Consider the following 72,089-nt stretch of genomic DNA (forward strand, 5'->3'; position numbering starts at 1 on the left):
AGTCTTCCTGTTTAGATGCGGCCAACCTTTTCATTTCAGATTAGTAGCTGATAACAGCTTCCTTAATTATTTGCTGTAACTATTCTAGTCTCTGTCTTCCTCTACTGTTTTCACCTTCTAAAGTTCCCCCTACTGCCATGGAAGTTATTCTCTGGTGTCTTAACAGATGTCATAACAACTTCTCATTTGTGTTTTTATCATATAGTCCTTTCTTCAACAATTCTGCAGAGAGCATCCTCATTCCTTACCTTACCAGTAAAACTAATTTTCAATATTCGTCTGTAGCACCATATCCCAAAACCACCTGTCGCTTCTTTTTGTCGTGTATACCATATATTCCTTTCTTCAGTAATTCTGCAAAGAACCTCCTCATTTCTTACTTTACCAGTCCACCTAATTTCTAACATTCGTCTCTAGCAACATATCGCAAATTCTTGGAATCTCTTCTGTTCAGGTTACCTAGAGTCCATGTTTCACAACCATACAATGACACGGTAAAAACGTAATGCCTCAAAAATTTATTAACCTGATTAAGGCCTACGTCTGATGCTAATAGACTCCTCTGGACCAGGAAAGCCCTTTCTGCCGATGCTATTCTGCTTTTTATGTCCTCCTTGCTACGTGCATCATAGGTTATTTTGCTGCCTAGCTAGCAGAATTCCTTAACATCATTTGCTTCGTGATCCTCAGTTCTGATATAAAGTTTCTCGTTGTTTTTCTTTCTGCTACTTCTTATTACTTTCGTGTTTCTTTGTTTTACTCTCAATTCACTCGCAGTACTAATAAAACTGCTCATAACACTGGACAGAGCCCATAATTCTTCTCCACTTTCACTAATGACATCAAAGTCATCACTGTTATCCTTGAATTTTAATTCCACTATTGACACTTTTTTTTTAATTTACTTGCTTACTTCTTCGATGTATAAACTGAACAGAAGTGGCGAAAGACTACATCCCTGACTACACCCTGTTTAATCTGAGGACTTCGTGATTGGTCTTAGCTCTTATTGTTGCCTCATGGTTCTAGTACGTACTCTGTATTACCCATATCAACATACAGCTTACCCCCATTTTTGTCAGAATCTGGAACATTTTGCACAATTTTACACTGTCGAACGCTTTTCCGAAGTCGATAAATATTATGAGCTTGTCTTGACTTTTCCTTAGTATTGTTTTATGTTATTAACCGCAATGTCAGAACTGCCTCTCTGGTGCTTCTACGTTTCCTAAAGCCAAACTGATCGACATCTAACTTATCCTCAGTTTTCTTTCCAATTCTTGTGAAATTCTTGTGAAATTCTTCTTGTCAGCAACTCGGATATATGAACTGTCAAGCTGATTCTCTGATTCTTCTCACTCTGATCGTATATCGCCAGTCACATACATTCTGCATATCATAGTGAATAGTCGGCGTGTTGCCACTTCCCCCAATGATTTCAGAATTACCGATGGATTTTATCGGTCTCTGTGGCTTTATTTAGGTTTAAGAAGTCCAAAGCTCTTTTAAATTTTGATTCTAATATGGGATCCGCTATCTCTTCCCTGTCGACTAACGTTTCCTCTTCCTTAACGTCATGAGACAATCCTCCCCTGACATAGGCCTTCAGTGTACTCTATCCACTCCTCCACACTCTCCTCTCCATTTAACAGTGGAATTCTCATAGCACTCTTTATCTTTCCGCCCACATCTTTAATTTCACCAAAGGTTGTTTTGACTTCTCTGGATGATGAGTCAATCCTTCGGACAAAAATTTCTTTTTTCAATTTCTTCTCATTTTTCATGCAACCATTTCCACTTAGCTTCCCTGCACTCCCTCCTTACATATTTCCTAAGTTACTTGCATTTGTGTATTCCTGAATCTTTCTGCTCATCATTGTACTTCTTTCGTCTGTCAACTGAATAGTTCTTCTGTTATCCGTGGTTTCCTCTCTGTCACCTTCCCTGTACCTGTGTTTTGCTTTCCAATTTCTGTGTTTGCTATTTTTACAGATGTCCATTCCTCTCCAGCTAAACTACCTCCTGAGCTATTCATTGTCACCCTACCTTTAGCCTCAAGGATTTTACAGGATATTTTTCATTCCTTAGTATATCACTATCCATTTTCTATGCACATCGATTCTTCCTATTATCTTAAACTTCATCCTACTCTTCATCGTTATTAAACTGTAATCTGAGTCTATATCCTTTCTGGGTACGCCTTGCAATTCGATATGAGATTTCGGAATGTCTGCCTAACCACGGCGTAATCTAACTGGAACCCACCGGTCTCTCCTGGCCTTTTCCATGTATACTTCCTCCACTTGGGACTCTTGAACTGAATATTCGCTATTACTAGCTGAAATCTATTGCTGAACTCAATTAGTCTTTCTACTTTCTCATTCCTACTATCGAGCCCACTTTTCTGCCTGGTGTTGATATTACCCTTAACCAGAAATCCTCTAGATTTCACTTCACTGACCTCCACTATATTTAGACTGAACCTTAGCATCTCCCTTTTCAAATTTTCTAACTTCCCTGCCACGTTCAAACTTATGACATTCCACGCCCCGATTCGTAGAGTGTTACCCTTTCATTGGTTATTTAATCTCTTTCTCGTGGCAGTCCCCTTCCGGAGACCCGAATGAGGAACTTGTCAGGAGTCTTTAGTCAATAAAGACATCATTATGACACTTTTCAATTACAGGCCACATGTGATGTGGATACATGTTATGTGTCTTTAAGGCACTGGTTTACATCGGCTTCTGCACCTTCAGGCCGTTCTGATTCTTCCGCCTCTTCAGGGCAGTGTCCCATCATAAGGGCAAGAGAGTACCCCGAACCTCTATCCGCTCCTCCGCCCTCTTTGACAATGTCATTGCCGGACAGGATGACTTCTTACGCCGGAAGATTTCGGTCGCCGTTTCTGATATAAAGAAACAACACTGGAGAATCGGAAATAACATCGAAAGAAACTTTTTTTAAGTACGAAATAAATTTCGAAGACTTTCAAAGCAGCAGATGTAAGACATTGGGATATACGCATGTAGAAGAAAGCAAAATACAACATGACGAAAAGATAAGAGAGTACTGGAAAAACAGCGAACAACAACAAATGGTGACGGGAAGGGGGGGGGGAGGCTTTACGTTGTTACGTGATCCTAGTTAGTAGATACTAAAATAAGAATAAAATGGGGACTAAACCACACGCCCTAGCTTCCGGGAACTGAGTGACCTGTGCAGACATCTTGTGCAACACTCCTCCAGAAACCCACCAACGAATCTCTGCTGCATTTCGATCCCAATGTGGATCTTTGCCTTGTTAAGTTCATCATGAAGTTTTGGTTCATCAGTGTATACCATTAACTTCTTATCTACTGGTATGCTGTAACCAGTTGTCACTTTATCGGGTGTATGATCTGACGTAGTGGATGGCCTGAAGGCTCTAAATGCACTCGATAAACAAGTTAAAACGTAAGACTGAAGATAACTGGTTAAGACTAGTGTAAGAGGTGTGTCATTTTTGAGAGCGCCATCAGTGGTGTTCTTGTTGCGGTTTACGAAAATGGAACAGCGGAATGTAGAGCCATCTTATGTGATCACGATTTGTGTCACACTTAGGGAATCCGCGGTTGTGACCTTCATAAAGTTGAAACAGGCCTTTGAAGAATATTCCTTACCACGAGCACAAATTTTTCTGTGATATAAATCATTTCTGTAATGGTTGAGAACGCGATGAAGTTGAACCTCGCTCGGATGAGCAAGTCAAAGATCGAAAGAGTGCTGATTAGGTTTTTTGATAGTACGGTACCTTGCTTAAACAATTGGTTCCTCCTGGACAAACTGTCAACCATGTGTATTACAGAGATGTCCTTGAAAGGCTCAGAAAGGGAGTGAATAGAGAAAGAAGGGTGAATGGATTGAGACCGGACACTTCAGACAAATGGACGCTACCTGATGACAGCGACCCACGGCACAAGGCCAATTCCATCATGGAATTTTTTACCTCAGAAGGTATTCCTGTTGTTCCACAGGTCCCTGTTGACCCGATGTGAGTCCTAGCATTATCCTTTTCCCGAAATTGAAATATGTCTTAAAAGGAAGTCATTTCGGGACACTAGAGAACGTTCAAAAGAATGTGACCGACATATTAAAGGCCCTACCAGTTGAAGCCTTTCAGCGCTGCGACCGAGACTGGGAGCAACGACTCCACCCGGTGTATGGCTGCCGAACGGAGCTACTTTGAAGGGAACAATATTGCTGTATGAAAAAAATAAAAAATTTTGGAGGTAAAAAGCAGTCGCATTACTTTTCCCACAAACTTTGTATGATCATCACGAACCGCAGCATTAACTGTTAGTTGCGATGGAGAATATAAACAGCACTGCCATACAATAAACTAGCCTGGAAAAATGTTTCCACATTTCTGTGACACACACACACTACTTTTAAATTTATAATGGAAAAGACAAAAAGACTCAGATAATGTGATAAACTATGATCAATAGCTGCAGTGCAACCAGCACCAGCCACTAAACAGAAATGACTAAATGACAACTACACAAATTGTTGCATGTACTTACGCGAAGCAAAAAATAAATAAAAAGAAGTACTGACGCATCTGCTACGCAGTGGCAAGGAAATCTTATTTTGTAGTTTTAACGTTGTAACATTACGTTCAGCTAGGAGTGATATCCTTTATCAATGTACCAGACGAGATTTATTAAAACAAATTCGTTTAAAGCAAGTTGTAGCGACAGTTTCTGGTCGTCTTTGTTCTGATTCCTTCGATGCACCTCCCATCAATGTCGATATATGCACGACACGCGGTTGCATATACCTCGGTTCTTTCCAGTCCAGACTCTGCAAGCTGGACAAATACGTTCCCATTTAGGAATGTTTGAGACGGTAGTATAGGTTCTCGTATTTGTCTTACAAGGAAGGAAAAATTTCCGCAAAATATTCGTCACAACGAAGAGAATTTGAACAAGTTTTGATTCTTTGTGTGGCGTAACACTGTTTCAGTTACAAATATTCAAGACATACTTTCTATGTGAGGAAATGCTTGCTTGTTTGTCTCGGATTATACACTCCTGGAAATTGAAATAAGAACACCGTGAATTCATTGTCCCAGGAAGGGGAAACTTTATTGACACATTCCTGGGGTCAGATACATCACATGATCACACTGACAGAACCACAGGCACATAGACACAGGCAACAGAGCATGCACAATGTCGGCACTAGTACAGTGTATATCCACCTTTCGCAGCAATGCAGGCTGCTATTCTCCCATGGAGACGATCGTAGAGATGCTGGATGTAGTCCTGTGGAACGGCTTGCCATGCCATTTCCACCTGGCGCCTCAGTTGGACCAGCGTTCGTGCTGGACGTGCAGACCGCGTGAGACGACGCTTCATCCAGTCCCAAACATGCTCAATGGGGGCAGATCCGGAGATCTTGCTGGCCAGTGTAGTTGACTTACACCTTCTAGAGCACGTTGGGTGGCACGGGATACATGCGGACGTGCATTGTCCTGTTGGAACAGCAAGTTCCCTTGCCGGTCTAGGAATGGTAGAACGATGGGTTCGATGACGGTTTGGATGTACCGTGCACTATTCAGTGTCCTCTCGACGATCACCAGTGGTGTACGGCCAGTGTAGGAGATCGCTCCCCACACCATGATGCCGGGTGTTGGCCCTGTGTGCCTCGGTCGTATGCAGTCCTGATTGTGGCGCTCACCTGCACGGCGCCAAACACGCATACGACCATCATTGGCACCAAGGCAGAAGCGACTCTCATCGCTGAAGACGACACGTCTCAATTCGTCCCTCCATTCACGCCTGTCGCGGCACCACTGGAGGCGGGCTGCACGATGTTGGGGCGTGAGCGGAAGACGGCCTAACGGTATGCGGGACCGTAGCCCAGCTTCATGGAGATGGTTGCGAATGGTCCTCGCCGATACCCCAGGAGCAACAGTGTCCCTAATTTGCTGGGAAGTGGCGGTGCGGTCCCCTACGGCACTGCGTAGGATCCTACGGTCCTGGCGTGCATCCGTGCGTCGCTGCGGTCCGGTCCCAGGTCGACGGGCACGTGCACCTTCCGCCGACCACTGGCGACAACATCGATGTACTGTGGAGACCTCACGCCCCACGTGTTGAGCAATTCGGCGGTACGTCCACCCGGCCTCCCGCATGCCCACTATACGCCCTCGCTCAAAGTCCGTCAACTGCACATACGGTTCACGTCCACGCTGTCGCGGCATGCTACCAGTGTTAAAGACTGCGATGGAGCTCCGTATGCCACGGCAAACTGGCTGACACTGACGGCGGCGGTGCACAAATGCTGCGCAGCTAGCGCCATTCGACGGCCAACACCGCGGTTCCTGGTGTGTCCGCTGTGCCGTGCGTGTGATCATTGCTTGTACAGCCCTCTCGCAGTGTCCGGAGCAAGTATGGTGGGTCTGACACACCGGTGTCAATGTGTTCTTTTTTCCATTTCCAGGAGTGTAGAACAGTCGTTTTTCGACGCGTTGTCCTCAACTCATACATTCAGTGTTGCCTACATTTATCCTGTAATACCTTGCCACGAACGCCCCGTAACGTTCATACACTCGTAATTTGTATGCTTCCTTGCTGTAGTCATTATCACAGGGAGGTGTGTGTAAGGCCATCGGTGTAATAAAATTAGCGGGCAAGGAAACCGTATGGCAATAACTGAATAAAGGATATTTCTCTAGATCTAATGGACAATATTTACACATTTATCTAGTGGAGCTATGGTAACACAAGATATCTGGAGCGACTTTCTGAACGGCGCTAAAAACAACGTTGAGAATTTACTGATGTTCGCAAGTAATTTTAAAATTTCTAGCCAAATAATTATCACAAAGACCTCGCCTTTTCCGGACTTTCACAATATTTACAGGTATAGATATGGCTCTCGTTTCTGGCGAAAATTCCCTAAATGTTAGAGAAGCGGAGCTTTTCAAGGCCGTTCTGATCGTGCCGATCGCTCTCTATTTCTCTTTGAAGAGTTTATAAAAAGAAAGTGGACTCAGCAGATAATCCTGATCATACTTCAGGCTAATGTAAAGTACAAGGGTTGCCGAGAAAGTAATGCACCGCATTTTTTTCTCTGCCGAAAAACAATGCTACGTACGCGAAACGTTACATATGTGTTATTTGAAGTCTTCTGAGTGAGCACGCCAAGTTTCCGCCACTTCCGACAGAGAGCGTAGCTGCAGGACAGTTTCAAAATGGCGTCTGTAGGTGATGTACGTTACAAGCAATGTGCAGTCATTGAATTTCTCACTGCAGAGAAAGAAACTGAGAGGAATATTAACAAACGCTTGTGCAAAGTCTATGTCGACAGAAATACAGTTAGTCGCTGGGCACGGAGAGTGAGGTTATCAGAAGTTGGTTCGGCGGAGATCCACGATTTGCAGCGGTCGGGAAGACCATCAATGGCTGTCACACCTGACTTGTTGTAGCGAGCTTCCACTTGTTTGGCCCATTAAAGGATGCCATTCGTGGAAGACGTTTTGAGAACAATAAGGAGGTGATTCACACAGTGAAGCACTGGCTCCGCTACCAGGACAAGGATTGGTACCGACGTGGCATACACGCCATTGTTTCATATTGGAGGAAGGCCGCAGAATGGGATGGAGACTACGTCGGAAATTAGGGTGTGTATATAAAACACCACTCTATCGCGTGTATGATTCTCATTACGTTCAATAAAGAATTGTTGAAGAAAAAATGCGGTGCATTACATTCTGGGCAACCCTCGTACATTGTAATGCACCTGATACCAGCAAAATTTATTTCATAATCCATTTTCGCAATATTCACTAACGCCCTGTTGAAAATCAGTGATGGACGAAAGAAGTGAATAAAGAATTACCACGGTCTTTAAATGTGGGTCCAGACTCATGAAAATTAGCATCAGTGTTATTTGTTTTACTGACAGCAATGAAAAAGGTCATAGTTATCTACAATTACTAACGTATATGCTGTTACAAATATTGGGACACAAGCTACTGGGAATAAGGCATTCTACATGGTTCCAGACTGACAAATGTTAAGTTCATTCCCTGCAGGCCATTCGAGAAACTTAAATTGGATTGACCTTAATTAAATAGAAATCTACAATTAAACACTGTCGGCCCCAATGTAGGAAAAGCAAACGCACTCCATCTTCCGGCTACAAGTGGCTCATCGGGACCATCCGACCGCCGTGTCATCATCGGATGAGTATGTGGATAGTAGGGGCGTGTGGTCAGCACACCGCTCTCCCGGTCGTTATTATGGTTTCCTTTCACCGGAGCAGCTACTGTTCGGTCGAGTAGCTGCACAAGTGTCATCACGAGGCTGATTGCACCTCAGCAAATGGCAACAGTGCATGGCGGCCCGAACGCTCACCCATCCAAGTGCTGGCCACGCCCGACAGCGCTTAACTTCGGTGATCTGACGGGAACCGGTGTATCCACTGCGGCAAGGCCGTTGCCCAAATCTTAAATCAGCATGGCCGGACGCGGTATTGAACTGTCGTCCTAACGAATGCTCATCCAGTGTGCTAACCACTGGGCCACCTCGTTCCGTCCGAAATAGGAAATACCTTATACGATGGTTCTGTGCTTTCATCATCATCATCATTTAAGACTGATTATGCCTTTCAGCGTTCAGTCTGGAGCATAGTCCCCCTTATAAAATTCCTCCATGATCCCCTATTCAGTGCTAACATTGGTGTCTCTTCTGATGTTAAGCCTATTACTTCAAAATCATTCTTAACCGAATCCAGGTACCTTCTCCTTGGTCTGCCCCGACTCCTCCTAGCCTCTACTGCTGAACCCATGAGTCTCTTGGGTAACCTTGCTTCTCCCATGCATGTAACATGACCCCACCATCTAAGCCTGTTCGTCCTGACTGCTGCATCTATAGAGTTCATTCCCAGTTTTTCTTCGATTTTTTCATTGTGGACACCCTCCTGCCATTGTTCCCATCTACTAGTACCTGCAATCATCCTAGCTACTTTCATATCCGTAACCTCATCCTTGTTGATAAGGTAACCTGAATCCACCCAGCTTTCGCTCCCATACAACAAAGTTGGTCGAAAGATTGAACGGTGCACAGATAACTTAGTCTTGGTACTGACTTCTTTCTTGCAGAAGAGAGTAGATCGCAGCTGAGCGAGTAGATCGTAGCTGAGCGCTCACTGCATTAGCTTTGCTACACGTCGCTTCCAGTTCTTTCACTATGTTGCCATCCTGTGAGAATATGCATCCTAAGTACTTGAAACCATCCACCTGTTCTAGCTTTGTTTCTCCTATTTGGCACTAAATCCGTTTATATCTCTTTCCAACTGACATTACTTTCGTTTTGGAGATGCTAATCGTCATACCATAGTCCTTACATTTCTGATCTAGCTCTGAAATATTACTTTGCAAACTTTCAATCGAATCTGCCATCACAACTAAGTCATCCGCATATGCAAGACTGCTTATTTTGTGTTCCCATATCTTAATCTCACCCAGCCAGTCTATTGTTTTCAACATATGATCCATAAATAATATGAACAACAGTGGAGACAGGTTGCAGCCTTGTCTTACCCCTGAAACTACTCTGAACCATGAACTTAACTTACCGTCAACTCTAACTGCTGCCTGACTATCCATGTAAAGACCTTTAATTGCTTGCAAAAGTTTGCCTCCTATTCCATAATCTCGTAGAACAGGCAATAACTTCCTCCCAGGAACCCGGTCATATGCCTTTTCTAGATCTATAAAGCATAGATACAATTCCCTGTTCCACTCATAGCACTTCTCCATTATTTGCCGTAAGCTAAAGATCTGGTCCTGACACCCTCTAAGAGGCCTAAACCCACACTGATTTTCATCCAATTGGTCCTCAACTTATACTCGCACTTTCCTTTCAACAATACCTGAGAAGATTTTACCCACAACGCTGATTAAAGAAATACCTCTGTAGTTGTTACAATCTTTTCTTTTTCCATGTTTAAAGATTGGTGTGATTACTGCTTTTGTCCAGTCTGATGGAACCTGTCCCGACTCCCAGGCCATTTCCATTATCCTGTGTAGCCATTTAAGACCTGACATTCCACTTTATTTGATGAGTTCCGACTTAATTTCATCCATCCCAGCTGCTTCATTGCACTGCAATCTATTGACCATTTTCTCCACTTCCTCAAATGTGATCCTATTTCCATCATCATTCCTATCCCATTGTACCTCGAAATCTGAAACATTACTGATCGTATTTTCACCTATATTGAGCAACTCTTCAAAATATTCCCTCCATCTGGCCAAGCAATCCACAGGATTCACCAGCAGTTTTCCTGACCTGTCCAAAACACTTGTCATTTCCTTCTTACCTCAATTTCGAAGACTGCTAATTACACTCCAGAATGGTTTTCCAGCAGCTTGACCCAAAGTCGTCCCAAGATTTCTTCTTGGATGCTGCAATTATCTGTTTGGCTTTGTTTCTTTCTTCAACATAACTTTCTCTGTCTACCTGAGTTCTGTTATGTAGCCATTTTTGATACGCCTTCTTTTTCCTTTTACAGGCTGCCTCGACTGTGTCATTCCACCAAGCTGTTTGCTTCATCCTACCTTTACACACTACTGTTCCAAGACATCCTTTAGCCACTTCTAGTACTGTGTCCCTGTACCTTGTTCATTCCTTTTCCAATGACTGTAATTGACTACATTCAAGTAACTGGTACCTTTCTGAGATCATTGTTATGTACTTGTGCCTGATTTCCTTATCCTGAAGTTTCTCCACTCTTATCCTCCTACATATGGACCTGACCTCCTGCACTTTCGGCCTCACAGTCCCTATTTCACTGCAGATTAAATAATGATCAGTGTCATCAAAGAATCCCCTGAATACACATGTGTCCCTCACAGCCTTCCTGAATTCCTGATCTGTTATTATACAGTCAATGACAGATCTGGTTCCCCTGCCTTCCCAAGTATACCGGTGAATGTTCTTATGTTTAAAAAAAGGAGTTTGTGATTACTAAGCCCATACTGGCACAGAAATCGAAGAGTTGTTTTCCGTTCCTGTTGGCCTCCATATCCTCTCCAAATTTACCCATAACCTTTTCATAGCCTTCTGTTCCATTTCCAATCCTGGCATTAAAATCACCCATGAGCAGAACACTATCCTTGTCCTTTACTCTAACAACTACATCACTGAGTGCCTCATAAAAACTATCCATCTTATCTTGATCTGTCCGTTCACGGTGCGAATATGCTGACACAATCCTAATTTTCTTGCTAGACACTGTCAAATATATCCACATCAATCGTTCGTTTACATACCTTATTGCAACTACGCTGGGTTCCATTTCTTTCCTGATGTAAAGCCCTACACCCCATTGTGCTATTCCTGCTTTGACTCCTGACAGGTAGACCTTGAATTCTCCCACTTCCTCTTCTTTCTCACCCCTTACCCGAATGTCACTAACAGCTAAAACGTCCAGCCCCATCTTACTTGCAGCCTCTGCCAGCTCTACCTTCTTCCCAGAGTAGCCCCCATTGATATTAATAGCTCCCCATCTCATTACCATTTGTTTGCCAAGTCGTATCTTAGGAGTCCCTGGTTTGTCAGTTAGAGGTGGGACTCCGTCACCTCCAAAGGTCCGAGGCATTTTGCTCTGATTGTTGCCAGCATCATATTTAAAGTACCAGGGAAGCAGGTTTCTAGCCTTACTTGTCCCGAGTCCCATTGAGTTTTACCCCTAACGGTTGAGTGACTAACCGGTGGATTTGGTAGTCTTTGGCGTATGAGCACAAAGGTGACCACGCCTCAGAATATGTCCGAGATGCCCAGCCTTATTCCAAAGTAACTGGTATCCCGACTGTCGGGACCACTTACGTGACCAATCATACGTTGCCCGTGGTTCATGAACTAGGACATGACTACAGGAACCCACACCATGAACCATGTGCTTTCATTAATCTGTATGAAATTCTACTTGTATCTCAATCAGCGAGCGGCTACCGAGCACTGTGGCGGTGTTCTTCATTAGAGCATTGTTCGGCGACAACACAACATTTCGATGTATAACTAGTAGGAAGACGAAGTGTGACTGACGAGTGTAGCCAAGGAGTTTGTTACTGCTTACAGCCTGCAGCTCGATGGTGAGGAGGTGGTGGACCACGGATAACTACAGCAGAAAATGACCATTATGTTGTGCAACATGCAAGGAGTGACCCACGGCAAGCAGCAAGCGCGATTACAACCACTTTTAGCAGGACTGCAACGCACACAACCTCACGCTCCAAGGTGGCACGACCAGCCCAGGGGGTGGTCACTTTGCATGACGACCAGTATGTTGTGTTCCCTTGATACCTGCACTTCGCCGCCACCGTCTACGATGGTGCCAAGAGAATAGGGGCAGGATGAACGAGGAGTTGGGTCGCGCGCTCGTCTCAAATGATATCATATTCAGTGTGAGTAGCGATTCTAGACCTACTCTGATATCACGATGGGAAAACGTAATACATCCAGGAATATTGTCAACCACTATGGAAATTTAATCACTGTTTGCGAATTCTTGGACATCCGCTGGTATTATATATACACTGAAGAGCGAAAGAAGTACGCCTGCCTAATGTCGTGTAAGGCCCGCGCGAGCACGCAGAACTGCCGCAGCATGACGTGGCGTGGACTCGACTAAAGTCTTAAGTAGTGCTGGAGGGAACTAACATCATGAATCCTGCAGGGCTGTCTATAAATCCGTAAGAGTACGAGGAGGTAATGATCTCTTCTGAACAGCACGTTGTAAGGCATCCCAGACACTCTCAATAATGATCATGTCTGGGGAGTTTGGTAGCCAGTGGAAGTGTTTGAACTCAGAAGACTGTGCCTGGAGCCACTCTGTACCAATCCTGGACGTTTGGGGTATCGCATTGTCCAGCTGGAATTGCCCAAGTCCGTCAAATGCACAATGGAGATAAATGGTTGGTTCAAATGGTTCAAATGGCTCTGAGCACTATGGGACTCAACTGCTGAGGTCATTAGTCCCCTAGAACTTAGAACTAGTTAAACCTAACTAACCTAAGGACATCACAAACATCCATGCCCGAGGCAGGATTCGAACCTGCGACCGTAGCGGTCCTGCGGTTCCAGACTTCAGCGCCTTTAACCGCACGACCACTTCGGCCGGCAGGGGAGATAAATGGATGCGAGTGATCCGACATGAAGCTTACGTACGTGTCACCTGTCACTGTCGTATCTAGACGTACTAGGGGTCCCATACCACTCCATCTGCACACGCCCCACTCGATTACAGAGCCTGCACCAGCTTGAACAGTCCCCTGCTGACATACATTGCCCACGGACTCATGAGGTTGTCTCCATAGCCGTACACGTCTATCCGCTCTGTACAATTTGAAACGAGACTCGTCCGACTAGGGAACATGTTTCCAGTCATCAACAGTCCAACGTCGGTGTTGACCGGCCCAGGCGAAGCGTAAAGCCGGCCGGAGTGGCCGTGCGCTTCTAGGTGCTACAGTCTGGAGCCGAGCGACCGCTACGGTCGCAGGTTCGAATCCCGCCTCGGGCATGGATGTGTGTGATGTTAGGTTTAATTAGTACTAAGTTCTAGGCGACTGATGACCTCAGAAGTTAAGTCGCATAGTGCTCAGATCCATTTGAGCCATTCGAGGCGTAAAGCTTTGTGTCCTGCAATCATCAAGAATACACGAATGCGCCTTCTGCTCCGAAAGCCCATATCGATGATGTTTCGTTGAATGGTTCGCACGTTGACACTTGGCTCAAATGGCTCTGAGCACTATGGGACCCAACATCTTAGGTCATAAGTCCCCTAGAACTTAGAACTACCTAAACCTAACTAACCTAAGGACATCACACACACCCATGCCCGAGGCAGGATTCGAACCTGCGACCGTAGCAGTCCCGCGGTTCCGGACTGCAGCGCCAGAACCGCTAGACCACCGCGGCCGGCCGTTGACACTTGTTGATGGCCCACAATTGAAGTCTGCAGCAATTTGCGAAAGGGTTGCACTTCTGCCACGTCGAACGGTTCTCGTCACTCGTCGTTGGTCCCGTTAAAACTCATTTAAATCTTGATAACCTGCTATTGTAGCAGCGGTAACCGATCTAACAACTGTGCCAGACACTTGTGTTATGTAGGTGTTGCCGACCGCAGCACCGTGTTCTGCCTGTTTACATACCTCTTCATTTGAATACGCATGTTTGTGTCACTTTCTTTGGTGCCTCTTTGTAGATAAACTGCGTAATTGTGACACTTGAAAGTTGGTGCCGGACTGGGGCTCGAACCCGGATTTTCGGCTTATCGGGAGCAGTCACCTCATTTTTTTTTCAGAAAGTTTTGTATAGGGGAAAATATAAATAATGTTATATATTATGTGTGATGGCCTCCAAAATAAAAAACAATAAAGATCAATATATTACACTTTCTAGGCGAAAGGTAATAAAAATTGCGTACTGCAGTAGAACAAGAGATTTTCTTCCGCAACAGGGAAAATGAAACTACAAGGACAGAAGACCAATGTTACTCGCCCTGCCACAGAAACTCCTTACTGACCTTGTGGCAAAATTTGAGCACATAGCAGAGCGTGCATTCCTGTCCGTGGTTATTGCGTGCCCTGTTGAGAACCGAGAACCACCTTTTGTGATGTGCGGAGGACCATCGTCAATCGCGCTGACATAAGTGGAATTACTATCTTTGAATAAAAGTGTCATACCTGTGTGTCCCATTGCGTATTTCTTTCATTTACCTTCTGTACTATATGGCAGCAGTTCTTTCTATGCATGGTCCAGGTTTCATCGAGCCATATTCCTTGGCAGTGGCCGTGGCATTGACACATTAAGTGAAAGGTGCTTTCATTCGTAAGTTTTGGACATCTGTGTATTTACTCTGGCTGCATATTAACTTATGGCTGTCTCAGTAGCCCTACCCTTTAGTTTCAAGTGTCAGCAACTAAATCGTGGTGTCATAGCAAAAATAAAATTTAGGTTAAAATTAGTTTAACCAAATTTACAAAGAGACAGGGGCGAAAATTTAATTTTCAAGACGATTAAATATTTGACATTTGGTACAGCCGCCGGTATGGCAAAGGGGTATGAATCCGACGGCATTACTGGTGGTACGGGAGAGGAAGAATTTCTTTAATGCAGTCCCGGCGGCACTGCGACATGATTTAGGAGCTTCCTAGAGGGCACGGGGGTTGCAGTGCAGGCTCTCGCGTTGCAGGCAGAGGAAGCCACGCTAGCGCTGCAGGGGAAGTTTTGCATCAGCGCACAATCCAGGCCCTGCGGACAAAGAATAACAGATGGCTGCGTCGTGGGGGATGCATTTTCCAATATCTGCGTGTTGCACGGGAGGGAAATTCTCGATGTCGTGCCGACCATGAATCTCCTCAAGTCGGAACTCCTCCGACCGCTTCGCCCAGCGGGCTGCTTCCGCTTGGGGAACCATGCGTGGGCTACATACGGAGGGTCGTGTGCAGGTAAACTGGCCGGGTTTCATTACTTTGCAGCGCTAAGGAGTGTACGTTTGCAGGCCACTATGTGGTTATCGTCGACAACGGAGATAGTGATCTGGTCACGTTAACAACATGGTCAAACATAGGCAAATGACAACAATTTTTTAATCCAAATCTTTGCGCAGGACACTGTACATTGCATAAACGATTTCCTTTCCCGATTGGAGCAAGTAAAAAATGAATATCTACATCTATATATACTGTACATGTTCCTCTAAATGTATATTCTCCAAGTGTATAGAAGAGTATACTTACAAGGAGACCCCCCATACTGTGAATTACGGATTTTGATGCGTTTCAAATATGTTGTAGAGGCACTTGCCCTGAGTACCTGGCTATCCGGTTTTTTAGCGACGGGCCTTAGTTTTTGAGAAAATCGATTTTGAAGTTTATTGCCTGCTTTATATACCCGTACATTACTTACATTTCGAGCAAGTCAGCGCAGCGCAGCGGTTAAGGTTCACGGCTACCGCGCTGGAGGTGCCGCGTTCGAACCCTGCTCGTGTAATTGCCCATTATCGTCCCCTCTCCAGTGAATACCCTTAGCCATAACGGGAACCCCAGCTCCTAGGCCAATGAGATGCCAGTTGCATTACTTTACATTCGCATCTAACTACAGCGACAGTGGCCCGCAAAGCGTTTCTAGTGCCGTGGGTTAGAGAAATTCCGTAAAATGGAAGAACCAAGTGTTTCTGCTGTAGTGCAGACAAAAGAAGATCCACAAGTAGAGGAGTTGAACGAAGAATCAAAAGGCGAAATCACAAATACCATTAAATAAGACTAAAATCTACTCCGTGATTTGAATCTCGTAACGAATACACCGCCTAGGGTGATCTCTGCCAATTCCGTTGCAATTGGCGATGAGATATGCATCGCCATACAGCATCTCTTGGCCGAAAGACAGATCATTATTGATGAAGAATTGATATATTTCAGCGATCCACAAACGGAATGAATATTTGAAAAAAAATTATAATTTCGCACACCTTACACTGTTTGTTGATATTCTTTCAAATAAAATTGAATAATTCGGTCGATTTTGAAAAAAAAATTACATGAGGAGGATTGAAACACAGTACCTCTAACTCAGTAAACCTTTACCGCTGCGCTACGCTGACTTGCTCGAAATGTACGTGATGTTACTGGTATACAAAGCGCGCAATGAACTTCAAAATCGATTTTCTCAAAAACCAAGACCTGTTGCTATAAACCCGGATAGCCAGGTACTCAGGGAAAGTGCCTCTACATCATATTTGAAGCCCATCAAAATCCGTGATTTACAGTATGGAGGGTCCCCTTGTTAGTGTTGTAGCACTTACTGCTTTCCTTCGCGTTTCAGTTGCTTATGGAACGCGTGAAGAATGATTGCATAAATGACTCTCAACTGAGGTGCCCACTTTAGAAAGTGTGGGCAAGTAAACATGGTGTTGCTACGAGCGCCATCTCGTAGCAACACCGTGTTTACTTGCCCCAACTTTCTAACGTGGGCACCTCTGTTTTGTAGCAATCCGTGTTCACTGAGGTACGAGCTGCCCTTAGCGGCTCGCCATCTTATCTTATTTACAACTTTCGTGACGTCTCCTTTCCGGCTTAGATTTTTTTTTTTTTTTGAATATAACTTGTAAGTACTGCATCTCTTTCCAGTCAGTACACACTTTAGTTTATTAATGTCTTATATACCTATTATGTTTTAGAACAGTTAGTTTAATTCTGAAGACGACGCTCATAGTAGCGTCGAAACCGGGTCAGTTTTTACTTAATATTTGTGACCGAGGGCATATTTGTTCTAATATATTTCTTTTACTGTTTTTCACATCTTTAATGCAGCAATTCCGCCTTGGCTGCCTCGCATTTCGTAGTTATTTCATTCCTAAGAGATTTATATTGGTGTATTCCTACTTCCCCCGGTACATTTTTCTGTTTCCTTCTTTAGTCGATCAGTTGAAGTATTTTACCTGTTACGAAGATTTCCTCCTTTCAGTGAAATCTTCATTAAGAGCACTTACTTCACCCTGTCGATGAAAGAAGGTACAAAAATGATTAGGAATAGTCAGCAATATAGCAATATAAAATTTACTTGAATTATTTGTCTTCTCCCTTCATTGCTCTAGGGCAAATATCACAGTCTATGGCTTTTATAGCTGGCGCAACTACTCAAGGAAAATGATGGGTGTTGTTAAGCGATTAATTGTTGTTAAATTGTGACACTGAATGAGAACAAAAGTAGTAGCAGGAATGCTCGCAAGCAGTAAAGAGAGAGAATCGTCAAATGTATTGTACACGCCCACAGTCTAAATTTTGGGGGATAGGTTACTCTTTCAAAACTTAGTCAGCAACAATTAGTGATTTCCCAAGTCTGTAAAGATTTGCACTTTCGGACAGTCTGCCTCTGTTTCTACTGCAGTATTGTCTTGTTACACGGGTAAGTTAGTTTTTTTAGTTTAATGGTTTATCGTTTGAGTCGCAGTTCGCCTTATGTTTAAGCAAGCCCACACATATAGAGGGTGTCCCAGCTATCTTGTCCACCCAAAATATCTCTGGAACAATACCAGATATAGGAAAACGACTTTCACCGGTATCAATGTAGGGCTGGGGCACATGAATGTACTTATTTGGAAACATTCTAAAACGAAAGCATATGTGTTTTTTAACACAAACTTATGTTTTTTTTTAAATGGACCTCCTATATTTTTTCTTCAGCAATCCATAGCATGACAAAGCACATACACAATGGCGTTGATTGCATTGCAATATTCCCATTACATCCCGAGATATTAAAACGCGAATTTGACGTGTGAAACACCCGACATGCGCTGCTAGCGCACGTGTTGAGGTTCAGGCGTGAACCCCATGCTGCCCGTAATCGCGATGTGATTGACATGCGTAATCACACTTCCATACTTATCAAGAGGTCCGAAACGAATAATACTGTCTGCTGCGCGATTACGGGCAGCATGGTGTTCACGCCTGAGCCTCAGGACGTGCGCTAGCAGCGCACGTCGGGTGTTTCAAGCGTCAACTTCGCGTCTCAATATCTCGGGATGTAATGGGAATATTGCGATGCAATCAACGCCATTGTGTATGTGCTTTGTCATGCTATGGATTGCTGAAGAAAAAATATATGAGGTCCATTTATAAAAAAAAACATAAGTTTGTGTTAAAAAACACATATGCTTTCGTTTTAGAATGTTTCCAAATAAGTACATTCATGGGCCCCAGCCCTACATTGATACCGGTGAAAGTGGTTTTCCAATAGCTGTTATTGTTCCAGAGATATTTTGGGTGGACAAGATAGCTGGGACACCCTGTATATCTATCAATATTTTCAATCTATCCGTGGGAAAATGATTTAGTGATTCCACTGACGCCGACTAGTGGTCATATTTCGCGTTGAATCGCTGTATCATTGTGGTTACTGGCATCTAATCCGAAGCAGCCAGAACGCATTGAAGATGCCCCGCCCCCCCCCCCCCCCCCCCCCCAAACCTGCATCAGCGCATCTAGCTGCTTTTCGCCGATGTATCAGTTAGAACTGCTGCCTAATGAACAAAATTCTAGCATGGGGTGAGCCGTGACGCCATTGAGTTAGTAGACTGTTCTGTCTCGCGCCAGTAGCTCAGGGGTAGTATCGACTATCTCTCTTGCGCCGCGGGGTATAGCCGCACGATCTGAGGCGCCTTGTCACTCTCCGAGCGGCTGCCCCCGTCGGAGGTTCGAGCGCTCCGTCGGGCGTGGGTATGTGTGTGCTGTCCTTAGCATAAGTTAGTTTAATTAGTGTGTAAGCGTAGGGACCGATGACCTCAGCAGTTTGGTCCATAGAACCTTGCTACAAAATTCCAAATTTTTATCCCCCTTGCGGCCCCATTGCCAATATCTGGTATCCGTGGGTTGTGTCCTCAGAAGGTCTTTGCTTGCGAGAGGACGAGGCACCAAGTTTGGTGATTGGCGGTAGCGTCGCGACAGGAGGCGATCACGATATCCGAGCGGCCGAAGTCACGAGCTGCGCAAGGAGGGCCTGCACAGGATAAACGTACCGCAGTACCGTCACCGGGATCAGCGTCGACTACAAGCAACATGCCGACATCCCGTCAGTCAATTGGCAATATTCGTGTCGGACGACCACTCGTGGCCTGGCTGCCCCCTTCTACCTGGCTGTCGTCGGCCCTACTCCCAAGGGAACCTCCCCATCGCACCCCCCTCAGATTTCGTTATAAGCTGGCACAGTCGATAGGCCTTGAAAAACTGAACACAGATCAATCGAGAAAACAGGAAGAAGTTGTGTGAAACTATGAAAAAAATAAGCAAAATATACATACTGAGAAGTCCGTGGCAAGATAGGCAACTTCAACGACAGTATGAGCTCAGTAGCGCCGTGGTCCCGTGGTTAGCGTGAGTAGCTGCGGAGCGAGAGGTCCTTGGTTCAAGTCTTCCCTCGAGAGAAAAGTTTAATTTTTTATTTTCAGACAATTATTATCTGACAAACTCTTATGTTTTCATCACTTTTTGGGAGTGATTACCACATACACAAGAAAACCTAAATCAGGCAAGGTAGAAGAATCATTTTACCCATTCGCCAAGTGTGCGAGCTAGGTGGGTCGACAACATATTCCTGTCATGTGATGCACATGCCGTCACCAGTTTCGTATAGAATATATCAGACGTGTTTTCCTGTCGAGGAATCGGTTGACCTGTGACCTTGCGATCAAATGTTTTCGGTTCCCATTGGAGAGGCACGTACTTTCGTCTACTAATCGCACGGTTTTGCTGTGCGGTCGCAAAACACAGACACTAAACTTATTACAGTGAACAGAGACGTCAATGAACGAACGGACGGATCATAACTTCGCGAAAATAAAAAAAAATTAAAATTTTCATCCGAGCGAATACTTGAACTAATGACCCCTCGTTCCGCAGCTGCTCACTCTAACCACGGGACCACGGCGCTCCTGTGCTCACATGGTCCTCAGTGTTGTCTATCATTCCCCTGGACTACTCAGTTTGTATATTTTGCATATTTTTTTCATAGTTCCACACAACTTCTTCCTGTTTTCTTCATTGATCTGTGTTCAGTTTTTCAAGGCCTATCCACTGTGCCAACCTATAACTAAATTTGAGGGGGCTGCGATGGGGAGGTTCCCTTGTCAGTAACCCCGCCGCGACGCACCGTGGATCCATGGAACTGCTTGCTGATAAAGGGGAGTAACACTCTGTAATCCTCGTGGTGATTTGTGTTCATGTCTAGCTGACCTCTTAATTATATCTGGTTTGTACCCGACCCTTAGAGTTTTACTCGGTCCTTTCTTTGGTCGTAAATATAGCCCGTAGTATTGTACTGGACACTAGTTGTAGTTTGAAAATTTGTTCCGACATTAAATTGCCTTCCATTTCTGGTTTATACCCGATCATTAATGTTTTAATGAATCAGCTCCTGGTCGTAAATACAGTCGAAACAGTTGTATCAAGGCACAAGTTGCCGTTAAAGAAACAGGGGTCTTGTGGTTAGACTTAGATGGAAACCGGTTCAATTCCTTGATTGAAAATGCATTAGTTATAATCTGAACAACCTGTTGTACTAAGCTGTGCGTTGCTGTCATTATTGGTGTATTTTTAACTGGATCTTGTGGTTCCGCTGAGTGAGTTCTGTTGTAGTAGTGTTCATACGTAATGTTTTAAAACGTTCCTTTATAACTGAGAATCAGTTTAACTTTTGAAATATTAACAACCAACTATCACAAGGGCTTTAGTCAGAACAAGATTGTAACGCCTTGGTGGCTGATTGAAATTAAGAGGTTGTTTGCTTTGAAGCAAGCATTATCATTGTCATAATTGTTTCTTAATCTATTAACCTTTAAACACAGGTGCGCATCTTAACAATGAACATTTCGACATACAGCTTCCAAATTAAAAGTTACGTCGTCTGTTTGAGTAACTGAAACACTCTCGTCATCAATGGTGCTTATATAGTTTTCATGTGCTGCAGGAGGGCATTTAGCAAGACAGACTGTCTCCAGCGCCGTGGTAAACACCGCTGTTTCACTCGATAACTGGCGGGCCACACGTCTGGCCGTCTTGTAATTATTGTCCTATTGTTCTTGTTCAGATTTCTCTTACAACAGCTTATTCATTTCACAGATTTGTTGATTTTGTAAATAAAAACAAAATTTATGAATATATATTGTTAAATAAACAGGTTGTGTTTTCATTGGTGGGTCCTCCCTTCCACGTTTTTCTTAATTCCAGTAAATATCAAGTCTCATGGGCAATATTAGACCACTGTGCCATTAGACTGAATAGTTTATAACAAACGGGACCTAGCAAGACATTTTCAGTCGAAAGAAAATTTCAGACACACACAGTTTTATCCAAGCATTTAGACCTTGGTCTTCCTGTATTGTTGTTCCCTCTTAGTTCTTGTATATATTGTATATCAACCATCTTTTGTATAGCATGTCCTGATCTTCCTTCAGTTTTACTTCCATTATCAACAGCAACGTAAGAACTGCCTCTCTTGTGCCTCTACCTTTCCTAAAGCCAAACTTCTATATATTATTGATACCACAAATTTGTATGAGCTGTTAAGCTCACTATCCGATCGTTCATCCACTGCCCTTGATATCTTTGGAACGATGTGAATGATGATTTTACAGAAGTCTCTTCGTTCTTCACACTCCCATACATTCTACACACTAAAGAGAACAGTCGTTTCGTTTCCATCTGATTTTCAAAATACCGATGACATGTTATTCATCCTTTCCGTTTTATCTGATTTTAAGGCTTCCAAATCTATTTAAGTCCCGATTCCAATACTGAATCCTCATGTCATCCCTATCGAGACCTGTTTCTTCTTCTATCGCTTCATCAGACAAGCCTACCGCTCATACAGACCTTCAATGTACTCTTTCCACCTATCAGCTCTCTCCTCTGCATTTAACGGTGGAATTCCCATTGCCCTTTTAACATAACATACCTCGCTTTTAATTTCACTGAAGGTTGGTTTTAATGTTCTGTATGCTGAGTCTTTCCTTCTGACAATCACTTATTTTTCGATTTCTTCGCAGTTTTTATTCAGCCCTTGCGTCTTACCTTCATGCAGTTCCTGTTTACATATTTGTTAAGTGACTTGTATTTCTGTATTCCTGAATTTCCCTGAACATTTTTGTGTTTCCTTCTTTCGTCAAAGTATTTCTTCTGTTAACCCTGGTTTCTGTCTTATACCTACGTTTTTCTTTCCGGCGATCTGAGATTACCGCTTTTAGAGACGTCCATTTCTCTTCAAATGAATTGCCCACTGCGCTCTTAATTATCGCAGTATACAGCTTAGCCCGTCTGGCAAGCCGCGTGGTCTAAAGCGCTGCTTCCAGAGAGGGAAGGCGTGCCGGTCCTCGGCACGAATCCGCCCGGCGGATTAGTGTCGAGGTCCGGTGTGCCGGCCAGTCTGTGGATAGTTTTTAAGGCGGTTTTCCATATGCGTCGGCGAATGCGGGCTGGTTCCCCGTATTCCCGGTGATTGCTGTGCAAACACTGTCTCCACGTATGCATACACCATAATTACTCTACCACGCAAACATTGGGATTGCATTCGTCTGATATGAGACGTTTGCAGGGGGGTCCACTGGGGCCGAACCGCACAATAACCCTGGCTTCGGTGTGGGGCGGTGGTGAGGTTGGTGGCCTATTGTGGCGTTGTAAACCACTGAGGGCTACGGCGGGACGTAGGTTCCCAGTTCAGTACACAATATACACAATAAATAGCTTCAGAGAACTTCAAGTATGTCTCTTCATTCCTTAGTACTTCCTTATCCCACCTGTCTGCGCACTTATGCTTTCAACCAGCCTCTTGAACTTTAGCCTACTTGTCACCATTACTAAATTGTTATCTGAGTCTGTATCCGCTCCTGGGTGTGCGTTACAATCCAATACCTAATTTCGGAATCTCTGCCTGGCCGTGATGTAATGTATTTGGGATCTTCCCCTATCATCCGGCCTTTTCCCTTCCCGTATCTCCTGACCTTTTCCAAGTATATCTCCTCCTCTCGTGATTCTGGAACAGAGAATTCGCTACAACTATTTGAAACGTAATTCGGAGCTCAATAAGTCCTTCCCCTCTCTCATTCCTGCTAGCAAGCCCACATTCTCCCGTAACCGTTTCCTTCTACTTTTTGCACTGCAACAGCATTCCACTCCGCAATGACTGTTTGCCTACTGAATCACACGTTCAGTATACTCATAAACTTTCTCTATCTCTTCACCTTGTAACACCATAGCTCTAATGCTATTTTGCTTTTGTGTCATTTATTGTTACATTGCTGTGCTTCTGTAAATGTGTTTGATTGAATAGATAACACAAAACTGTATACTCCTATCTTTGTAAAAACTTTGAGTCATGGTCTGATTCTATGCGATGTAGTATATCTGTCGTTTAAATGCTTTGTCCCATTTGGAGGGAACAAAACTTACTGTATATGATTGTAATTTTGTATGATTAATTTTTTGTAGAAATGTCAATATGTGTAAATGTTTTGTTTTATTTAATGTATTTGGTTACTGTTATGTAAACTGCTGATCCTCACTTAGGGTTCTTAGTTAGTTTGTATGTAAATGGTGTAGTGGTTCCCCTCGGGAACGGAACCGTGTAGCGCGAGCAAATTGTGGTTGGCCTAGGTGGAAAAGGTGGAACTGATAGTCAGTCGGGGACGAGCCAGTAGTCGGAGACGAGCCACTAGTCGGGGACGAGCTACCAGTCCGTGCACTGCCATGTAAAGGATGCGTATTGTGCTGATTCCGAGAGAGGCTTTTCCTACTTCTTTCCAAGGCCTTGGATGGATGGATAAATAGCTGGAACGATTCTGGATTTGGTATTCATCATCGCCACCAAGAAATGACAGAGTCCAGCAATCCTGCCTGCAATTCCACCTACCAACATGCAGTTGCCACCACATTGCGCAATCATTGCAACGTAATACTATATTGACGTACAGTGAAGGATCAGCTTAATGGATGTGCTAATGTGCTGAAATGTAAGGTAATTTATATCTGAATTTGTGTACCTACCTTGACTTTTCTCCTCATCATAACACCTCTCAGGGTCCTCTCCGTTTGAACTAAAGTGATTACCGAGTGTCCTTACTGAAAGTACATTAAAACACAGTTTTCTAATTAATGCCCCCTTTGGACATAGTAAAGAGAAAGTTAAAGTTAATGTGGCAAGAAAGTGAGTTAAAGTTAATGATGCTTGCTGAAATAATTTTCCTAGTAAAACTGCTTATTAATGTGTTGTTGCCAACTTCAAATTAAAATTTCTCAAGACTGAGGCTTATAGAGTTTTGCTTAGTAAATGATCACATTACTGCCTGTTGTTAATCTCAGAAAGTGGGTCAGTATCTTACATTAATGTCAATTTTATGTCTCGCGGTAGTAAAAGTGGAAAACTGCATAGTAGGAAATTACATACTCTTGTTTGCTAAGTGTTTGTCTATCTTGTGTATTAAAAGTGCATATTAATAGTAATGTTATAAAGACCATTCACTTTATGTAAGCCTGAAAGTAATAGGGTGTTTCGGTATCTCTTATAATTTTGCAAATAGTTTGTGCTGCTCCAGTTGTTAGCTTCAATCTTAAAATATATATGTGTGTCAAAGTTCATTGCACTCGCGTGTGGCCAAGTATAGGTTGTGTTTATTCATTAAAGTTACTAATAACTATTTTCTTGAACGAGAATGTTAATCATTCTCTTGCCTAGTTAGGCTGGCGACCGTTTTCGTTATCTGTTAAACAGTGCAGATAGGCAATATTTTGTTTATCACTGTTTAATTATTTACGTAATTCTGACTTTCATTTCCGATAAGCCACCTCCGTTAGGAATAACACGGTCAACATAACAAAATTCCTCTCAGAGGGTAACACTGCTCTGTTGCTATATACCATAATTGCTTAAACAAAATAGTTTTATTTGACAACCTGTGTCCAGTTTTAAGGTTATGGTACAGTAGTAGCAGACGGTAGTGTTATAACCTCTGGCTTGCGACATCGGCATGTTTACCTGAGTTAGCGTTGTAGTTGTTCGTTTGCTGTCGAGTCTGATCAGAGTAACCCTATCACTGAACTGTTCATAGTAACTGAATCTTTCCTTATACCATTCTCTGGTGCTGTCGATATTACCCTGTACTCGTCGACCAGAAATGTTTGTGTTCTTTCCATTTCACTACTCTGACCTCCACTATATCGAGATTAGCCTTCTCATTTCCCATGTCAGATTTTCTACCCTCCCTACCGCGTTCATTCTTCTGGCATTCCATACTCCGATTTGTAGAACTGACGTGTTGTCACAGAATAGAATTCAATATTTTACACAACGAAACAAGCTCAGTACAATAGGCTGTGGGGTGGTAGGACTGGACCAAGTTATACATCCGGCAATCACCATCGACAGTTGCACTGAACATTTATTTGGTACATTTTAACAAGACAAATGACAGATAAAACCATTAACACATTTTAAAAATTACCACACAGTTTTAAAACGACCATTTAGGTGAGAGCAACTTACTTCAAAATTTAAACATTCTCAAACCACGGCACTTATGGCCTACTACACATTTAGTGAAATGAGTTAAAAATAATTTACTCAAAAACGATGATCAATCTGAAGAACAATTTACTAAAATTTAACGAGAAAATGTAGTCTTTGGTTACTGCAGTGATTGCTATTACCAAAGTAATTCAGAGTACAGGCAACAACAAATCAGATACAATGGCACACAGCGAAGTTACTTAAATGGCAGCACCCTACTATGTAGGATAGAAAATATAAAATTTCATGTGACCAAGCAACCTCGTGGGATTCAACAAACTACGCCCATTAGCGGACGCCCGCCCACTGTCCACTTCCAATACAGGCCGGGCATGGACCCCCAGACGGGAGCAGCAACGGTCACGAATAGACACGAAAAATCCCAGAACTAGTGGGTATCTACAACAGACTGACGTCTGCCTTAAGTAACGAGAAACACAATAATTCATTACAGCACATCAGCTGTTGAATTAATCAATCTATTAATGAACATCAGCTAAGCAGTACAAATCTATTATCTTCTATGCGTAAGGCCAATTATACATTAAGCTGCGAGCGAACTAGATACGCGGCCAGCCGGCACGCACGTGCAAGGGGGAGGCTGGGGTGGGGGGGGGGAGATATACAACAGCAAAAACAGGATGCAACCCAGGACCCCGCACCTGCTACCCAGACAAAAAGCAGAAGTCGCGATAAAACGAAATCAAAATGCAAGTAACTAGCGTGCAGGCTAACGGTATATCGAGACCGCCCCCCTCCCCCCCACCCCTCTCCGGCACAAAACACACTTAAGTTTGTGATTAAATATGAATTAATTACAAATCCACATACTGACATTGTAGGAATTCTTGTACTTTCATTAACAGAATCAGTTTCAAACTATTTAAACAACAATAACAACTGGCCTCTCAGTAACTTGTAAGAATTTATGAAACTACTCGTTTAGAATTAGACACTTCTCTCTAACACACTGTTACTCCAGATAGAAACGTAACAGTGATGTTATTGCAATTCACAGCAAAATATATCCAGGAAAATTTTATCCGTGTATATCTCTAGCAATTGGCCAGCTTAACTCCGTCGTGTGATATAAATACAATAACCAGGCGGCACTTAGATAACGACTAGCCAAACAGTTTTCAATGGCGGTTAAACACTGACAGTAGCAATCTAGAAACAGAATGTATCAGTTCTCCAGGCCCTTGTAAATATTAATCATCACATTACATACAGTTCTCACTAGAATATTGCGTACTAAGCAAATTGAAATTAAACACATTCGAGGACAGACTCTGTAGGAGTAGCAACGGCCGGCCAAGATAATGAAGTCAACAGCACAGAACCCAGTATTCAATTCCGGCCACAATTTACAGTACAAGCAAGGCCCTTACCCTCTTGCATTTTTGACGAAGTCAGCCGCCGCAGATTCCGGTGCCATGAGACATGTAGCAAGCGAAATACAGCGATGGCTTCCCATTAACGTGACTGCTACCACGCCGGCGATATTTGCTACGGCGCCGTCACCCGGGTAAACAGCCCCTTTTAGATGTGCTCTTCCTGCTGCCTCGCACGGCGCCTATACTGTCCGCCAGACTTCCTAAACGACGATACTGCTAGGCGTCCCAAAGCAAAATCCTCGCTCCTTGCTAGAGCTTACCGCTCGCTCCCCGATCGGCCCAGTAGGTGGCGCCACCGAGCGCTCTGCGCACACCACTGGAAAGGTGACCGATACCGGCGGCAGCAATATCGCTGATTGAGCCACACGGCTCAAGAACTTCGCCCTTTTAATAGATACTCAGTCTTTTCCTTGTGGTCACTTACCCCTTTGCAGACCCCTCGTAGAGTACCGAATCGGGAACAAGTCCGAAATCTGTTACCAATGGAGAGAACGTCATCACACTTTCTCAATTACAGGCCACATGTCCTGTGGATACAGATTATATGTCTTTAAGGTAGTGGTTTCCATTACCTTCTTTATTTTCATGCTGTTCATCAATGCTGATCCATCCGCCTTCGGGGCTGCAAATTCTCCCCCCGAGGTTACGAAAGTGCCCTGAACCGCTGTCCGCTTCTCCGCCAGTTTGACAAGGGCGTTGGCAGAACGAGAGTGACTTCTTATGCCAGCAGTCTTCGTCAGCCATTGCTGATGATTTTTATCAAAAATTTAAGAAGTGTCTGGGTGAAACTCGGGACCTGTGCCGTTTTGATTACCATACAAAGACGCTATCACTAGACAGTGCGAAAATGTCACGGTGTTGGAAATCAACTCCCTTGGATGTAACTGCACAAAAGTGGTGTAACGCATTACGGTGTGCTCTAGTGTCAAATCTGCCAGAGGATACGAAATGGTTCAAATGGCTCTGAGCACTATGGGACTTAACATCTATGGTCATCAGTCCCCTAGAACTTAGAACTACTTAAACCTAACTAACCTAAGGACAGCACACAACACCCAGCCATCACGAGGCAGAGAAAATCCCTGACCCCGCCGGGAATCGAACCCGGGAACCCGTGCGTGGGAAGCGAGAACGCTACCGCACGACCACGAGATGCGGGAGCCAGAGGATACGCTCGTGGCAGAGTTATCAGAATATTTCTTCCTCTTATGAATGTCTCGCAATAATGCAATGACGATGAAATTAAAGTGACTCCATCTCAGACGGTAGCACCAGCAGTCCTTGTTCCCAAGAATTATTCGCGACTGTAACAGGTTCAAGAATGGTTCAAATGGCTCTGAGCACTATGGGACTTAACGTCTGAGGTCATCAGTCCCCTAGAACTTAGAACTACTTAAACCTAACCAACCTAACAATATCACACACATCCATGCCCGAGGCAGGATTCGAATCTGCGACCGTAGCAGTCGCGGACTGTAACAGGAAAAGAGGGAAGTTTCAGTGGTACACGAAGTACCCTCAGCCACACACCGTAAGTTGGGCTGCGGAGTATAGGCGTAGACGTAGGTGGCAGTACAGGCTGTGAGTTGAAAGTGTCATTTATTGGTGGTAGATGGGGCTTTAACACTCTGGACTACCAAGAGACGGAAATACGAGGATTGCCCAGAAACTAATCCATCGCATTTTTTTTCTTCAACAATTCTGTACTTAACATGATGAGAATGACACACACGAAAGAATGGTGTTTCATCTACACACACTATTTTTGCACGTAATCTCCTTCCCGTTCTATAGCCTTACTCCAATGCTAAACAAGGGCTTGTATGATATGTTGGCACCAATCCTTGTCCTGGTGACGGAGAAGTGCTTCACTGTGTGAATCGCCTCTTCATCGTCCTCAAAATGTCTTCCACGAATGTCATCCTTTAATGGCCAAACAAGTGGAAGTCCGATGGGGGCTAGTTTAGGGCTGTAATGTGGGTGGGGTAACACTGTCCAAAGCTCTTTTGCGGTGTGTTCAGTAGTCCTCAGACTTGTGTGGGGCCGAGCTTTATCGTGGTGCAGCAAAACATCTCATGAAACTTCCGGGCAGATTAAAACTGTATACCGGACAAGACTCGAACTCGGGATCTTTGCCTTTCGCGGGCAAGTGCTCTACCGTCTGAGCTACCCAAGATTTGCTTCTGCCAGTATCTCGTCTCCTACCATCGAGACGAGATACTGGCAGAAGTAAAGCTGTGAGTACGGGCCGTGAGTAATGCTTAGGTAGCTCAGACGGTAGAGCACTTGCCCGGTATAGGCGAAGGTCCCGAGTTCGAGTCTCGGTCTGACACACAGTTTTAATCTGCCAGGAAGTTTCATATCAGCGCACACTCCGCTGCAGAGTGACGATCTCATTCTGGAAACATCCCCCAGGCTGTGGCTAAGCCATGTATCCGCAGTATCCTTCTTCCAGGAGTGCTAGTTCTGCAAGATTCGCAGAACAGCTTCTGTGAAGTTTGGAAGGTAGGAGACGAGATTCTGGCAGAAGTAAAGCTGTGAGGACGGGGCGTGAGTAATGCTTGGGTAGCTCAGACGGTAGAGCACTTGCCCGGGAAAGGCGAAGGTCCCGAGTTCGAGTCTCGGTCCGGCACACAGTTTTAATCTGCCAGGAAGTTTCATACCAACGCACACTCCGCTGCAGTGTGAGATCTAATTCTGAAAACATCTGATGGATTTCTGTGGCCCCGAAGTCACCGGAAGCGTGTCAGAAGTGTTGTTAGAGTGTTGACATATGCTTCTGAATTAATAGTACCACCTCTTGGCATCATATCAACGAGAATCACACATTCACAGTCCCAGAACACGGTGATCATGGCCTGACAGACGGAAGCACTTGCTTTGAGTTTTTCCTTCTGTGGGGAGTGGGAATGGCACCAATCCATTGACTGCCATTTTGTTTCGGGCCCAAAATGGCGACCTAAGGTTTCATCACCTGTCACAATCCGGGACAAGAAGGCCTCCCCTTCAGCTTCGTAACGTTGCAACAAATGAAGATAAATGTTTCTTCTGTGCGATTTGTAATCCACCGTTAGACACCGCGGGACCCATCTTGCACGCAATTTTGAATATCCAACAGCGCGGGTAATTGCGTCCACATTTCAGCTGTTGGTGGCCAGATGCAGCGCCAACTGCCAAGCCGTAATGCGCCTGTCCTCGCGAATGACAACATCAACTTGATGTAACATGTCAGGTGTGACAGCCGTGGATGGTCTCCCCCACCGCTGCAAATCGTGGAGCTCCGCCGAACCGCTTTCTGATGACATCGCCCTCTGTGCCCAGCGGCTAACTGTACTTCTTTTTGTATCCCGCCATGGAGGCGGCGCGTGGGTAAGGAACAGGAAAAGGAAAATTACGTCGGTACTGCAGTGAGTAAAAGGGGTTTACTGGTGCAAGAAGAATACATAACTTTGTACAGATGCGAAGTCTTAGACCCGTCGTATGTAGAGCAGCCTGGCTGGCTGCACCTGATGAAACGGGCAGAATCTGTAGCGGAGCACGTAGAGCTGCACAGCACTAGCTACAGGGCGCTACCGTCGGTGTCTAGTGGTAGTGCCAACCTTTGAAACTATGTAGCATCGTTACTATCGATACCACACTTCTGTCGACAGCAGATGCTCCATAAACTTTGTACAAGAGTTTGTGAATGTTCGCCGAATTTTCTGTCATTGGACTAAGAAATTCAATCACGGCACGTTGCTTGTAACGTACATCACCTACAGACGCCATTTTTGAAACTGTCCTGTAGGTACGATATCTGCCAGAAGTGACGGAAACTTGGGGCTCTCACTCAGGAGATTTCTAATATTACATACGTAACGATTCACATTCGTAGCACTGTTTTCGGCCGGCCGCGGTGGCCGAGCGGTTCTAGGCGCTTCAGTCCGGAACCGCGCGATTGCTACGGTCGCAGGTTCGAATCCTGCCTCGGGCATGGATGCGTGTGATGTCCTTAGGTTAGTTAGGTGTAAGTAGTTCTACGTTCTAGGGGACTGATGACCTCAGATGTTAAGTCCCATAGTGTTCAGAGCCCATTCTTTTCGGCTGAGAAAAAAATCCAGCCGCAGGTGGCCGAGCGGCTCTAGGCGCCTCAGTTTGGAACCGCGTGACCACTACGGTCGCAGGTTCGAATCGTGCCTCGGGCATGGATGTGTGTGATGTCCTTAGGTTAGTTAGGTTTAACTAGTTCTAAGTTCTAGGGGACTGATGACCTGAGATGTTAAGTCCTATAGTGCTCAGAGCAATTTGAACCATTTATTGAGAAAAAAATGCGACGTGCTACTTTCTGGGAAAGCCTCGTAAATTCCATCTGCACTTTTCAGCTAATGTTTTACAATAAGGCGTTATGAGCATTTTATAATGAGATTAACATCTCGAAGACGGTCATATGAATAAGAAGACAAGGTAGTAAAAGCATTTTTAGTTGGATAACTTGTTGGAGCCTGCGAATTTTTAGCGTTAGTAGCGGTAGCACATGCTTCTGAATTCATACTCTGCCCCAGATCGCCGGTGTAATCACTCCTTCAATTTTCACGGTGTGGCGGTGATGACCGGTAATACGGGTGGCGCTGCTCGTGTGCACATTTTTTTACGAAGCGTAAAAGTCACCGTACCTGTGCTGCTCGAGATAGCTTCGCTTACGATGTCACACGCGATGGCAGTTTTTAGCGTAAAACTGGTTTATTTAGCAGCTGGGGGCCGCGGAATGGAATTTCCTTCCTAGTCACGTAATTCACGCGTGACGCACACGGCGCCGCCTACGCCGCTGCTGGTCGCTGCCGTTATTTACACAACATGCAGAGCAAGGAAGCGGCGCGTGAGCCGTTTCGCGCGGGCCGCCTGCTGATGGAAATTGCAATTCCGGCGGCGGTGATAGCGGGCGCGCGTTTCGGCGCACACGGGGCCGCGCAAGCGAAGGAAGAGCCTCGGCCGTGGCTGGGCCATCTCTCGAGGCGCAATCGCGTCCCACGGTCGCGGCAATCTCGTAAATAGCGGTAGGCGGCTCAACAGGTCCCAGCCCAGACGGTGCCCACCTTCCTCCGGCCGGCTATGCAGAATTTTACTCCCGCATCAACGATTTATCGTAAGCCCAGTCTGGTAAATGTGGCGATAAGAATGGTGCACCCGAAATACAGAGTTATTACAGGATACGTTTGGGGAGATCGGATACTGACCGGTCATGCACTACTATATAGGGTAGTCCATTGATCGTGACCGGGTCAAATATCTCACGAAATAAGCGTCAAACGAAAAAACTGCTGAGAACGAAACTTGTCTAGGTTAAAGGGGGAAACCAGATGGCGCTATGGTTGGCCCGCTAGATGGCGCTGCAATAGGTCAAACGGATATGAACTGCGTTTTTTTTAAATAGGAACCCCCATTTTTTTATTACGTATTCGTGTAGAACGTAAGGAAATATGAATGTTTATTTGGACCACTTATTTCACTTTGTGATTCATGGCGCTGTAATAGTCGCAAACATATGGCTCACAATTTTAGACGAACAGTTGGTAACAGGTAGGTTTTTTAAATGAAAATACAGAACGTAGGTACTTTTGATCATTTTATTTCGGTTGTTCCAATATGATATATGTACCTTTGTCAACTAACCATTTCTGAGGACGCATGCCGTCACAGCGTGATTACCTGTAAATACCACATTAATGCAATAAATGCTCAAAATGATGTCCGTCAACCTCAAGGCATTTGGCAATACGTGCAACGACATTCCTCTCAACAGCGAGTAGTTCGCCTTCCGTAATGTTCGCACATGCACTGACAATGCGCTGACGAATGTTATCACGCGTTGTCGGTGGTTCACGATAGCAAATATCCTCCAACTTTCCCCACAGAATAAAATCCGGGGACGTCAGTTCCGGTGAACGTGCGAGCCATGGTATGGTGCTTCGACGACCAGTCCACCTGTCATGAAACATGCTCTTCAATACCGCTTCAACCGCACGCGAGCTATGTGCCGGACATCCGTCATGTTGGAAGTACATCGCCATTCTATCATGCAGTGAAACATGTTGTAGTAACATCGGTAGAACATTACGTAGGAAATCAGCATACTTTGCATCATTTAGATTGCCATCGATAAAATGGGGCAAAATATTCTTCCTCCCATAATACCGCACCATACATTAACCCGACGAGATCGCTGATGTTAGACTTGTCGCAGCCATCGTGGATTTTCCGTTGCCCAATAGTGCATATTATGGCAGTTTACGTTACCGCTGTTAGTGATTCACGCTTCGTCGCTAAATAGAACGCGTGCAATAAATCTGTCATCGTCCGTAATTTCTCTTGTGCCCAGTTGCAGAACTGTACACGACGTTCAAAGTCGTCGCCATGCAATTCCTGGTGCATAGAAATATGGTACGGGTGCAGTCGATGTTGATGTAGCATTCTCAACACCGACGTTTTTGAGATTCTCGATTCTCGCGCAGTTTGTCTGCTACTGATGTGCGGATTAGCCTCGACAGCAGCTATAACACCTACTTGGGCATCATCATTTGTTGCAGGTCGTGGTTGAACACTTCCTGTTTCCTTAAATAACGTAAGTATCCGGCAAACGGTCCGGACACTTGGATGATGTCGTCCAGGATACCGAGTAGCATACATAGCACACGCGCGTTGGGCATTTTGATCACAATAGCCATACCTCAAACGATATCGTGATTTTCCGCAATTGGTAAACGAGTAATGTATCACGAAGCAAATACCATCCGCACTGGCGGAATGTTCCGTGATATGACGTACTTACACGTTTGCGACTATTACAGCGTCATCTATCACAAAGCGAAAAAAGTGGTCCAACATTCATATTTCTTTACGTACTAAACGAATATGCAATAAAAATGGGTGTTCCTATTTTAAAAAACGCAGTTGACATCCGTTTGACCTATGGCAGCGACATCAGGTTTCCCCCTTCAAGCTAGACGAGTTTCGTTCTTTGTAGTTTCTTTGCTATTTCGTGCGATTTTTGGCCCGGTCACTATCAATGGACCACACTGTATATTGGACAAAAGCTGTTTCTAGACTCTAGCACTGGTCAAATGAAACACTAAGGTTCCAGAGGCCTTTTCAAGTCTCTGATATCTCTGACGTACACTATGTGGCTGATAATGACTTATAAGTTCGTGGCGCCCTCCATCGGTAATGCTGGAATTCAGTATGGTGTCGGCCTACCCCTAGCCTTGACGACAGCTTCTGCTCTCGCAGGTATACGTTCAGTCAGGTGCTGGAAGGTTTCTTGGGGAATGCAGCCCATTCGAGGAGTGCTGCACTGAGAAGAGGTATCGATGTCGGTCGATGAGGCCTGGCACGAACTCGGCGTTCCAAAACATCACAAAGATGTTCCATAGGGTTCAGGTCAGAACTCTGTGCAGACCAGTCCATTCCACGGATGTTATTGTCGTGTAACCACTCCGCCACAGGCCGTGCATTATGAACAGGTGCTCGATCGTATTGAAAGATGCAATCGCCATTCCCGAATTGCTCTTCAAGAGTGGGAAGCAAGAAGGTGCTTTAAACATCAATGTAGACCTGTGCTGTGATAGTGCCACGCGAAACAACAAGTGGAGCAAGCCCCTCCATAAAAACGCGACCACACCATAACACCACGCCCTCCGAATTATACTGTGGCACAATACACGCTGGCATATGACGTTCCCCGGGCATTCGCCATACCCTTACCCTGCCATCGGATCGCCACATTGTGTATCGTGATTCGTCACTCCACAAAATGTTTTTCCACTGTCAGTCTCCAATGTTTACGCTCCTTACATCAAGCAAAAATGGTTCAAATGGCTCTGAGCACTGTGGGACTTAACATCTGAAGTCATCAGTCCCCTAGAACTTAGAACTACTTGAAAGCTTCCCGTCTCCTCTATACCTCTTTTGTTAATGATAACCTTCCCTTTTACAATAACCTATGCAACCTTCCCTTATGATTCCTATCTCTTGCTTAGTAATAATAAATGAAATATTCCCTTTGAAATTTATTCTTTCTCAATCTTCGCATACAAATTTAATTGCTGCTTATTAAAAGTGATTTTCTGATTATTTCGACGAAACATAGAATGTGTCGTCGTCGTGGCCCTCAGTCATTATCTCCAATAACCCAAAACTGTTCCTTACCTTTTTTACTCTTACTGGATCGCCATCTGACTGCCACATTGAACTGCGACATGACTGTACTTACTCTGTTTTACTATACTCTATTAGCTCCTGGTGGGCTGTCATAATAAGTGGCTGTATTTATCACTAGAGCCGACGTTATTCCTTAATAGCAAAGCAGACGTTATTCTTTAATCAATTTGCTGAAGTTACGTAATTCATAGTTACACTTTTTCTTGACAAAATTAAAATTTTTACAAAGATTGATGTTGATGGGTTTTGGGATGGATTTTAATTAGAAATGCAATATTGCTGGCAAAGTTAATTATATTCTGATTGAAATGATTTTACAAACGTTCAAATGGGACTTACTTTTTACAATAATCTTACAACTAGCAATGCGCAAACATACCTTCAGTAGTCTTGAGTTTCTCAAAAAAATAATTCAATAATATTAGTTCCTCTTATGATAATAGTTAGCTAATGTCTCTGTACATCCGTTTATAATCTCTCGTAAATCATAGCGTTCCGGCGCACACGGCCACCGCGTAAGCGAAGGCATTTACCGGCGTGATCTGTGGATTATGAGGAGCCGCACCACCGCGAAATCCAAGTTTCTTCACTTCCCACTTAACTGCCATAGTACTTGCAATGGAACCCGATGCAGTTTGGAATTCCTGTGTGATGGTCTGGATAGATGTCTGCAAATTATACATTACGACCCTCTACTACTGTCTACGGTGTCTGTCAGTCGACAGTCGAGATGGGCCTTTACGCTTTTTTGCTGTAAGTGTCTCTTCACGTTTCAACTTCATTATAACATTGGAAACAGAGGACCTAGGGATCCTTATTAGTGTGGAATCGCGTACAGACGTATGACACAAGGGACACCCAATCACCTGACCACGTTCGAAGTCCGTGATTCCCTGGAGCGCCCTATTCTGCTCTCTCACGATGTCTAATGACTACTGAGGTCGTTGATATAGAGTACTTCGCAGTAGATGGCAGCACAATGCACCTAATATTCTAACGTTGTTGTTGTGGTCTTCAGTCCTGAGACTGGTTTGATGCAGCTCTCCATGCTACTCTATCCTGCGCAAGCCTCTTCATCTCCCAGTACCTACTGCAACCTACATCCTTCTGAATCTTCTTGGTATATTCATCTCTTGGTCTCCCTCTACAATTTTTACCCTCTACGCTGCCCTCCAATACTAAATTGGTGATCCGTTGATGCCTCACAACAAGTCCTACCAACCGATCCCTTCTTCTAGTCAAGTTGTGCCACAAACTTCTCTCCTCAGCAATCCTATTCAGCACCTCCTCATTAGTTATGTGATCTACCCATCTAATCTTCAGCATTCTTCTGTAGCACCATGTTTCGAAAGCTTCTATTCTCTTCTTGTCTAAACTATTTATCGTCCATGTCTCACTTTCATACATGGCTACACTCCATACAAATACTTTCAGAAAAGACTTCCTGACACTTAAATCTATACTCGATGTTAACAAATTTCTCTTCTTCAGAAACGCTTTCCTTCCCATTGCCAGTCTACATTATATATCCTCTCTACTTCGACCATCATCAGTTATTTTATTCCCCAAATAGCAAAACTCCTTACTACTTTAAGTGTCTCAATACCTAATCTAATACCCGCAGCATCACCTGACTTAATTCGACTACATTCCATTATCCTTGTTTTGCTTTTGTTAATGTTCATCTTATATCCTCCTTTCAAGACACTATCCATTCCGATCAACTGCTCTTCCAAGTCCTTTGCTGTCTCTAAGAGAATTACAATGTCATCGGCGAACCTCAAAGTTTTTATTTCTTCTCCATGGATTTTAATACATACTCCGAATTTTTCTTTTGTTTCCTTCACTGCTTGCTCAATTTACAGATTGAATAACATCGGGGAGAGGCTACAACCCTGTCTCACTCCGTTCCCAACCACTGCTTCCCTTTCATGCCCCTCAACTCTTATAACTGCCATTTGGTTTCTATACAAATTGTAAATAGCCTATCGCTCCCTGTATTTTACCCCTTCCACCTTCAGAATTTGAAAGAGAGTATTCCAGTCAACATTGTCAAAAGCTTTCTCTAAGTCTACAAATGCTAGAAACGTAGGTTTGCCTTTCCTTAGTCTAGCTTCTAAGATAAGTCGTAGGGTCAGTATTGCCTCACGTGTTCCAATATTTCTACGGAATCCAAACTGATCTTCCCCTAGGTCGGTTTCTACTAGTTTTTCCATTCGTCTGTAAAGAAAGTCGCGTTAGTATTTTGTAGCCGTGACTTATGAAACTGATAGTTCGGTAATTTTCACATCTGTCAACTCCTGCTTTCTTTGGAATTGGAATTATGATGTTCTTCTTGACGTCTGTGGGTATTTCGCCTGTCTCATACATCTTACTCACCAGATGGTAGAGTTTTGTCAGGACTGGCTCTCCCAAGGCCGTCAGTAGTTCTAATGGAAAGTTGTCTACTCCGGGGGCCTTGTTTCGACTCAGGTCTTTCAGGGCTCTGTCAAACTCTTCGCGCAGTATCATATCTCCCATTTCATCTTCATCTACATCCTCTTCCCTTTCCATAATATTGTCCTCAAGTACATAGCCCTTGTATTGACCCTATATATACTCTTCCCACCATTCTGCTTTCCCTTCTTTGCTTAGAACTGTGTTTCCATCAGAGCTCTTAATATTCATAGAAGTGGTTTTCTTTTCTCCAATGGTCTATTTAATTTTCCTGTAGGCAGTACCTATCTTACCCCTTGTGAGATAAGCCTCTACATCCTTACATTTATCCTCTAGCCATCCCTGCTTAGCCATTTTGCACTTCCTGTCGATCTCATTTTTGAGACGTTTGTATTCCTTTTTGCCTGCTTCAATTACTGCATTTTTATATCTTCTCCTTTCATCAATTAAATTCAATATTTCTTCTGTTACCCAAGGATTTCTACTAGCCCTCGTCTTTTTACCTACTTGATCCTCTGCTGCCTTCACTACTTCATCCCTCAAAGCTACCCATTCTTCTTCTGCTGTATTTCTTTCCCCCATTCCTGCCATTTGTTCCCTTACGCTCTCCCTGAAACTCTGTACAACCTCTGGTTTAGTCAGTTCGTGCAGGTCCCATCTCCTTAAATTCCCACCTCTTTGCAGTTTCTTCAGTTTTAATCTACAATTCATAACCAATAGATTGAGGTCAGAGTCCAAATCTGCCACTGGAAATGTCTTACAATTTAAAACCTGGTTCCTAAATCTCTTTCTTACCATTATATAATCTATCTGAAACCTGTCAGTATCTCCAGGCTCTTCCATGTATACAACCTTCTTTTATGATTCTTGAACCAAGTGTTAGCTATGATTAAGTTGTGCTCTGTGCAAAATTCTACCTGGCGGCTTTCTCTTTCATTTCTTAGCCCCAATCCATATTCACCTACTACGTTTCCTTCTCTCCCTTTTCCTACCACCGAATTCCAGTCACCCATATTCTAATAATTTTCTAATATGAAAGACATGTGTTTCCGGGTACTTTGGATCACATAGTGTGTATACCAGGTGTGAATTTCCTGAGACCGCGACTGCAGCGCCATCTGCTGCCTGTAACGGCTGACGACGAAAGTCATCACACAGTAACTCAAGTTCCATACATCGATATCTGTTTCAAGTAAATATGTCGAGTTTTCTGCCTACGAACTACGATTTGCAAACAGCTTTGGTTTTCAGTTGCCATTTGAAGAAAACTGCTGCAGAATCACATCGAATGCTTGTCGAAACTTCTGACGAACATGTTCTTGAGAAAATACAATGTCTCGGGTGGTTCAAAAAATTCAAAAGTGGTGATAATGACGTGAGGAACTACGAGCGCGGGAAATCACCGAAAAAGTTAGAAGACAACAAAATTCAGGGTTTATTGGATGGAGATAATACTCAAACTCAACAGAAACTCGCGGAACCATTGAATGTGACGGAGAAAACCGTTTCTCTTTGATTGAAATCTATGAGAAAGATACAGAGAGTGGAAAAATGGGTTCCGCACCAACTGAATGAAAGACAGTAAGCAAATCGAAAGATCCCTTGTAGAATAGTGGTCACCAGAGACAAAAGATAGCCTTTTCTCCACCGAATAGTGACAGGTGGTGAAAAATGGCTATATTTTAATCCTAAGTATCGTAAATCATGGGTGAGTCCGGGAAAGACCAAACTGCTTTGGGAAGAATACAATGCTCCGTGTTTGGTGAGATCATAAGGGTGCCATCTACACTGCTGTCCATTAAAATCGCTACACCACGAAGTTGACGTGCTACGGATGCGAAATTTAACCGACCGGAAAAAGATGCTGTGATATGCAAATGATTAGCTTTACAGAGCATTTACACAAGGTTGGCGCCGCTAGCGACACCTACAACGTGCTGACATGAGGAACGTTTCCAACCGACTTCTCACACACAAACAGCAGTTGACAGACGTTGCCTGGTAAAACGTTGTTGTGATGCCTCGTGTAAGGAGGAGAAATGCGTACCATCACGTTTCCGACTTTGATAAAGGTCGGATTGTAGCCTATGGCGATTGCTGTTTATCGTATCGCGACATTGCTGCTCGCGTTGGTCGAGTTCCGATGACTGTTAGCAGAATATGGAATCGGTGGATTCAGGACGGTAATACGGAACGCCGTGCTGGATCGCAACAGCCTCGTATCACTAGCAGTCGAGATGACAGGCATCTTATCCGCATGGCTGGAACGGATCGTGCAGCAAAGTCTCGATCCCTGAGTCAACAGGTGGGGACGTTTGCAAGACAACAACCATCTGCACGAACAGTTCGACGACGTTTGAAGCATGGACTATCAGCTCGGAGACCATGGCTGCGGTTACCCTTGACACTGCATCACAGACAGGAGCGCCTGCGATGGTGTACTCAACGACGAACCTGGGTGCACGAATGGCAAAACGTCATTTTTTCTGATGAATCCGGGTTCTGTTTACAGCATCATGATGGTCGCATCCGTGTTAGGCGACATCGCGGTGAATGCACATTGGAAGCGTGTATTCGTCATCGCCATGCTGGGGTATCACCCTGCGTGATGGTATGTGGTGCCATTGGTTACACGTCTCGGTCACCTCTTGTTCGCATTGACGGCACTTTGAACAGTGGACGTTACATTTGAGATGTGTTACGACCCGTGGTTCTACTCTTCATTCGATCCCTGCGAAAATCTACATTTCAGCAGGATAATGCACGACCGCATGTTGCAGGTCCTGTACGGGCCTTTCTGCATACAGAAAATGTTAGACTGCTGCCCTGGCCAGCACATTCTCCAGATCTCTCACCAATTGAACCGTCTGGTCAATGGAGGCCGAGCAACTGGCTCGTCACAATACGCCAGTCACTTCTCTTGATGAATGTGCTATCGTGTTGAAGCTGCGTGGACAGCTGTACCTGTACACGCCATCCAAGCTGTGTTTGACTCAATGCCCAGGCGTATCATGGCTGTTATTACGGCCAGAGGTGGTTGTTCTGGGTACTGATTTCTCAGGATCTATGCACCGAAATTGCGTGTAAATGTAATCACATGTCAGTTCTAGTATAATATATTTGTCCAATGAATACCCGTTTATCATCTGCATTTCTCCTTGGTGTAGCAATTTTGATGGCCAGTAGTGTATTATGACTTATTGAAACCTGGTGAAACCGTAACGCTGATCGCTACTGACTTGAGAAACGACCGGAATATGGAAAGAGGCAGCACAAACGCATATTGCTCCATGATAACGCCCCATCAGATAGAGCAAAACGATTCAGGGGGAAAATCGAGGTAGTTATTATAGTTTTTCAAAGGCAGTGGTCGGACCTTTAATCTAGGTTTAACCCTTCCCGTTTCAGTAAAACGCTGGACAACACTGTCATTGCAGACGGATCATTCCTCTCGGGGTACAGAGTAGCACACCTTTGATGAGCTTCGCAGTTTCTATGAGCCTAGAAGTATGCAGCAATGATATCGACCCACTCTGCAATCGTTACCATCGTGAAACAATTGCGGCAGGATGTGTGTTTTTTTTTCCTTTATTGATTTTTGATTCCCCCCCCCCCAAAGGGGAGGGGGCCTGACAGCAACTTAATACATAGTGGTAAGATAACAAACAATATAAGAAAGGCAATAAAACGGTGACTTTGTTAATAACAGTAAAAGGGCGGAAGTTGCTGAGTTCAAAATAGAAAAATACGGCGTTGCCGATAAGGATGAAGACACACAGTAAGTAGACAAGCACAATTAAAAAAAACAGCAACAGTCTGGTGTCTGTCCGCACGAGATAAAAAACACAACTACGACAGCACAGAGGCTGTTCGCAACACTGACAGGGGAGACGCGCAACACTGAACATTCACTGAAAACAGCACTATAGAGGCGACACGGCAGTGGATGGGGACAGGGGGAGGACCCAGACCGAGAAGGGGGATAAAAGGAGGGGAGGAGATGAAAAGAAAAAAGGGGGGAGCCGATGGAGGGAGAGGATATAGAAAAAGGGGGGAGGGGCAGGGCGGACGCAAGAAGGAGTGAGGAAGGCAGTGGAAGGGGAAGCAAGGACTCAGGGAAGAGAAGGGTGTCAGAGAGAGGGTAGGCAGGCAAAAGACAGGATGGAAAGGGGGCAGCGGGTGCTCGGGAAAAGGACAGAGGAAGGGAGGGGGAGGTGATAGGACTGAGAAATGGAGGGAGAGAGGGCATCATCCAGGTGGGGGAGTTAACGGTACCTGCCTAGGGATAGTAGATGAAGTGTGTAGAGGTGGAGGGTAGGGGGGACACAACGGTGAAGGTGCGGCAGAGGGCAGCGGCTGGAGAAAAGAGGAGCAACCAGGGGATGAGGGGGAACAAGCCGCTGGGAGCTGTAGAGGATGCGGTGCGGATATGTTCAAGGGAAAGGAATCAGGTCATAGAGGATCCGTGTGGGAGACAGGAGTCATATATGGAAGGCAAGGGGGAGTGCATGGTGCTAGAGGATCTGGAGGGACATACAGAATTTGGGGGCATAACAGAGGATGGAATGGATCAGGGATATGTAGATGTGGATGATAGAACGATGCAACTTCTGTGTCTGGCCAGAGAGGAGTTTAAGGAGATGGATGTAGTAGTGGGCTGTGGATTGGATAGAGATGAGGGATCCAAGTGAGGTGACAGTCAATGGCTGATACCAATATAGGTGAGGATGGGGGAGAGGTGGACAGGACGAGTGCAGATGGTAAGGGTAAAACCAAGGAGCCGGAAGGAGCTAGTGGCACGACCTACAATGATTGCCAGGGTCTTGGAAGGATTGTTTTTGAGAAGCCACCGGTTACACCATGTGGCAAAAAGGTTGTGGTGATTATGGAGAAGGCTTTGGGACTGTTGGAGGGTAGGAGCGAGGGCAAGGAAGGTGGTGTCATCGGCATACTGCAGGAAAGGCACTGGAGGGGGGGGGGGAGGGCTTTGGGGCATATCTGCTGTGTACAGTAGGTAGAGGAGAGTGGAGAGGACAGAGCCCTGGGGCACACTTTCAGAGGGGTAGAAGGTGCAGGAATTGGCGTTATGGATGGTAACATAGGAGGCACAGCAGGAGAGGAAGGAGGCAATCAGGCAGATATAATTGATAGGAAGGGCGTAGGTCTGGAGTTTAAACAGGAGACTGGGCTGACATTCACAATCGTAAGTCTTTTTGAGGTCTAGCGAGACAAAAGTGGCGGAGGGACGGGAGTTAAGTTGGAAGGAGAGGAGACGAGTGAGGCATAGGAGGTGGTCATCGGCAGAGAAGGTAGGGCGAAAGTCACATTGAGTGTTGGGAGGTGGTGATGGATGCGCCAGATAAGGATGGATTGCAAGAGCTTGCCGAAGACGAGATTTGTACAATCCGAAGCACTGAAGTAACATGCACAGTCTGACGGCAGACAGAGCAGTTTGTTCTTCATTCGACTGTTGGAGGTGTCACATGATAGCATTAACAGAAACATAAAAAAAGTACTTCGATTGTCCTAATTGGATGTGTATTTGTTTGAGACAGTACCGTTTTGCAACAATTGTCACCCCATTTGCATGTTTTCCGATTACAGCGCCATCTGTCATGAAACGAAAGAAATGTTTCATACAAAAGGTACAATTTTTTTTACAGATAATCTAAACCTGCATTAAAAAATAGAGGCCTATTTAAGATTTCAGTATCCCCCCCTCCCGCCGCCAGTGGTGGTGCATGGGGGCGAACATTATGTTCATGGATGTATCTCTTCGAGATGAACAACGTTTATTACCACCTGTTTTCAATTCGATGTGTATTTCGCCAAATATTCCGACAACAGTTTTAAAAGCGCCACCCTGTGTGTGTGTGTGTGTGTGTGTGTGTGTGTGTCTTGAAGGCTAGTCCTTCCGTGTCATTTCCCTGATCTTGGCAATTCTCTATTTCATTACTTATTCCCTTCTAAACGAAAATGTGTTTTCGAGTTTTTGACTGATTCCACACATATGCGTAACATTTAAATTGGGGTCTGTGATTGTTACATTAGCATATTTGTTTTCGTTTGTAAACATTGTATATTCTTCCGACGTTCTACATCCTGGAAGGTTCCTCACTATGGGTCTATTGGAGCGACTAGTGCATCTCCTCTAATCTAATGTTTTATTTCCCAGTACATACTATTACACTTTTACTGTATCAGATGCAACCGGTGTTATTCTCCTTATTGTAGGTTGCGGCAACGTCTAGACCAAGGAATATCATCGAGAATGTTAAACTAGCACAGAGGGGTACGTTGGGGGAATAACAAAGTAATTTCGAATTCCACAGGGGAAACAGATAACATAAAAAGTATTTTTTTCGGTTTTTTCTTCAATAGTCACAGATGGAGAAATTAGGAAGTAAATGGAATGAAAGTACCATGAAGGACTTTTGCCCGGTTAACCATGCGGTCTAACGCACTGCTTTTCCGACGGATTAGTGTCGAGGTCCGGGATGCTGGGCAGTCTGTGGACGGTTTTAAGGCGGTTTTCCATCTGCCTCGGTGAATGCGAATTTGTTGCCTGATTCTGCCTCAGTTACACTATGTCGGCGATTGCTGCGCAAAAACTTTCTCCAAGTGCGCGTACATCATAATTACTCTACCACGCAAACATTAGGGTTAGACGTTAGACTCCTCTGGTGTGAGACGTGTTCTCCGTGGCGGGAAGGCGGGTGGGGGGGGGGGGGGAGAATCCACTGGGGGCCGAACCGCACAGTAACCATGGGTTCGGTGTGGGGCGGCGACTGCTGTAGCCTGTTGTGGGGTTGTGTACCACTGCGGACTAAGGCGGTGTCGAAGCCATTCCGTCGTTTCTAGGTCCCCAGTTTAATATAATACAATACAAATACAATACAACATGAAGGAAGACGTAGAAAATGTCGGACCTCTTCTAACGATAAGCATGGAAAATAGTGAGGAACATTCAGTTCCAAAAAGTACGTTCAGTGACAGGCTCAACGTCTGACAGGAAAGGGAAGTAATCGTGATGAAAACTGTTTTTCGAAATAAGATTTTGCCAAGAAAATTCAGAGATGAACAGTAAACAGTGTATTATGAGAACGTTAAAAATTTTAAAAGCCAGCGTGTACCTTTGAGTAGAGATGAATTCTTAAATGTAGTGGAGCGTAACTCGAAATGAACATAGGTACAAAGAGACATTAATTACAAAAATGTTTTAGTATGGTTTTATGAAGGGACAAGAATCCACGAGTTTTCAGCGAACAGGAGGTCAGTGGGTTTCATCTGCAAACAAGTAGACATGTTCCTTGACAAATTAAGAAAAAAAATGGACAAGTTCAAGCTTCTAACCCCTTACGATCCAGTGCCGAAAATTTTTATACAAAAATAACTTTTACTTTCCACATTACTGCTTTTTCTGTCGTCGGGCTTCTGAAATGTTTAACGCAACCCGCCAAGAATTCTTCTATTGTGGCAACCTTTCCATCTCAGAGTAGCAGTGGCAAACTGCGTCCTCAAGTAATCAAATCTCTGACTTCTTCTACATGTTTTCCTATCTACGGCTCTCTCTAGTATCATTCTTGATAAATCAACAGATGTCCAAACACCCTGTAACTATTTTACATGTATGCCTTCCCCCCCCCCCCCCCTGAGTCTATAGAGAAACACCCACCTCTTGCCTTATCTTATCAGTCCACCTAATTTTCAACATTCTCCTGTGACACTACATCTCGAATGTCCTGACTTTTCCGCACTCCAAACGCACAGCCGCAGAAATTTCTTCCTCAAATGAAGGCCTATATTTGATATTAGAGGATTTCTCTTCGACGGAAATGCATTTTAATGTCATCTTTGCTCCGTTTGTCAGTGCTTACTTTCCTTTCAAGGTAATAGAATTACCAATCCTGATAAGCTTCATGCTATTCACATTTTCACTGCTCCTCATTACCTTAGTCCTTCTTCGATTTACTCTCAATCCTTTTTGTGTACTCATTACTCTTCTTTCCATTAAACACATTCTATAATTTCTTTTCTCTTTCACTAAGTATAGCAGTGTCATCAGCATATTTTCTCATTGGTATTCTTTCACCATGGATTTTAAACCCACTCTTGAACCTTTCTTTCATTTCCGTCATTTCTTCCTCGTTGTATTAATTGAACAGCAGCGGATGAAGTATACATTCCCTTATAACACACTTTTCGATCCGAGCACTTTGTTCTTGGTATTCTGCTCTTATTGTATTTTCGTATAGCTTACTCCCCTTTTTTTGTTTTTCAGAATTTCCATTACCTTCCACCATTGGAAATTGTACGAGTAGAACGCTTTTTCCAGGTCAACAAATATTATGACTGTGTCCCGATTTTTCTTTTGTCTTGCTTCCATTATCGATCACAACTTCAGGACTGCCTCTCTTGCGACTTTACCTTTTCTGATGCTAAACTGATGGTCATCTAACAGATCCTCATTTCTCTTTATCATTCTTCTGTTTATTATTCTCGTCAGCAACATGGTTGCATGTGCTGTTAAAAGCTGATTTTACAATAATTCTCGCACTTTGTTATCTTCGGAAATCTGTGGGCAATGTAGTTCCTAAAGTCTGATGGTATGTTGTCAGTCTCATACATTGGACACACCAAGCTGAGTAGTCGTTTTGTTGTCACTTCCCCCAATGATTTTAGAAATTACAAAGGCATGTTATGTGCCTTCTGCCGTATTTGGCCTTAAGTCTTCAAAAGTTCGTTTAACTTTTGATTGTAAAATCGTATCCCGTATCTCTTTCTATCGACTCCTGCTTCTTTTCTAACTTCATTAGGCAAGTCGCCCTACTCATAAAGGCGTTCATTGTACTTTTCCACCTATGTGCTCTCTCCTCTGTACCTAGCAGTGGACTTCCAGTTGCACTCTCAATTTTACCGTCTTTACTATTAATTACATAGAAAGTTGTTTTGACTTTTCTATAAGCTGAGTCTGTCCCGACAATCATCTGATTTTGCATTTCTTGACTTTCTTCATGCAGCCATTGCACCTAAGCTCCCCCGCACTTCTTCCTCATTTTATACCTAAGTGGCTTGTATTTCTGTATTCCAGGATGTCCGTGAACATTTATGTACTTCTTTCTTTAGATCAGTTGATGTATTTCTTCTATTACCCAAGATTTCTTCGCAGTTACCTTCCTTGTCCGTTTTAAAGGTACCCATTCCTCTTCAAAGATTGCATAACCAACGAAAGGATAATGTTCTTAGAGTCTGAGTGCTATCCAAGAATTTCAACGTTTAGGGAAGCTAGAAAGTCTGAAAAGGGAAATAGTGAGGCCCAATCTCGATGTAGAGAGGATCAGTGAATTTGGTGTGTATGTTTTTCTTAATTATATTTTTGATAAATAATGAACGGCCAACCAGTAAACACGTATAAATTAACAAAATAAATTAACAGACTACTACGAACGTACAGCAAATGGTTCAAATGGCTCTAAGCATATGGGACTTCACATCTGAAGTCATTAGTCCCATAGACTTAGAACTACGTAAAGCTGACTGAGATGAGATGTTCACTCTGCAGCGGAGTGTGGCTGATATGAAACTTCCTGGCAGATTAAAACTGTGTGCCGGACCGAGACTCGAACTCGGGACCTTTGCCTTTCGCGGGCAAGTGTCTACCAACTGAGCTACCCAAGCACGACCCACGCCTCGTCCTAACAGCTTTACTTCTGCCAGTACCTCGCCTCCTACCTTACAAACTTTACAGAAGCTCTCCTGCGAAACTTGCAGAACTAGCACTCCTGAAAGAAAGGATATTGCGGAGACATGGCTTAGCCACAGTCTAGGGGATGTTTACAGAATGAAGATAGCTTCTGTAAAGTTTGGAAGGTAGGAGGCGAGGTACTGTCAGAAGTAAAGCTGTGAGGGCGGGGCCTGAGTCGTGCTTGGGTACCTCAGTTGGTAGAGCACTTGCCCGCGAAAGGCAAAGGTCTCGAGTTCGAGTCTCGGTCCGGCACACAGTTTTAATCTGCCAGGAAGTTTTACGTAAACCTAACTAACCTAAGGACGTCACACACATCCATGCCCGAGGCAGGATTCTAACCTGCGCGGTTCCGTACTGAAGCGCATAGAACCGCTCGACCACAGCGGCCGACGAACGTACAACAACCACACATATACGTGCAACCAAATAATTTACATGCCATCAACATGACAGTCCTTATACTTTCTAAACATGACATAGTAGCTGCAAAACTGTGAATTTACTATCGTAACAAAGTAATTACCACCTTAATTACTCAAATATAGGACAAAAGTCAAAATTCTGTGGCCAGCGGTGTTACGTAGGTAACATATACGTAAGTAGTAATCCATGCTCAATATTTTATTATATTATAAAAATGTGTAATGAACATATTGTCGCCCACATTGTACAGCAGGACACTCGATAATGTCGATTTAGATGAAACAATCTGCAGTGAATTTTATTAATATCATGTAGCAGCAAATATGGAAATTCGTTATAAACTTGTCGCTTTGGTGCTTTATACTACAGTGCAGGATCTATGGAACGTAAAGTTATTGTTTAAGAATTACACTTCGGCAAGCTATTTTAAATCCACAGATATTTCTTATCACATTCCGTATTGCTCACAATACAAATGAATATTCCAGTCTAGCAATTCAAATTAAAAACAGTCACAAAAATACGTCAAGAAGTGAATTTCTTCCAGCCTGAATCATAAAAGATGGAAAACCTGAGCTATTATTCCTCATATCAAATGAACTTCGTTCCTTACCTCCAAATAATGCACCACAGTTACCACATATTCAAAAACGTTACGTCACGTTATAAAACGGTTACGTTAGGTTAGGTTGGGCAGACCAAAATATGGGGACACCACAAACACATTACCATGTCTACTATGGTGTAAGAAAATCGACTGCATTCAAAACAGTTTCCAGTGGTCCCGGAATGGTAAATAAGTCCTTTATGTTTCTCAAGGAAATTTTATGCCATTCTCCAGAAAAACAGAGGCAATTTCAGGTAACGACGGATGAGATTGATTGCGATCACGCATCTTCCACTTTAAAATGGACCACGAAGGCTCAATAATATTGACATCTGGTGACTGCGGTAGGCAGAAAAAATTCGAAAATTCATCCTTGTACTCAGAAAACCAGTCCTGGGCGATGCGAGATGTGTGGATAGCGAGGCGGAATTGTATTTGGAATGTATTTGGAATGATTCTCGCGAGCCAATATGGTCACGTAATCCTTGGCAGTAATGCTATCTTTCAGAGGAACACAGGGACCATGGGATACCACGATGTGGCTGCCAATTATCATCGCCCCCCTCTATGTTTCACACTTGAGGCGTCAACCCAGCCAGAATTTCGAAACACTGTGAGACAAGACTCATTGGAGCAAGTGACATCCTTTCATTGCTCCATACTCAAGGTTTTATGTCTCTTGAGCAACATTTTCCTTTTACGGGCGTATATATTACCGATGAGTGATTCTGGAATTCCAGTTCGCCTTGCGATTCGCTGCTTCAAGAGCTGCAATCATGTGACATTCAGTTCTGCAGTGACTTTGCAGCTGTCGTTGTCTTATTTTTCGTAACACTCTTCTACAGTGACAGTCTTTCACTTACACTCGACAAACTCTTTTATCCACATTGTGACTCCGCTTTCCCTGAATGTGGAATAAATTTTCGATTTTTTTTCCTCTTGAAACATCAAACACTATGGCTCCCTTGGTTACAGAAGCACCCATGATACAGGCAACAAAAATTTGCCCTATATTCGAATTCACTTAGCACCAACATAACGCACTCACTACTGCACTGTTGTGGCACCACCGGATAAGATGGGAAAAGGTTAGCTTTGGTGCAATATTTCTGGGGACACAAGTTACAGAAAGGTTCGGGCTTGTTGACGGTAAGTTACCCTACCAGTGGTTACGAAATAGAATGGAGGCCACAGGGCCATAGACCCACTGAAAGGAGCAAATGCAGTGGTTTGCATGGCCCAAGCTACAGGCAGAAGGGGCCCACTGGCCCAACCCAGGTGTTATGAGTACATGAATCGGAGCAGCATGTTGGAAAACAGAGGCGCAGAGCTGTGTGTAAATAGGCGCTGCATCACTAACAAGGCATTCAAGTGTGACAGCTCTCCTGGATGGTGGGATGCATCACACCACTGGCTACACACAGCAGCAGATGGGGCACCAGTGTTCCAGTCGACGACAGGTCGCTGGTTCGACCCTCTGAGGCCAATGCGGGGTTCACAGGAAGCTAGTGGTGGGCAACGCCACTCTGCCATGGCTCGCAACTGTGGGCAGTCTTGTTGGCACCCAACACACGCCGGATGCACCCCGAGGCGAGGGCCGCAGATTCGGATGCCGGATCACAGGTGCTTATTGTCACCATGAGGGGGAAGAATCACACAGTGTGCCGACCTGCGGGTTCCCGTGAGCAGCGCTGCGGCAACACGGATGGAGGCCACTGAGTTGGCTGCCGGCGCCTCCTGACGTCACAACTCCACACCCGTACAAGGCTGACACACAGCAGAGCACTGCGCGGGTCGCTGAGGCAGCCATTCCGCACCCATTTCGCAGACAGTGAGGTGGTGTCCTCAGCATTGTGGGACCTGGTGATGCAGACCGAGAGGAAGAGGGCACTGTAGCTGGAAATAATAAATCACTGGGAAATTCGGGCGAATTTTAATATGGAGCACCCTCACACCCCATCCTCATCCAACATGCCCTCTACCTCCTCTAGTTCAACATAGGAAACCAACATGTAATGAATCACCTGTTTGCCATAAACTTTACAGAATACCGAGGTATTTGCAGCCAATTGTGGAAGATTTCATTGATCAAAAGCTTGCGGACGGTATTATAGAGCATAGTAATAGTTGCTGGGGAGTGAGCATTGTCATTGTGCCTAAAAATGTATGGATGGAACTAAGAAATACAGGTTCTGTTGTGACTACCGATACCCCAATAATAAGACAGTAATGGACTCATACTCCATTACAAACATATTGGTGACTTTGGGTCACTTAGAACAGTGCCAGTACGTTTCTACGATGGATTTGACAAGTGCTTATCATCAGTTAGAGGTGGCTCCCGACGATCGTCCAAAAACTGCTTTCTCTACTCAAGGAGGCCATTAGCAGTACATCAGAATGCCATTCGGTTTGAAAAACACTCTAGCAACGTTTCAGAGGTTGCTAGACAGTGTGATGAGGGGTTTGAAACCACGACAGTGGCTTGTCTAGTTGGATGCCATTATAGTGTTTTCATGTAGTATGGAGAAGCATAGACAACGGTAAAGAGCAGCTTGTTTGACGTTGAGCCGGGAGAAGTGTCATTTTGCATTGGAAGAATTGAAATATTTAGGTCATACCATTAGTAAGGACTGAGTGTGAACAGATCCGAGGTTGGTACAGGCTTAACAGTTTTTGGCTCCCGAAAATCTCTTAAGTGCAATAATTTGTCGGGATTTGCAATTTCTATCGAAAGTTCGTTAAGGTTTTTGCAGATTTAGCACAGCCATTGACATGATTGTTACGGAAGGGTGTGAAATTTGAGTGGATACAACAGTGTCAGAAAGCGTTTGACAGACTGAAAGAAGTGTTAACATCGAGTCCGGTTCTTGTGTTTCCAGATTTAAAAAGGAATTTATTCTAGCATTTGATGCATCGAGTCAGGCATTAGGGCGTGTGCGTAGTCAGGAAATAGATGGGAAAGACAATCTTGTATCCAGTGCATCTAGGCAGTCGAATGCAGGAGAGAGGAATTACTCAACAATAGAGAGGGTGATGCTTAGCGTAATCTATGGAATCACATATTTTAAATGTTATATCCATGAGAGAAAATTTCGGATAGTGACAGATCAAACTACGTTGAAGTGGTTGTTGGGGTTGAAGAATCCGTCCACTAGGCTCGCTAGGTTGGCTGTGAGACTTAGTGAAATCGACTACGAGATGGTGCACAAGCCTGGGAAGAAGGACAGTAATGCGGATGCACTGAGTAGAAAGGTGGCAAATGTAGCAGTCATAGGTTGTGACGTAGCAGTATGGCAAGAATTACAGGACGCTGACAACGATTGTTGAGTGTGTCGGACACAGCCACAATTTAATATGTACGACTGTCTTCTGTGCAGGGAAACGAAGTTAGGACCAAGGGTAATAGTGCCAGCGAAACTGAAAGATGAGGTTTCAAGGGAAGCACATGATCACGTGTTATCTGGTCATGGTGGGTGTAGAGACATGAATATGAGAATGTTGGAGAGATATTGGTGGAGAGGTAGGAAAGTAGATGTGGCTCAGTACGTTAAGAATTGTATACCATGTGCTCAGAGAGCAGATTTGAGTCAGAAACGGATACAGCTACAGCAAATGCCGGAAGCAACATGTCCATTTTCTATGATGGCAATTGATGTCATAGGACCTTTTAGTCGAACACCATTAGGGAACAGATTTGTTCTGAAAATAATAGACCATTTTTCGTGGTATGTGGAGAAGGTTGCTATGCTAAATCAACAGGCAGCAATGGTCATGCAAGCATTAATAAATAAATGGATTTTGAAGTTCGGGTACCAGAGACAATAATTACTGACCAAGGGAACAACTACATATCAGATATAATAAAGGGAACTGTGTAAATTGTTGAACTTAAGGAAGTTGAGGATGAGTGCGTTGCATTCACAGACGAACGGAAGTACAGAACGGGTACATAAAAAAATCGGGAAAATTCTGAGTTTTTATGTGGATTCTCCTCACTGACAGTGGGACAAGTATTTTAGGCATATTGTGTGTGCATACATTGAAAAAGACCATACCAGTACCGGTTTGTCTCCATATGAGGTAGCGTATGGGTGAAAAATGTCTCACCATTTGATTTAGTGAAGCTACAGAAAAGGAAGGACCGGTGCATCTGTACATCAATTCGTGAGAACCATTCAGGATGTTTGAAAACGGTCATAAAAGGTGAATACAAAGGCTCTGGAAGGGCAGGAAGATGCAGTGAAATGGAAAGAAAGTTTACCGCATTGTAGAGTAGGGTAATGGGTAATGCTATCCAGCCCCTATACACCAAAAAGGAAAATGAAGAAGTTTGTCACAAGGTATCAAGGGCCATACCAAGTAGTTGAAACCACATCCCCCATTAATGTTAAGCTTCAGATGCCAACTAGAACAACGATAGTACACATTCGGCCGTTGTGGCCATTTAAGGGTTGTATGGATGTGATTCCAGGCATGTCAGAGGAAGAGAAAGAAAGAGAGAGCGTTGAGTAAGGTTTTAGATGTAAAATCTGAGGAGGTTTTGCTGATCTTCACACTCGAATTACACTGCGTTGCAATTTAAGATAACATTAGATATTTTAGAGCTAAACCTGAAATAAAGGTGATTAAATTTTCAGTTAGGCTGATCTTAAGAAATCCATTGTCCTACGGACTTAGCAGACACGCGCTTATCCGGAGATCTTACCACTTCAGACGCCCGCCGCGGACAGACTGCCATGGTCCCTTCCTGAGGGTGGCTCACAAATACAAACGGAAGTGGCCAGAGAGGCAGCTTCCTATACCAACATGACAAGGGACGGACAGGACCATACTAAGAATAGAAACCTCTCTGCTTTTAGAAAGCGTAGCTACCTGTTCCGACGTTGGTCCTTCTGTTCTCTAGTAGACAGGCTTGTCTGCTGCCCTCAAGTATGCACTTAGAAATACATTTGCTCATTCATTCTTTCACACAAAAGGACTGTTGTCCCCAGCAGGCTCACAATACTCGAAAACACATACAACATATGAAAATACAATGCCAAATTAATCTATGGAGACCCAGTGAAACATAACAAGAAACAAATAACTACAAATACTCTACTACCATCTGGATCATAAAGCATAGGGTACTTCATGCTGTACTCTATCTTCCTGGATTTCCTTGTGCTTAACACCTTTTGACAAGGTAGAAAGGGTGATGGTGATCCTTGTCCTGATGTCACTGAAAAGGGGAGCAGTTAACAGCCAGTACACTGAGATTACAAGGCAGGAATTACGGAGCTGCTGTAGGGGGAAGGTAACAGAATGTCTAGCCGGGGTGATAATGACCAATTTAGACACATGCACGGTGCAGTTATTTTTAGCCAGGAGGAAAGAAATAGACTGACCAAGGGACAACGTGGACCCAAAATTGAACTTGCAACCGGTAGGGATGCAATGGATCTTTTCCAACTACGAAAATTTCATAGTAGTAGCAAGTTGTTTTCGGTAGGGAGTATTTGCCGAAGCGAAACGTAGATAGCTCGAGGGGAGTGGAATTGTAATCAGTGGTACTGCGTGTAACATAACAGAACCAACCTTCCATCTGCCAGCATAAATTGCAGGAGTCACACATTGAATGTTACACAGCCACAGCTGTACTGGCCAGAAGCAACTACACAGTTTTTGCCAAGGCAGAATCTGATCTTGTTAAATCAAACCCTGGAGTCAGGTCTGTTGAGATCTGTAAACCAGGTCATTTCAGAGCCAGAGGGGCGCAAATCAGCCGAACAGCTTGTGCAGTATGTCGCTCAACGATATGTAACGATCATTTTGAGCACCTCTGTGCCAAATGCCAATGCAGCCTTAACTTTGTTGTGGAGTGGTCATACAGTAAGGAATTTTTACGTTTTGTCTCATGTCATGTGTTTTAAGAGAACTCGATCACAACTAAGTTTTCTAATAGTAGTAGTAAATTTGTCACAGGTACAGTCGTGCTCAAAAGTATCCGAACGACCTGAATTGCATTTCGCCTGATTCGCATGCAACCCAAATAACGCAGCTGTCTAGCAGGCCCTCTAATCGCTCCTTGGTACAGTCGATTGACTATTGAAAATGTTTCCAACAAGTCACCACTAGAAAACACTGTATCGCAATAACTCAAGATATAAAGGAATACCAAGATACTAGAAAAATCAGGGAACACCTTACCACAGATAAGATTGTCCTTAAGGCTTGTAAGCTCAAATTTATTACAATGAATGACATACCTGAAATGTTACCACTCTCATTATTACGTCAGATAGGTGACGCACGTAGTAAATTAGTTGTATTCATGATTTCCTCTTTAAAGTAACATACCATACTTGTTATTTAACACAAGATGACATTAAAAATTTAAGTTATTCACGAGCAGCTAGTTGAGAGTATGTATGAAACTCAAATGACACGACGAACCGTCTCGTTCTGCATATGGATTCAAACCCAGGTCATACAGACTATTATTTCGTGACTGACGGAAACTAACAGTCATTCTTGACTAGGCATTCAGACAGTGATATACCTCGATTTTAGACAGTATCAGTTAGCAAATATCAACTTTAAATCACATAACGTAAACATTTTTAAAGGACGCGAATTCCTACCAACCATCTATTGCCCCTGTTAACGAACTACGAGAGAAGTTAAATATTGCTTCTTCATAAGTAACTTAGTTGGAATGCCGTGAGGTAAAGCTTTGTGTTGGACAGGGATTCGAACCCAGAACCTAATCGGATTGTTATCGAAGTGGTAGGAGATAATTTCAACAAACAGATAGTGCAATAGAGTAGCTCAAACGGGAAGGAACACTTCCAATTTGAATTTGTGCATCCTACGCTGTTGGCAGTGCAGAAAAAAAGCTGTGACTGTCTGTCGCTCAGCCTCATAACGCATCGTGAAAGATAATACAAGTTGTCACTTATGTGAAGAATAGCATTTCTTTATCCAAAAAATTGAATTTTCTGTCTTAGTGTCTTAGTTTATATGAGGATTATATAGCATGAGTCATGCAAAGAGAAATGGAATATGAAGTGAATTTAGCGAGTCAATTCAGTACCATACGCCGAAGTGATTGCACTGTCACAGTATTGCCAAATGTTTGTGACGAGGATTTACCAGTTCTCAGCTGTGCTAGGAACAGCTCTGTAGCGTTATAGGAGGAGAATCCCGTGCCTGTGTCATAGGAGGTTACAGAGAGGTGGCGCGGTGTTTGGTTAATATGCCGCGTTATCTCCTACCACTTGTGTCAAACATTCAGGTGTGTAATCTTCCATCACGATTACAGTTTACCACAAAATATATATGAATAAAACCCTTACCTTGTTACTTTGTGACAAAAGATTATTTCAGTACAATAAAAAGTCTTTGGAAATCAACTTTGCCCACCTGTCACGAGAAGTAAGATAACAAACACTTTGCACCTCGAAATCGATTGCGTCTATGTGCAGTCTTGTGATCATAGAAGTAGAATTTCATGAATTGCACGAGCATGTAGAAAAATGTTGGTACGAATGGAAGCTGTAGGAAACACAGTTAACTAATTATTCTGTACCACTTAATAATCAATTCTTTTAAAAATTCAGAAGAGAAGAAATTAAAAATTATGCCCATTAAGACGGAAACTAAAGAGCAGATGCACTCACTGTGCAGATCTGCACTTTTTCATTTTCAAATCTATAGAAATAATGTATACTAACCAGCGTATTCCTTGCTTTCGTAATGTTTCCCTCTTGTTTAGTCTTCTATTGATAAACTGCATCCACACCGATGAGTTTGATTTTTTCTTTGTATCCTTTCATCTACTATCTTTATGTGTTATTGTTCGGTGTTAAAAAAGCAAAATATTATGCCTGCTCCCACGAGGTATTAAAACGAGGTCAGAAGAAGGCTAACGAATTATAATCAAAATACAGTGAGACTCCAATTTGTCTGTCGTCGTGGTGTTAAGTCGACAGAAATAGTTGGGTGTTATTTCCTGATAAATGTGTATATTCTCCGTGACGAAACATTCCACATTCCATTCATCCTGATCCATTCGTTACATGCATCGGCGGTAATAACTGATAGGAAAGCTGTTGTGTGGTGACGAATAACAATAACAATGGTAGTAATAACAAATAAATAATCAAGGATGTTTACTGCATTACAGACGATTAACAAAATAACCAAGAAAGGCTGAGTGTTTAATTGGCGCACTGTTCTGGTTGTTTGGAGAGAGAAAAGAAAGAACCCTGTAGCCATACATATCGCTAGGACAACGAGATATTACCTATCAACTATCCTTGCTTTACATCACGGGACGAACATGGCGTCACTGAGCTGATATTTGAAATACATTACCATTCTCTCTCTCTGCCTCTCTCTCTCTTTTTATTTTTATTTTTATTTTTTGAGGAAAGCATCGAGAAGTGCGAATAATAAGGAAGTAGCCATATAACCTGCTTACAGTTATTCTCATCGGGATACATAATGCAAAAGTACAACTTTTAAGTCTATTGCATAATTCTAGTTATTGACAATCTATTCGTGAGCTTGCTCGCATTCAGTGGGGTGAAACCTATCACAGAAGCAAGCAAAACACAAATATTTCTTGCACCATAAGCAACACACAAACGAAATCTCGCTGCACTGACTTGTTGTCCGATATATTGCACGGAAAACATATCTGATTCATGTTGCTAAATACAGCTCTAACAGATATCAATTTGGATGCGTACCAAGTGTATAAAAGTATATCATGAAATACACAGAAAGGCACATAGAGGTATTCGACTGAAACATAGCCATGACCTAGATTGTAACTGGGGTCGACAGCATCGTCGTCTACCACCTTGAAAACTCGAACGGTGACAGTGCTCGGCCAGTTACTTACGTTTACTGGTATAAAATCTACAGCATGAAAACACAAAAAGGATAATAACCCGAAGATCATTAATTTTGGAACCCATAGAAAGTAAAGCAGTCATCAGTCACAGTACTTTAATAGGCACGGTCTTGTTGGAGTTGGTATGCCGTTGCTTTCCTCCGACCTTTGAGTTGGCTTACCTAGCTAGTTAATAGGGGAACCTACAGTTTAACGTGGCTTTCGGACCACAGTGCAACTCGGAATTTTTCACATCAACAAATACTGCCCAAGGGGTCTAGCTTCAATATTACAAATACGCCTCAGATTCTGGATGAACGCAGACGTAGGTTGATGATCATTTTGAATATTTAGCAGTACTGTACCCATTAGTGTTAAACTCGTTTTTAACCACTGATTCCTACAGCTACAGGAACACTATTTGTGATACCTCTCAGACAAAATACTTACGCAGTGCTATCAGACGAAAAGATCATTCTGACAAAAACTGTGGACAGTTTGTTTTACAACCTTCGTACCTGGATAAAGAGCTTTCCCTATTTGAGATATCTGTGAACGTTGCTGCATAAGACGACTTAAGAAGAAACTAAATTCCTTCAGCTACGCCAATGTTTAAAGAAATCGTCCGAACGGCACTAAATAGTCGTTTGTGAATCGTATACCGGCCGTAATCTGCCGCATTTCGCTGGTTGTAAGGCAAAAAGCTTACTGACAAATTTCACAGAATTAAAAGGGGGACGAATTGTCTCCCACTGGAAGGTCATGTTTTATTTCAATGATTACAAAATCAGGTAAAACGAACAGTGAGGTTGTCAGTATAACCACATTACTTTTGTCAATATGATGTTGCACCGCCCAGGGCCTGTAATGATAAAGGGCCCGTTTAGGTCAGGCATATTGAATACAGAAGTGGAAGAGAGAGCACCACTAAATTCTACAATCCGCATGCATTGCATACACACAGAAATTACTGTTACAGTGCACTTATGGAGCCCATGAGTGAATTGCTTATTTTCCGGCGAGAAAGAGCACTGGCAAACAGTCTTCGCTACATTAGGTTACTTAAACTGGTGTCACTCTGAGCCAGAATTTATGGTTCAAAATGGTTCAAATGGCTCTGAGCACTATGGGACTCAACTGCTGTGGTTATCAGTCCCCTAGAACTTAGAACTACTTAAACCTAACTAACCTAAGGACATCACACACATCCATGCCCGAGGCAGGATTCGAACCTGCGACCGTAGCAGTCGCACGGTTCCGGACTGCGCGCCTAGAACCGCGAGACCACCGCGGCCGGCAGCTAGAATTTATGGTCAGCGACTAAGTGTAGGGACAATGAGTCGGATTCGGGTTTTGCAACTGTGAAATACTTTCCTACATTATAGAAGCGAATATTAAATTTGAACTAATATTGCGAAAATTTTGGACTTGGATAGCTTAGAATGAAAATCTTTCTGTTTATTGCAAAGGAAAACAATTTATTTCTAAAACATTCTCTGTCATACACAACTTGAAACAGGTCACGTCGACCAAATCATATGGAAGAACTGACTGCGACGTATATCGGATGGCAGTAAGTTTGGCAGCATTCTACAGCCATTTCTAGGCGCATATAAATGAAGAAAGGCAGCGCGTTTTTGTTATCAAGTAACGTCTTCAACAAATACATTAGTTTTAATGTATTCTACGAGTAATTGCTGATGTTTGATATTAACATGAAAAAGATTCCGTACACAGGGAAAGAACCTGTTCTCGGGCAACTACTTCTATAATGACCAAACGGCATTAAATGATCTTCAAGAACATGTGTTCTAGCAGCGGTATGAAGAAAATGGTAGTAATAATGACAGTAATAATCGAATTATCCGGTAACTTCACACTTCACAGTGGATTTTCTCGAACTAAGAAATTTGCTGAATTAGTGAAAATTTCAAAATGGCTTCACATCGAGGCTATGATGCCTAGAACAGTCTTTACATCCTGCTGACATGAGAATAGCGTATTCTCCACGTCAGAAGCTTGCTTCTACTTAACCATTTAATAGTCTCGCATTTTTTCTAGCGTGACTAATTTCCTAAGCTAAGCAAATCATCCGTTACAGCACACTCCTGGGGCTGGGAAATGTGGCCACAATGGTGTGGTGGAACGAACTATCGCAAGTGAAATGCGGGGGTTCAGGCATTTACTTTTAAGAGGAACAAACAGATTTACTTTACCTCTGGTAACCTCAAGAGAAAGATGTTATAATCCAGAATCCGCATTAAACATCACGTTCCTTCATTACCAACTGGGCAGAGCCGTTTTACGTTGGGAAATGACATAGATGGAGGTCAAGGTAAACAGAAATACTATCGCCAGTAAACTTACTTACATTAGAAAATTTTATTTTATTTGCTGGACCGATAGCCATTTAAAGGAACATGGCTCTTATTTTACTTGTACTTGGTTGAACTAGAAACGTTGAAACATTTGGTGCTGGACTGTGATTCGAATTCGTATCTCCTCTTTCGAGGATCTGAATCTCTAGGAACAGTGTAGTTCAATCATTTCGTTCCTTTTCCCAGGACTTCAATCTACTCTAGGCCTCCTCCAAAGAAAAGTATGTGGGTCCGAATCCTGATCCAGTACAAAAATATTCATAATATCATTTCAAGCCCTATCGCGTGCACACCGGCCTGCTAGTGAAAATTAACGTGCATTTTTAATGTCTGTTCATGTGTTGCCAACAATTTCTGGTCAAACACGCACATATCGTACTGTTGATGAGTAAACAATTGACATTTAAGCTATATTCATGGACGATAAAGAAGAACGATTGGAGTGCGGTTCGATTGTCGCTCAGACACAAAAATTTGTATCCTTATTTTATATTCAAACACCTGGCAGCTGATAAGAAAACCGATACGTTACATTTGATTTTACCTAGTTAACAATCCGATTACGTGTTGGGTTCGTATCTCCGTCACAGAACTTCACATCATGCGCTTCATCTTTAAATGCATAGACACTTTGTTACTTCTGAATTGAGGTATATTAGACATCTTTCGTGGTTAGTTAAGAGGGATAAAAGGGTCTTAATAGGAGTCCCGGTTTATTACAAAAACTGTCATATTTTATTTTCAAGATTTGGTTAGTGATATTGGCGAAAATTTCGGTAATTCATGACTCTTCATGGCTAGTTAGCAGTATGATATGATTAGATTAATACTTGTTCCATAGATCATGAGTACGACATTTCGTAATGATGTGGAACGTGTCATTTTAATGAAAGATTTCTTTACATACCAGTATTCAATTTCTTTACAACAATTTTACCCTCTCCCTCATTCTTTTTTATTTTTATCTCTCGCTCTCTTCTCTCTCTCTCTCTCTCTCTCTCTCTCTCTCTCTCTCTCTCACACACACACACACACACACACACACATTCTCTTTTTATTTTATTTGTTTGTTGTTTTCGACTATCGGCGAGGCACGAAAACATCTGTGAATGAGTTTCATAGTTTTGAGTACAGTAACGAAAGAAATATAAAAACCGCTATGAGACTTACTGATTTATGATGCTTAGTTAGCAGTCAGTTCTGAGTATTATTGGTAACTACGCTCCAGCCCCTAAACCTAGTTATAGAAATGCGAATCAGACGCAATACGTAATCCAGGCCGTAGCAGCTGCGTGTTTGAGACGCCAGCTATGTTCACTTCCCAGCCCGCTGTAGTGTCGCATCGGTTCGTCTTCTTCCTGTTGGTACTGCAACTGGGATTTGGCAACAAGGCATGGTACGTTTGCAACACCGTGATCGACGAGTTACTTTCTGGTTAGCACGGAATTAAGCCTCAAAGTTCACTTGACATTTCCTGTCATTTCCATTGAATAATCTGAGTTATTAACGCTTGAGGTGTAACAGAAGACTGTAAATTTAGTTTTCAGCCCAGGAAAGTCGTTGCACGTGGAAATCGCAATTAATCTCCTCCTTTAAACAGCAGTTTACAAGTTCTTGCCATTATTGGCCTTGTAAGGGGAAGGCATAATATATACCCCTTCGCTAGCTACGTGGTGACGCGCTGACCTGTGGGTCAATCGTCTGTTATGATTCCTGGTTCCATTCTCGCTGACAGAAACATTTTTATCCCTTCTGTGAAAGAGCTACAAGCACTCCGATCAAACATCGATAAGCAAATCGTAATAAAATACATTCAGCTCATAGTGCAATGGTGAAAAACTTACAATGCTGCACAACAGGTAACGCCACTTTCCGCTGCTGACAAGCAAATTTTCGGTTTCTAGGAATACATAACTTTATTTATGAAATACCACATTTGCATACCTGTTGTGTATGACACGGCATACCAATTAAACACAGACCCAAACGAAATCTAAGTGTGTAGTATTTTACTAATTCGTGCCGATAGAGGCACGCTTGCGTACAGATACTCAGTTTTATTAAAACAGACTTTCGTCGTAAGGTTATCGTGGTAGTTTTATTTCATTTCTTATAATACAGTGAACAATTTTCGTAAGGTTTCTTTTAGTGTTGTAGGTTTGAAGAAGAATGAAATGCCACTACCAGGTGACAGCTAATGTAGAAAATACTTTTCTGACTATTTTGGCTCGATGCGCTCTCCCCATACATAATACAAAAGCTTCGAGATGCATCTACTGCCTGACCGTCTATTAAACCTAAAAAGAACAAAATGTCGCAGAAGTTAGCCCTTTTTCCACATGCGGCTATTTTGGGTTGAGAAGTGAAGGGAATTATGGACAGAGTTCCATTCAATTGATAACTTCAGCAGACAGCAGAATTGCGTTTTCAAACAATGTAGCACCGACTGTAATAGAACTCGCGGCGGCTACTAGCTGTCACGTGGATGCAGCACCTCCAGAAGTCAACAACAGTTTTTACAGAACTTCCGAATTCCACAGTGCTGTGAGATAATGCATATGACCAGATCTAGACTTCTGAGAGACAAACAGTCACAGCTTTTCTTTTGCACTGCATGACTGTTTCAACAAACAGATAGCAATAGAGTAGCTCAAATGGGAAGGAACACTTCCTATTTGAATTTATGCATCCTACGCTGTTGGCAGTTCTACGTAGGTGTCAGTTACGTGATTTTATTTCGGTGATTATAAAACTGAGTCGAATGTATGCACTGGATAGCCGAGGCAGCTAGTTCATGGCGATTCGGTCCACCAAGTAAATGAATGTACTGAACATGCTGCAAACATCTACAGAGAGCCTGTGTGTCAGAATTCTCATCGAGTGTGCCGCATCAGTGTTAAGAAAGAAAAATGAGTCACAAAGGATTTGGTGGTCTGTTGGATTGCTGGTTGGTTCACATACCGACGGTCTAGGTTCGATTCCAACCTCTGCCGATGCTTTTGGATAGGGAGAGACAGATTCTATTCGCTTCTGGCTACGCCAAGTGAGGATTCCTTCTCTACCAAGTAGGCGTTAGGTTGAACCACAATGAAGTCAGGAGAGGCGACATGTGGAAACTCTATCACCAGTATCGTTTCTTATACTAGTTATTTATTTCTAGTGACGAAACAAACGATATGTGGGGTCACAGGACACTTATTCCATGTTTTGTTTGAGCTTCTGTATGGCTATAAAACTGGTTCTGAACTAGGAATGCAACTCAGACCGCTCTTAACGCGGAATATGATCCCTTCGTGACAATACAGCTCGACTGCAATTTGTTGTTTGTTCAAAACAGCAGATTCCTTAACATCTCCCCATATTGTGTATGCCGGCCGGGTTGACCGAGCTGTTCTAGGCACTAAACTTTGGAACCGCGCGACCGCTACAGTCGCAGGTTCGAATCCCGTCTCGGGAATGCATGTGTGTGATGTCCTTAGGTTAGTTAGGGTTAAGTAATTCTAAGTTCTAGGGGGCTGATGACCCCAGACAGTGTTCAGAGCCATTTTAACCATTTTGCATCTGAATGGGTTCGAATCCTGGCCCAGCACTAAGGTTTTCATTATGAATTATCAAGCTCTAGGATGAGAAGACATATCTGCTGGTGGATAATAATTTTGATTTTTAATGCATTTCCAGTCGTTGTCAACACTAACGATATCTGATGTTTTTGACTCCCAGTGGGACATATTCGACATCACCGTAAGTTCAAGGATGTTATTCCGATCTCCTGGTGGAGAAACTTTCGGTAGCTGACGTCTGTTTGTTGTGTAGTCAACAACGATATGTGTGGGGTTCGATTCCCAGTCAGCACTGAACTCTTCGTTATATTATTTCTAGTTCAAACATGCGCACATGTCGCTGCTGGTGTATCAAACCAACATTTAACGTTTGTTTTCTCTAGAATATAACAGCGATAGGTGCCGGGTTGGAGTCCTGGGAAGGAAAAAATTAATGTTTCGTCTCGTCATTTCAGTTAAAACATCTAGCTGCTGCCGAGAAAATCCGATATGTCACAGTTGATTGTGCTTCGATAACAATCCGATTAGGTTCTGGGTTCGAATCCCTGTCCAACACAAAGCCTTACCTCACGGCATTTCAACTAAGTTACTTATGAAGAAGCAATATTTAACTTCTCTCGTAGTTCGGTAACAGGGGCAATAGATGGTGGGTAGGAATTCGCGTCCTTTAAAAATGTTTACGTTATGTAATTTAAAGTTGATATTTGCTAAGTGATACTGTCTAAAATCGAGGTATATCACTGTCTGAATGCCTAGTCAGGAATGACTGTTAGTTTCCGTCAGTCACGATATCTTAGTCTGCAAGACCTGGGTTTGAATCCATATGCAGATCGAGACGGTTCATCGTGTCATTTGAATTTCATACATACTCTCAACTAGCTGCTCGTGAATAACTTAAATTTTTAATGCCATTTTGTGTTAAATAACAAGTACGGTATGTTACTTTAAAGAGGCAATCATGAATACAACGAACTTACTACGTGCGTTACCTATCTGACGTAATAATGAGAGTGGTAACATTTCAGGTATGTCATTTATTGTAATAAATTTGAGCTTACAAGCCTTAAGGACAGTCTTATCTGTGATAAGGTGTTCCCTGATTTTTCTAGTATCTTGGTATTACTTTATATCTTGAGTTATTGCGATACAGTGTTTTCTAGTGGTGACTTGTTGGAACCATTTTCAATAGTCAAACGACTGTACCGAGGAGCGATTAGAGGACCAGCTAGACAGCTGCATTATTTGGGTTGCATGCGAATCAGTCGAAATGTAATTCAAGTCGTTCGGATACTTTTGAGCACGACTGTACACGCTGACCCAAACAAGTTTAAGTGTAGTTAGGGGTTGGCCCAGGGACTTGGTCTTCCCAAAGGGGGGGGGGGGAATAATGTAGTGGCACCAGCAGTTAAGAGAGGAAAAGGTTAGCATCGGTGCAATATTTCTGCGCACACAAGCTACAGCCAGCCACGAGCCTGTTGACAGTAAGTTATGCTACCAGCGGTTGCGAAGTAGAATGCAGGCCACAGGGCCATAGACTTGCTGAAAGAATTAAATGCAATGGTTTGCATGGCGCACGTGACAGGCAGAAGGAGCCCACTGGCCCAACCCAGGTGTTATGAGTACATGACTCAGAGCGACACATTAGCAAAACAGAAGCACACAGCCTTGTATAAATAGGTGCTGGTTCACTAACAAGGCATTCGAGTTTGACAGCTCTACTGGACGGTGGGGCATGTCACACCACTGGCTACATGGAGCAGCAGATGGGGCACCAGCATTCCAGTCCATAGCAGGTCGCTGGTTCGACCCTCTGAGGCCTTTTGCCACCCGCAGTGGCCGAGCGGTTCTAGGAGCTTCAGTTCTGAACCGTACGACTGCTATGATCCCAGGTTCAAATCCTGCCTCGGGCATGGATGTGTATGGTGTCCTTAGGTTAGTTAGGTTTAAGTAGTTCTAAGTTCTAGGGGACTGATGACCACAGATGTTAAGTCCCATAGTGCTCAGAGCCATTTTAACCAACCTCTGAGGCCAATGCAGCGTCTGCAGGCAGCCAGCGGCGGGCCACACCTTGGCCCGCTACTGCGGGCAGTCTTGTTTGCTCCCAACACATGCCAGAGGCATCCCAAGGCGAGGGCCACACATTCGGATGACGGATCACAGGCTCTTGTTGTCGCTACGATCCTAGCCACGATGGCGAAGAAGCACGCAGTGGGCCACCTGTGGCTTCCCACAAGCGGTGCTGAGGCAACAGGGATGGAGTCGACTGAGTTGGCTGCCAGTGCCTCCTGACATCGTCACAACTCCGTGGCCATACAAGGCCGATACATAGCAGAGTGCTGCACCGGTCAATGAGGCAGCCACTCCGTGGCCATCCGTTTTGTAGACAGCAAAGTGGTGTCCTCAGCATTGCGGGACCTGGTGATGCAGATCGAGAGGTACAGGGGCACTGCAGGTGGAAATAATAAACCACTTGGGAAACACGCACGAATTTTAATACAGCGCATCGTGACGGCCCATTCTCGTTCAACATTCCCTCTACAGCAGAGAACACTCTCCTGAGCACGACTAATACGTTTAGCGAAATGAGAACACAGGTGCCATTCATCGTGAAAGCACACAGCATAGCATATTGGCTTGGTTAGTATCGCCATTTAGGTTCAAGCAGGCATTCCTCGAAGTGTTTCCATATTTTTGTCTAATTCCTGTATAGAGGCCACAATGTTACTGATTACAATATTAACACCAACATAACAGTTTTCATCGGACTCTTTCTTTTGGTAGATGACTGTCGTTCCTCTGGAACTCCTGTGTCGCGCGAAGGACAGCCGTCACCTCTCGCCTTATCCCTGTATTGCTCATCAGATGAATAAAGCATCAATACAAACACTTTGTAGTTGTATATTAAATAGCTACTGTTACTGTACGCTCATTAACACTCATATATAGCACATTGCATAGCGTATTTTAGTATGGATCGTGGAGGCGAAAAAACCCACAGTGATAAAGCCCAAATTCTGTATCACTAAATCGATTGTTTATAATAAGTTTGTTATCAATCTCATTGTTTCGATGCGACCTGCCACGATATTCGTGCTTATGACAATCCTTCCATCTCAGAGTTGCATTTGTGTGTGAACAAATTCAAGTTTTATAGTGTTAATCTTCGAATAGTTCGTGTCTCTTCTATTTTCCTCTTGTGTAAAGTGTTTGCTCGAAGGTTCCTAAGTATGGAATTGCTGATAATAAATTAGTAATTTCTGTCGTACCTCAAAATGATATTTGACCTCAAGTTAAAACGTATCCTATAAATGCAGTTGCTATAACTAAGAATAGAATTACTGTACCAGTTATTTCTCGATGTGTGTTGGTGACAAATGAGCAATCGTGCTCGGAATTTGCATGTTGTGGGTTGCTGTTCACTTAGTCATGGCCTTACGTTTTTGTTCTGCCATGTTAAGTGTTTCAATTCTCTGTTTTATAAACAATTACAATTTACCTGTGGATGTGTTTTGGTGGCAAGTTAGCATTCCTAGTAGTACTCTCCATGTAGAGCATTGCTGTTCTCTTAATCTCCTCTTTTTTTCTTCTCGGGATTGTTTAGAGTGTTTGAATTATTCATTTAGTTTTGCACTGTGAAAATCTTCTCTGGTGGCTTATTTGACACGTTTCTTTGCGTGATACATTTTTCAGAGCTTTTGGTGCATCTTTATTCAATTTCTGTATCACATACACACTTAGTTTTACATGCCCTATTCGTAGTTCGACTGTAATATCACGGACTTCTTAGTAGAGGTTACGGCCTGTCTGTGGTTCGTTTGCTGTACAATGACGATTAATTGAAAAAATAAGCTGGATTAATTTAAAAAGGTCACCATGACAACTATGAACGATCACGAGTCCGTCAGTGCTCGAGAGTGTGTAAAAATGATCAGTGATATAGGGGAATCGAACAGAGTGGAAGATTGATTTTATATTGCACTATTTGTGAAACAAAAAAAAAAAAATATCATACTGTGTTGCGCAATATCTTAAAAGCAAACTGACTGTTGTAATGGGGCTGCCTTTCAGCTGAATCTAATGCGGCAACTCGATGAACTCCCCTGACTGAAAATGCTAGACTGTGAAGAGAACTCAACAAATCCAGTGCTCTAGCTCTATTAAGGCGCATTTAGCGGATATAGTTTCAGAAGAACACACTACTCGAAAATCTAAAGAACGCTCTTCCCATATATTCCGCAACTGCTAGAAGTAAAGGGAATACCACTAAAAAACAGACACCAAGACTACAGAAAAGTAAGAAAATTTGGTCTTTATCTACTGAAATGGCGATCTTGATGACAAGTCAGTCAAAGAGAGAGTCGCCTCTACAATCAATCCATAAAAGGCTAAGAAACAGCGCAGTTACAACTGCCGGTAATGTGCGAAAGGAAAATGGGAACAACAAACCGTAGGTGAAGAGACATGGCGGTGTATAGGACTAGGTAGACAACCTTTCTACCCGCTGACACACCGGTTGATGTCGCTCCAGAACCTATACGTCTTACGGATTTCCTGTCAGTAGAGTATCATAACGATTCCCCAGTAATGCAGTCCGTACGAGAAGAGGTGACTAACGCAGTGTATAAACTTAAGAGGAACAAAGCACTAGGCCCCGACGGGCTCTATCCGGAAGTATTACGTAGTACGGTAACCTGACATCAGTATTGAACGAAGCACTACTTCGAGAAGAGCTCCGGAAATTCGAAAAGCTGTAATACGGAAGGAAGGTAACAGTACTATCGGACCAAAGAGCTTTAGACCGATCCGTCGGCTAAGAACGCTGGCCCAGATGCGTCTTTTCTGCGACAGACGATAGTCGCACATGGAGGTCTCTCGCTTCAGCCAGTGGTAGTCTGGTCATCAACCAACGTCATGTAATAGTGGGCTCGACCCTCCACAAGTATGCGACTAATGTATTAATATAGGTACCTCGGGACCTTCAGAAAGGAATTAACTTACTGAATAAGAAAGAAATTTCCCATGGAGATCGCAACAGAAGAAACTAAGTCACATGGCATATGGCTACAGTAAAGACAGAAATTTAGCCGGTTATCTGGGACAAAACTAGGAAAGATACTCAAATTAAATTCTCCAAACAACTGCAGCCCTTCGTTGCTCTATGGAGACGAGACCTGGGTGATTAGCAGAAAGCAAGAAAGCTGTATTCACGCCCAAGACATGACATTCCTCAAAGGTTCGCAATAGAAGAGAGAACAAGAAATCAAGATATTAGAAAAGAACTAATAAAATTTAGTCTAAATAAGCAAATTTGTAGAGTATAGGAGCAAATGGAACGAACACACTCCCCTCAAAGGGTATAAATTATAAATGTGAAGGAAAAATAGATGGAGGAAGACCCCAGCAGCAATGGGTACAGTAACAGGCAATTTCACCTAACAGCCAAAGAGATGAAGAAGAAGAAGAAGAAGAAGAAGAAGAAGAAGAAGAAATTGATGATTTGGATCTTTTAAAACTGTTGGCTGTCATTCTATTCAAGACTGAGAACAGCAAGTTTCCTAAAAACATCTTATGTACTGTTTTAGGGACTGTGTACTAGTATGGACTGGAGGGAAGTCCAAAATACTAAAGAATAATACCAATGGCTCTCCACAGAGGTCAGTTAGTGGCCCCATAGTTTGGGATATAACTACTGAGCAACTTGTAAAAGTATTCGAAAATTATGACGAGTTAAAGCATGGTGGCGTATGCCTTGGTGGTTGCATCTGGAAGTCCTAGGGCCAAACTCGAGAGGAAAGCAAAACACATACTACATGAGATGCAGAAATTCTGCGCTAACAATGAACTCACACTCATTGCCCTAAAGACAACAAGTGCACAACTAAATAGAAATTTGTGATGTACTTAAAGTGTCACAATAAGACTGGAGGGCGTTCCAGTTCCTTGTAGTAAAACAACTCGATATCTCAGCGTACTGTTGGATCGAAGAAGAAATTTTATAGTGCGTATGACGACGGTCACAAAAAGAGCACAACACGTTAGGCACAAATTTAACACTTATTGCCACAGCTCAGTAGGCTACAAATTTCATTCGCAGTCTGCAAGAACCCACCATAGCGCAATTTCCCCTGCGATAGTGGGCATCGCCGCAAGTGTGTGGCCGCACCACCTCCGTTACCAACGATACAGAAGCCTTCTGAGACGGATCCGGAGGTGTGTACTACTTCATGCTGCTGCTGAAGCTTTGTCGGTTTAAGGGGCTCCAGAACGCCCTATACTTGCAATGTTAAAATAACGCTTATAAATTACATCTTTCCTCACAAAGTATTTGAGGTAGGAAGTTTTACAGATTATTTATTGGAATATGGGCTACAACTTAACACAGGGATTTTATAAAATTTAAGTTCAGTTATTAAAGATGATTTTTTTTCAATTGTAATGAAAATTCACAACATTTTTTGCAATTTTTTATTTATATGTTCAAAAATATACAGTTTTTTGGAAAAAGGCTGTGTTAAATTATGCAGAAGGTACTGTGTAACATTTACTGAAAGTTTGTAACAAATATGTTTGGAAGATCCTTAGAAAACATGTAATTAGTATGAGAAAATAAAAGTTTTGGGAATCGAGCGACAAAGATTGGATTAACTTTTTAGTGCATTCCAGGTCCATAGGATGGATTATCTTCATCCTCTGCAAACTCCTCCTCCAGCTTCCTCTTGTTCCTCCTCCTGTTTACTCTTGCTTGTATTTCTAGACTCTTTACAGCCCTGTCTGCAGCCCGAAGGCGTTCCTTGTCTAAAGCAAGCATCGCTCGTACCATGTTAGAACCTATCTTCATTCCCATATTTCTAAATACCTTGCACCTTACAATGTTGCCATCATTGAAAGTCGCAACAGCTTCATACACACCAAAGTGAAGTGTTTCTATTCCAACAAATACAGTCTTGGGGATTCTCGCCCATATAACACTATTTACACTTTCATTGGGGTTTTGAGTTTTTCCGTAAATACACTTTTTCAACAGTTCAGGTGCTGCTAAGTCTCTGAAAATAGGTTTTATCACCTCCATTATTGCATGAGGCAGACTATGCTTATGAGTGTACACTTCACCAGTTAGCAATCCTTTGTTATATTTACACCAACTGTCTTCTTCTTTGGGACACAAGCGATGTTGGGGATTTTCATCGTCTTTATTGTTTACAGTAATAACACATACCTTTGGCTTTCCAACATTTCTCCTTTTCTTAAAAGCCTTCAGAGGATTTCTAATAACTTTACTTTTACTCATTATTATACATCAACAAAACAGAGACTCAAGAAACAGAATTAATTACGAATATTTTCGAGATAACGACAGAGTAAATAAACATGAAACAATCGACAATCACACCAGCGATATATATTGAACCATCACAGGTTAGCGACAACACATACTTTATCTCACATCACGAAAATGTACCTGATGAACACGGACGTTAATAATAACACCATTTGACAGCAGTTTAACAGCGCCACAGTGGGTCACGCCCATGTAGAACACATTTCAAAAAATTTTTTTAAATAGTTGTAGTCTTCGGAATTGAATAAATTATATATCTATTAAAAGGTAATAGTCTGCAGATTCAGAAAACGCAAAAAAGTAAAAATTGAACTTTTCATGATTTTGAGCCTTTCCGGAGCCCCTTAATGTGAATTGGATCTGTCTGTGGACATAGGTATTTGATACCAGGCAACAAGTCAGCAAGATACAGTATGAAGGGCAGAAACGAGGAGACGGTGCTTTTTGTATTACCACAACCAGAGGGATAACAAGCTATGGATAACAAGCTAGGCTTGTGGAACTAGCGAACTGTAGGAGTGGCCAGCTTGAATTGGACATATTTTATACGAGATGAGCAGTTCCGAACATCAGGGATGGACTGAAAGTGAAGCACGTCAACCCCATTTGGAGAATGAAACGCTTTTTAACAGGGTATGGCCCGTATCCAATTTAGTTAAAAAGAATTCAAAAGCGTGTCGTTGACCTTTGGGTTAGTCCTCATGAGGGAATCTCATATCGCGTTGTACTGCTGTGTGCGGAGTACCATGCAGCTAGAACAGCAATAACAATAACACCTAATACTACAATGAAAGAAATAGTGATAAATACAGAGCTATGAACTTAAGTTACCTGCATATCAAATAAGATATCTCCAACTGAACTGAATGGATACCACCAAAATCAGGGAAGTTTCATACTTAAATCAACAGAGGGAGGAGTAATGTCAGGGGAGATACCACAATATGAAGAGGGCACTGTCATATATCCATATTCTGTTACAACAAGCTCTACCAGTAGGGCAGAACCATCTACGAGGC

General features: G+C 43.3%; 1 pseudogene; it reads right to left on the reverse strand.

Annotated features, from left to right (window-relative positions):
* Positions 1-8,370: 8,370 nt before the first annotated feature.
* On the reverse strand, positions 8,371-8,488 carry LOC126261151 (5S ribosomal RNA; annotated as a pseudogene).
* Positions 8,489-72,089: the final 63,601 nt, after the last annotated feature.

This window comes from Schistocerca nitens, chromosome 5 (genome assembly GCF_023898315.1).
Source record: "Schistocerca nitens isolate TAMUIC-IGC-003100 chromosome 5, iqSchNite1.1, whole genome shotgun sequence".
NCBI classification, from domain to species: domain Eukaryota; kingdom Metazoa; phylum Arthropoda; class Insecta; order Orthoptera; family Acrididae; genus Schistocerca; species Schistocerca nitens.